Raw genomic sequence first — 71,580 nt, forward strand, 5'->3', positions numbered from 1 at the left:
TCCTTCAAAGAAAAATGCTTAAAGTGAAGTGTAGCTTTGTCTAATGTGAATAACTTTAAGCAAGTGCCTTAAAACTTTTAACAGCTTCCCAAAATCAAATGCAAAAAGGTGCTTTTACTTCGAATTAACTCTGATATTTTCCAGAGGGCCCCTGGAACATGTCAGAGGAATTCTTTCTCACTGGAGAAAATATTTGGCTAATTTGGCTTATTTACCTGCTTAATTACCTGGAAGGCACTATCACAGAGAATGATGCTAAACTTTGTTACTGAAAGTTTTGTTACAGAAATATCCAAATTTCCTTATGACAACTGTCTTATAGTAAGCTCTCATCAGATCTTTAACCATTGTCATTTGTAAGTCTTTTGTCATCTATACTCACTGTGTTATTACTCCTAAACTAGTAAAAACTAGATTTCAGCAGAACAGGTATTAGTTACATAGGATTAAGTAAACTAAGGAAGATAATTTGGTGGCTTTTTGTTTCAAATGTTGATAAAGTGTTTCAAGCTTTTTCTCTTAAGCTGACAACAGTTTAGTAAATGACTGTCTTTATAAGCAGAATTGAAACTTTATCTTTCTCTCTACCTGATCCCTCCAGAATTTAAAAACTCTCAGTGACTACTTTTATATTTCATGGCAGTATGTTTATTTGCATAAGTTCAATAGAATCTGCTTCCCTTGTAAGAGGACCAATTAAAAACACTGGTTATATTACCAAGGCTTTGACTGGAACGTCATACCTGAGAGACACGTGTGTAAACTCAGATATGAACCGACAGCTTTAAGGAACTAAGACTGACTTTATAAAGCCAACAAAGCCCCTTAGAAGAACTGGCCTGGTACCTTGCTTACAGAGTTCCCAGCAGCCTTACCAAGTGAGTAAGGAAGGTCACTTCCTGGCAGGTGCAGGAAACTCAGGAAGAGAGGAATTCACCCAAATCTACAGGTACTGCACGCACAAGCTGATGGCAAGTCTGGCTTGGCTTTCTGGCCTCAAGAAGCCCTTAAAAGTTCAATCTGAAATTCCTTACAAAAAGTTCCAGCAAAGCATATTTAAAAGAGCCTATGTAATCAATTGCTCTTCTTGCTGCACTTATGCAAATAATCAAGCCAACTGTTAATTATTTTCTTAACCTGGTTACTTCTAATAAAAATGAGGGTGATTTAAGAGAAAAGTACTGTTTCAATAATGCAGTCTTATCTATACTAAATCCTAATACTAGTCATTGAGATGTAAACTCGATCCAGAATTCTAGTTTCCCCATGACACCTGGCTATGATTCTCAATTAGACTCTTCGTATTTCTAGTTCTCATATTCAGCTATGCATTCTTAATCTCGTCAAGTTTGTCCTTCCAGAATGGAAAATCCAACTCCAGATGTTGCTACTTAACCTAGTAACAATTTGTTCTATCTTGCCTAGTAGCCATAAAACTGCAAATAGTAATAGAAATGAAACCCAGAATAGAAGCGCCAACCTTCTGAGGCCCTCTCAACTAACCAGTGATTGGAGACCTAGCTGCACCCTTTACTGCGCCCCCTCTCAGCATGAAGCAGCCAGAGCGGTCATCGCCCCTTTTCGCTAGCAGCAGCTAGAGTCTCTATCTGTAGAGGGGAGAATGAGACAGGGATCATAGGCTTAGAAAAAGGTGAGAGCCTCTGGAGAAAGCAAGGCAGGATATTTGCAGTCAGAGCAAAGTAACTACATGCTAGGAACACCCCCCCCCCCAACTAAAACTGTTGAACATTCTTCAGTGAGATCAGTTAATGTTCCCCAGATAAAGAAGAGAAGCACATGTTTTCTTATGCTAATCATTTGTAATCATGTATAAGATTCACTTTAGCATACTAAAAGACCCAGGCTTGTGTGCTGTCTTTCCTCCTTCAGATCTGACGAGGTTATTTTGCAAACTGAGCAACTAACTTAGCATGCAGACCCAGCTGTAGATGGCATAGTAAAAGGCAGGATTCTTTAGCAAATAAACACCTCAGCCCACCTTGGGAGCTGAGCAGGCAGCCTGTTGATATGCTCCCAGACCTAAACGCCAGTATCCCAGAGAAAAATCAAGGCAGGAAATTCCTTATGTTAAGTTAATTTTTATAATTCAGAGAACACTTGACAAGTCCTTCCCCAAGGCTTTAGGGATAGTTCCCACCTTTTTGGATAGGCTCTAGCACAAGACCTCAAATCCCTTACTCTCTCTCGAGCTCCACGCTCCTTCAATACGTAAATGATCTCCTGTGCAGTCCCTCCCTACAAACCTCACAACAGGATACTATTCTCCTTTTAAACTTTCAGAACACATCTACCTGGTCTCACCCTCCAAAGTTCAGCTGTCTGACGCTCAGGTCCCAAAGCTGAGAGTTCAGCTCTTCCTGCGCTACAAGGCCATTGCCATAGACAGGAAAAAACTTCTCCAAACCATGCCCATTCCAAACACCAAGCAACACCATCCCTAACTCCCAAATGGCAAGGGCCATACACAGTAATCCTTTCCACGCCAACTGCTGTTAAACTCCAGGGTCTTCCCCATTGGATACACAACTCCCACCTTAAGCCGTTTGTCTCAGTTTATTACCCTCCCACCAAATCTCCCACAGGTTCCTACTCCACCCTGACAGGACCTTTTACTTCCTGCATTTCGCACTGCTCATCTCCACTTCCACTCATCACTGAAGAAGTTTGTGCCAGCATGGAGTCCTAAGACCTCCCTTACAACCGCCATGCATCATGCTTCAGGATTATTAACCTTGGTCTCAAGATTTACTCTCTCACCAGACCTATCTTCCCAATGCCAGCCCTTTCTTCTCTTTCAGACTGTCCAAAAGATTGCACCATCAAGAATTCCCTTTGCCCTACAGGTTGCTTTGCTGCCTACACATATTTCCCCCAAAATGCTATTAATTCAGCCACCCTATGTAAACATAGCAATCAGCCCAAATGCAAAAAATTTCTAACCAAACCTTTAACCAGCTTATATTACAGGATTACCAACCCCTCTCCAAAGACGATGATCCTTATTGAACCTGGAAAATGCCCTCGCCACTGCAGACCAAGGGCTCATCTGAGGACTGCCCCCCATCAGTACAAAAATGAACTTAGTCGCCCCTAATCAGCAGGAAGCAGTTACTGAAGACTAACCTTCACCCCTTCCCAAATCCTCTACCACTTATAAAACAGAAAAGGGAGGAATGTAAGAATATAGTAATTTATCCTCCATTTGCCCCATGGTCCCAAGCACATAAGCCGGTGAGAATTATGCCTGGGCTTGCCTGGGGCTTGCTGGGTTTACCCGGCCTTACCTCTAAACATCCCGACCCTCCCCCAAGGCAACAGGCTGAGGGTACCGCCACAATAAAAGGCACCACGCTGCTCTCTCTGTCTGTCTGTGTCTCTTTGTCTCTGTCTGTCTCTGCTCTCTCTCTCTGCTCTCTGTCCCACTGCTCTCTCCCTCTCCCTCTCTCTCTCCCCACCCCCCTCTGGGGCAGCCACTTTCTCCTTCAGATAATAAAGTCTCTTGCGTGGGCTCGTGTCTCCTGAGTCGTTCTGGGTAAGGAGGGTCACGGCTAGATACCCTTTCAAGTGCTCCTGCCTTGACGAGGGCCCGCAGTGCTATCCTGTTGACTTCCCACACGATCAGCGACTGAAACGGGTTTCCTGATGGCTTCAGCCCCTTTAGGCCGCAGACCACCGGCCTCCTCACTCTGCGCCCGGAATCATTCTCTGCGCCTTTCAGCGCCCTCACTGTTTCTCCTTCCATGCCCCGTCGCCCTGGGACACCTCAGTGTTCCTGCAGATGACCCTCCACCCGGCTCCCCATTCCTTCGTCTTCGTTTCTGCCCTTCAGCCAGCTGCATCGGACACAAAGGCCTCAGACCACGACCCACACCGGTCCAGCTCGCACACCCGCTCTCCCCTTCACTCTGGCTGCGCTGAGACCCCAACCCTACCCCTGAACCCCTCTGCTTTCTCCTGCTCCTGTCCTTACCGCCTGCTGGGCTGTGATTTTGAATGTGGACTCTGGAACTGAGCCGCCTGGGTTTGAATCAGCTCTTCCACAGACGAGCTTTGACCTCGAGCAACTTGCTTAAGCTCTCTGAGCCTCACTCATATTAAAATGTGAATAACAGTAAGACTCACCTAAAAGGACTGTGGTGAGGATTAACTGAGTTAATATATTTAAGCACTTAGAACAGTGCCCAGCACACTGTAAATGCTGTATACGTTTGTATACATTTTATTGTTGCTCAAAGGGGAGCCTAGTGGTGGCTGACCTTGCCAGCTGCCTCAGCTCCCCCACCCTTGCACTAATCCCACCATCTTTCTTCTCCAGTCCTAGAGCCATGGCTCTGCACCCTGCTGAGAGAAGACCACAGAAATCCCATTTTCCTGCAGATTGGAACCACTGGACATTCGGGCTCTTCAGCTGCACTGGGCTCCAGCCTCCTTTGAAAATCCTTGACTTGTCCTTAGTCTTGTTCCTGTCTTCTGTCTGCAGTGACCCTTCCACATCTTCACCACTTTCCCTACTTACATAGTATGAAATTCAAAAGGTACAAATGGGTACAGAGAAGGGGCCTCCTGGTAAATTGATAAGATGGGGGCCACCGTATTTTGTAGCTGCTCGCGCTGACTGCTGAGCCCTCATCTTGTCTCCCACACTCTGACCCTCTTAGCCGGGCACCCTCCCTCCTCCCTCTGCCCTCCCAGCAGCCCTTCCGAGCTGATCTGCCTTCTCTCCCCCAGCCTGGCTGCTCGGTGCTTTCACCACTCCGCCTCCCGCAGGTCCCTCAGCTTTGAATCTCATGTCCACAGACTGTACCACATGGTCCCTCACTTCCTCTCATTTCTTGAAGGTTTTGGCTCCTGCCTCACTGGCACTCCTTTTGAATCAGCATTCTATCCTAATTTTTAGATTTCAATGTCCACATAAATAGTCCTCCCAGTACCCCGGCCTCTCACTTCCACGATCTCACTCCTCCAATGACCCTCTCCTCTATCCTATCTGAACCACTCCCTCCCATGGTCATTCCATTACCATGTCCTTGTCTCTACCAGTAACTGCAGCCCTTCTATATCAGTGTCCCAGGGCTGCTGTAACAAAGCATCACAGATTAGGAGACTAAAACACTGCAAGTCTGTCTCACAGTTCTGGAGCCTAGACGGCCAAGAACGAGGCGTCATCAGGGTTACTTCCCCCTGAGGGCTGTGGAGAGTCTGTTCCTCTCAGGCCTGGCCCTTCACTTCCGGTGGTTGCCCAGCAGTCATTGGTGTTCCTTGACTTGTAGATGCATCGCTCTCATCTCTTCCTTCACCTTCAACTCACATGGATTCTCCCTGAGTGCATGTTTGGTCCTGTATCCAATTTTCTTTTTATAAGGACACCAATCATATTGGGTTACAGCCCATCCAAATGACCTCATTTTAACTTGGTTACCTTTGTTAAGTGTCCATATAAGGTCACATTTTGAGGTACTGTGCGTTAGGGCTTCAGCATCTTTTTTGGAAGGGGACACAGTTGAATCCGTCATACCTCCCATAATCTCAATTTCATGCATCCCACCCTCTGATACCATCTCATTTCTTCCCAGAGTCTTTCCAGTTCAGGTATCTGTCTCTGAACTCCTTTGATCCACCAGGACCTACAATCTGCTGATCCTACCTCTCCATGCCGGTCTCCTTTATTGTTCTCTCTTCCCTCTTTAACCATGTAAAGCCCGCAACCAATTAACAGGATTACTCCCTTGTGTGTACCTTGATTTCCTTGCCCCTCTCCCTTTTGTTGCTGTCATTTGGTAAATTGGCAGCCCTGGCTAATCTGACTCACTGCCTATTCTGTATCTAACACGGTAGGAGAAAGCCCCCAACACGTTGTTGTTACTCTCACTTTAAATCCCAAATCACCTCAAGTGGACCATTGGTGCTGCTTGGTAATCCTACTATATTCCCTAAGCTATTCACTCTTAGCTCCTAGATGACTACTCCTACTTCTTAAACCTCCAACACCTGTTTATTCCATCCCTCCTCTTGGCTGATGACGTTGATAATTTCCTTGAGAAAATACAAGCAATCAGAAGAGCACTCGTGTGAGTAGACATCACCACATACCCTCAACTACCTGCTCCGGTACCTTCTTGTACCTATGGATGCTGCTTACAGCCACTTGTGCATGAGAGCCCAATTCCCTCTTCTCTCTCCTGCATCAAGTTGTCTCTATTTTATCATGCCCATAAGTATAAGAAAATGCTTCAATTTCTTCTATCTTTAAGAAACCCACTCTTAGAGTCTGGAGCAGCAACTCCTCAATAGCAATGAGTGTACTCAGCCCCCAGATCTTGGCTTCTAAATGTCACTCTCCATTAAAAGAAATCAGGACTCTTTGGGAAAGTGGCTGATTCCAGGGCTGGGTTGGGGAAAGTCTAAGCTGACTTGTGAGCATGTTATACCAGAAAGTAAGTATGTCCTCCAAGAGTGATAGGGATTTGTCAAAAAAGCAGATGCCAGCTTGAAGGGGCTCCAATGGCCAAATCATGGACAATTTGAGCACCAAAGTAAATGATGATAGTAATGAATTATAAATCATTGAATAGGAAACCATAAGTTCACACTGATATAAATGAACAGTTTGATGAAAATGAAATATTTACATAGTTTCAAAATACCTCCCCACTGTTATTAATTATAAAGAGAAAAATTATATGAGATGCCTAGCAAACACTAATTTAAGCAATGAAAGTGAGTATCTTTAGTAATGAGACAAATAAAAATCACAGCCTGTAAAGTTCAAAAGTTCTAAGGTCATGGACATCAAGGACAAATCGAAGAATTGTTCCAGATTAAAGGAGACTAAAGAAATATGACAGCTAAATGCAATGTGTGATTTTGAATTGCCTATAAAGGACATTATTTGGACAATTGGTGAAACCTGAGTGTAGTCCAAGGATTAGATTGCAGTTATATGTTAATTCCTGACTTTGATGATGGTATTGGGGATATATGAGAGAATGCCCTTGTTTGCAGGAAATATACAGCGAAGTATTAGGATGGTGGAGCATCAAGTTGGTAACTTACTTTGGAACAGTTCAGGAGAAAAAAGTTCTTTGTATTATATTTGAAACATTCATTTAAGTTTGAAATAGTTTCAAAAATTAAACTTAAAAATATTAAAAATCTCATTTCTTGACTCCACTTCCATCTCTCTCCTCCTCCTTAGAAAAGTTTTCTATATTTCAATTCTTTCTTTCCCATTTTTCTCTTAACCACCCCAAAGAGCTTTCATTTCCATCAGTGCTCTTGCTAAGGTCACCAATGACCTCTGTGTTGCTAAATCCAGAAGACAATTTTCAATTGTTATCTTGCCAGACCACCAGTAGATTTTGACACTGACTAATCTTTCTTGAAATATTTTCTTCACTTACACTCCAGAACCCCACCTTCTTTTGGCATCACCTTTTCAATCTCCTATGCTGTTTCTTCCTCATATCCTCTGACCTCTTAAGAAATGGGAATATCCCAGCGTTTAGGACTCAGACCTTTCCTCTTCTTACTCCCTTGGTTATCTCCTCCAGCCCCGGGTTTTAAATAACATCCATATGCTAATGACTTATTAATTTATATCTCTGGCCCAGGCTTCTTTTCTAAACTCTAGATTTCTATAACCAACTGCTTACTTCACATTTTCCACTGGATGTTGCCCAAAAGACATCTCAAATTTAACATGTCCAACACTTAACTCCTTATCTCTTCTCCCCCAAGTCTGCTCTATCCACAGACATCCCCGTATCAGTTACTGGAAACTTCTTCCTACCAATTGCCCCAAAAACCTCGGTGTTATCCTTGACTCTTCTCTTTTCGTCACATCAGTTACATCAGCAAATTTTGTTGATAGTACCTCCACCCTCGAACAGGCCGCCATCATCTCTCAATGGAGTTAACCAAGAGTCCTTACTGGTTTGCTTCCATTCTTGCCCTCTACTATTTATTCTTATCACTCTCTAATGGCTCCCTGTTGCACTCAGAGTGAAAGCCAGAGCCCCTACAGTGAGCTACAAAACTCTACATGATCACTTACTCCTACCAAATTTGCTAAGAATAAAGTTTGATAGCACTCAATGATGTGAAGATAGACCCACTTATACATTGTTGTAGTGCAATTTGTTAATATCTATAAAAAATTTAAATATACTCATACCCAGCAATTCCACTTATAGAAATCTACCCAAATATGCAGACACATGTTCACTACAGCATTGTTCGTTCATAATGACAAAACAAACAGCACATCCATACAATGGAAGAGCATGTACGATAATGGAGATTCATGGGCTTTGGAAAGAACCCCAAGATGCATTATTAAGTGTAAAAAGATAAGTAAGTATAGAATAATATTGTTTAATAAAAGGTCAACATGAACAGTGTGCATGTATATGTGTGTGCATTTAAACAATTATTTGGAAGGATTACAATCAATTTGGATAGTTAATGTCTGGGAGTGGGCCTAAGAGAGTATGAAAGAGACTCTTCTTCTTCCTTGTATAACGTTCTATTCAATTTCAGTTATCTTTAAAAACAAAACATGAACTTGCACTTTAATAATGTGTATGTCTTTAAGCTACAAAAAAGGTTATAAAAAAATTCTTCACCCTAAGGAGAAATGCTTACCCATATTCAAATTCACACTAAAAATTTTCTTATCTTGAACTAACTCCCATAGGATTACAGGATGGGGGTATATATGTAGTTTGCTGCACAGCATGATTAGGTTTTCTTAAAACTTTTTGATAAAACAAAACACACTATATGTAGAAAATCTAGAGAAGGGTAAAGAAAATAAAATCCACTGGCCACCCATAGAAAACCTATTATCATATTGGGACATTTCCTGCAAAAGGCCGGGTGGCCAGTGAGGTAGAACCTGAAACCTTTTCATAGTCTTTTGATGATGCCTTGATGCTATTTGGGAGGAATAAGGGGGCTTTGGAAGTTTTGGCTTCCTCTGGGGGAAATTCAGAATTAAGGGTCATAAACAACAGTAGGCAAACATTCACCCATTGTTCATGGAGAAAAGTGAGGTCACGTTAATCTTATATGCAGATTTTGTAAACTGAAATATGAAGTGTCTGTCACAGTGAGGATCAAGTGGTCTTTTAGCCAAACCCTTCCTTGAAGTCTAAGGAGAAATTGGTTCCCAAGGAGTGTCTTTAACCCACCTGTATGTCCTCCCACACAGACTTACCTCTGATGGCATACACAGTCTGTGTGGAGGCACACAGTTTTGGGTGTTTACCAGGGACGGTTTACCTGGGCTCCCTAACATGCTGGGGGATTAGGAATGAGAGCGGCCCACCTTGGGACAGTCAGCAGAGTTGACTCAAGGCTCCAGATGTGGCTGATGCTCTGACAGTGAGACATTTCCCCAGGCAGCCCACACTGCCCCAGGGACCAGGATGACACCGGCAATTTGCAAACACTGCAGCACAGAGCCTGGCAGCAGACTGGCCAGACCCTGGTGACAGAAACACGGATGGACCCTTCAGTCTCAGCATGTAAGAGGAGGAGTCCAGAGTCAAACCCACCATGCCAAGTGCCTTCCTGGTAAGGAAACAGGATAAATATCCTGCAGGTAAACAATTCTGTTTTAACAAGGAAATGAGGTAATACACTAGGTTCAAAGAGAAAAGGGCTTGAAAAACCAAGAAATAAAAAGGAGAAGGATGTAAACTTTTTTTGAGCCTGCCTGTCTAAGAGGCAGAGATTTGCAGCTTGGTAGTATCATATTTGAGCCCCTAAAAGCAGAAGGGTCAGTGGGATAGGAAGTAGAAAATGGAAGTAAGAAAATGGGATTCTGACCCTTAAAGAAAACCAAGACACCTGATTTGACTCCTCTCTAAATCTTGTTTCTTCAGTGATGACATCAACTAATGGAAGCAGGAGGGAGGGAGGCCAACTTGGGGGACGGGTAGGAAGAGCACAGAGCAAAGGAGAGTTGGTTTGGCCACACCTCCTAATTCTCCTAGATTAGGAAAACCAAGGCCCATAGAAGGGATGCAAATTTCCCCCCAAACCAGACTCAATGGCTAAGACTCTTAGCTTCCGGTCTAATGCTCCTAAACTCTGCCCATTAGGAGTGATCCACAGGCCAAAAAGGGAGGAGGGGATTAAAGTCCTGACAAAAGAAAGCAAAGGTACATACCCGAAAATGAGCCACTGCTAGTAGGCTCCATCACTTCTTGGCCTTGGAAAACCACTGTTTCCAAGCCTTGATATCTTCATCTGTGAAAATAGTTGAGGCTTCCTCCAGCAGGGCTGCGGCGGGGGTAGGGGATCAGGAAGCTGGCAGCACGGTAGATGTTTATTTTAATGGGGAAGCCCTTTCACTGCTCCCTGGAGCCCTGGGGACTGGAGACACTGCTGGAAGGAGCTGGCATAAAGGGGGTGCTGACAGCCTCCCTGCTCCAAAGCTTCCTGGGGCTGGTTAGGGCACAGGACAAAGTTCAGCGGTATAACCAAACTGTGAATGGGCCCAGCACTGTCCCTGTCCAGGCAACCCAACCTCAGCTTAGCATAGGCCTGTTGTGCCAACACAGACTGTGTGTCTACTCCGGCCCTGACCCCAACGATGAACAGTCCCCACCCCTACCTGTGGCACCTCATAGTCTGGAGGTCTCCTGGGCAGTGTGCTTGCTCAGCACCCCAGGCTGTATTTCATGGGGTGGCAGCAAGCACAGGCTGTTAAGTGGGGATTCTGGGCAAGTCACTTTATACCACAACCCAGGCACGAAGGAGGTTTTCCTAAGTCTAACTTATGTGAGATGGGCTGGCTGCTACCTGGTTCACCTTCAGCTCATTGCCCAGCTCTATGTCCAAGGGCTGGAGGGCCACAGCCACCCCATGTGTAGAGTCTGAAATAATTCCCAGGTTAGACCCTTCCATACAGCCTCCTTCATGCCTGCCTCCCCTGCCAACCCCCACCTGCCCCCAAAAAACACTACTAAAGTGAGAATTTCAGAGCTAGGGGAACTTCTGGCTGAAATTTGAGGTACAAGTAGGGGCAAGAGGATCTGGGGAAAGCCCAAAGTCTGAGGAGAGGATCTGGGGAAAGCCCAAAGTCTGAGGAGAGGTAAGAAGGTGGCCACAGTTTAAGGCCCACCAAGTTGTGCTTTGCTTCATGGCAATAGGAGGCTGCAGACACTTAACACTGTCTACACTCCAGCCCCTGAAATTTGGTGTTTGCATGTCCCAGCCCACCTGGTACCAACAGGTTTGAGGGCATGCCCACAGCCACCCTCCCCACAGGGCATCCCAGCCTTCCACCCCTCCCAAGGGGAATCTCCCAACCCCATGTACCATTCCAGGCCTAAACAGGCCCACTCCCCAACACCTTAGTTACCTTCTAGGGTGACCCTCTGTCGGGGGTGCTCCCTCATAAGGGCACCTGGGGCAGAGTCTAGGCCCCTAGGGCCATCTCTTCAGTGCCCCTGCAGTCTCCACCCACCTGTCCATCCCTGAGTCCTCCCACAGAACAAGCTGAGTCGGGGCACAGATGGGCCTCCATGTTTTATTAGGGATACGGCAGAAGCAGAGGCTGGAAGTGGACAGCCGCGTTTTTAACAGATAAATTAACCGCAGTGTGGGGATGGCAGGGTGGGGGCTGAGCCAGGCGTTTTAATATATAAAAAAAAACCAACAACAGAAAGACAAATCGGCCCCAAAACACAGGGCAAAGGAGGGCAGCACCATCAGACAGCAGGGAGGATGGGGGCAGACAGAGAAGGCAGTTTGATCCCTTGCCCCCTCCACCAGCAGGGGCTGGCCCCCAGGGGCTCCAGGGCAGGAAGCAGCCACGCTGGGCGGAGATGGCACAGCTGGAGGGCAGGAAGCCCAGCACCACAATGGCTCAGCCTGAAGTGGGGGCTGGGACACAGCAGCCTTGAACCCCAGTCCCCAGAGGAAGAGCCTTACTCTGGGTGGGAGAAGGGACTAAGGGTAGGATCTCTCCCTGAGCTGAGAGTGGTTATCTCCACAGCAGAGGTGGGCAGTGGGATGTGCCAGGGACCCCATTCACCTTCTTATCCACCTGCTTCCTTGGTCCCTTCAGGGAGGGGCCCCAGTGTCCCCAAGGGGGTGGGCATGAGGAGAGCTGGTCCAGTCTGTGGTCTCCAACTCCAGAGAGGGGCTGGGGTGTGGTGCAGCCCCTTAGCCCTGACTCCCACAGGAGGAGAGTGAGTCATAGAGCGAGTCGCTGAGAGACTCTGAGGTCTCTAGCCCTGGGGGGCACCCACTGGCCACCCTCCCTTCCTCACCCATGTCTGATGTGCTTGGGGTCCGGCTACCCCCAAATGCCGGGCCCTGGGGTGTAGGGGCTGGGCGGCTGGGCTCCAGGCTCCGCTTCCGGTCCTCGGGCAGCACCTGGAAAAGGAGGGCAGTTGGGGAGGAGGCTACTCTCACCTCTTGGCCCAGCCTGGGAGGCACTGGGCTCTGCCCACCGAGTGGGGGTGCTGCAGATGGGCCCTGAGGTGAGGTGTGCTTCAGAGGGAGCTGGCTGGAGGCATGCCTGGCAGAGCCCTACCCAGGTTCTGGGAGAGAAGCCCTTTCCCCAGGAAGGCTCTGAGGAGGCAGGTGCATAGGCTGCCCAAGGCAGCATCCAGGGGGCTGTGCCTTTGATCCCCTTCGAGACAGGGCTGTCCCTTGCTGGAAAAACATCTTCCCACATCATCCCCTCCTGCCCTCCAGTCCTGTTCCCTTTCCCCTTCAGCCATGCTCACCACAGGGGTCCTGGGCAGCCCCTCCAATTGTCGGGGTGGGCATAGGAAAGGGTCAGTGGAGCCGCCAGCTGCCCTCGCATTGGGGAAGGTCCAGTTCTTGGCCAGCTGGACAGGAGGGGGAGGGCCTGGGTCTTCGCAGGGATCTGTCCGGGAATAAGGGAAAGGTGGCTGGTGGTGGGTGGAGCTCCGGGGACGGCCCCCATCTGCCTCCTGGACACTCACCGTCAGGACAGGTCTGATGGCCTCCGTGGCCTGGAGCAGAAGTGAGCAGTGCAGGGAAGGCTGGCATGCTGGGGTGCCGCCCGCTCACCAGCAGCTCCTCTATGCCTGGCACCTCACGCTCCAGTGTGTGGGCACGACGGGGGACTTTGGTAAGGGGTGGGGGCCGAGCTGGGGGCACCCCGGCTGGGGGCTCCAGTCGTGGTGACTTGGTCTTGGGAAGGTTCTTGCTGGGGGTCCCACTGCTGCCGTGGTCTGGGGGTGGGAAGGTCCCAATGCCACTGTCCAGGGTCCGAGTCAAGGAGCCACAGGCTGGGGAGCAGAGGATGAGTTGGGAGGGTAACTGGCTACAGGTGGCTCAGCCTTTCTAACGTCTTCAGGCTTCCTGCCCCAGCCCAGGCTCCACCCCTGGCCAGGGCCCCTCTTGGCCTAACAGGCTGTTGTCCCTGCCCATCCTCCCCTAGGCTTGGGGAAGGAGGGTGGGCAGGCCAGGTAGCCCTTGAGGACACAGGGGGATTTCTGGGCAGCCCCAGTGCCCACCTGGTGCTTGGCACCAAGATGGCCCTCAGGACCTGGCACTGGAAGCAGTGGGAAGGAATAAAGAGGGCAGAAGGTGAGGGGCAGGTCCCATCCTTGGCTTCTGACCCTGCTGACCTGTGAAGTGGGAGGTGGGCCCTGGTTCGGCCAGGTTGTCCTCTGAGGGCATCTCTTCCCGCCTTCCTGGCTCACTGCTCAGCTGGGTGGGGTACAGGAGACCTCAGAGCCTGCCCCTCCCCAACTCCAAACTCCTCCCCAAGCTCTCCCCTGGACCATGGGTCTGAGTAGCTGAGGCCTGCTAGCCCTGAAGAGGCCTGCTCCCCTTCCCAGTACCCCTCAAAGGCCATGACTGCTTCCAGCAGCTTCCAGCTCCAGGGAAGGGGACCCCATCAGTGCTAAGACCTGGCAGGAGCACAGAGCCAGGGCCTCTACCCAGCCCCTACCCTAAAACCTACCTTCCCAGAAGGTTTTCCACAGCCCTGAAGAGGGCCTACCAGACCATTTCGGGGCCCACAGGCTGGCCAGGGGCTCTTGGGGTCAGAAGACACTGGCTGGAAATCACCATACTCGGGTTTGGGCTCCCGCCAGCTCTTGGGCGGCAGTTCCTTGCCATCCACCCTAGGGAAAGCAGGGCAGACAGAGGTAAGGAAGGCCTGAGTCTCCCCAGACATTCTGGTCTCACTCCCTGCAATGGTGCTGGGCTACTGAGGTACCCACTGCCCCCTGCCCCTGGGAGGGGGACATATCCTTGGCACTGCTCCCACCAACCCTTCCTGACACTGGCAACATGCAGAGAGCTTAGGGTAAACCCCAGAGGTACAGCAAAGGCAGAGGAGACGGGAAAGTTCCCAAAGCTACCCAGGGTAAAGGCTAGAGTCCTCCCCACAGTGCTCGCAGGTAGATGGCAGACCCGGCCTCAGTCAGGTCCACACATGACTCGCCCTGCCTCTCAGCTGAACTTGAGTGCACTTGCTGTCCAAGCCATACCTTACTGGGGCCCAATCCTAGGGATATTCTGCTTTATCTGACCCAGATGGAGCAACCCCAAAGATGGGGTGGCCCCTTCTCTAAACCACAGCTCCCATGGTCGAGTCTGTGGCAAGAGTCAAAGTGCAAGAAGGGAACTTTCCTTGTTCAGAGGACATAAAATTCCCAAGGCAGACCTTCATCAGTCCATGGTTAGGCACTAGCATTTCCTTGACTACTGAACACAGGCTCGCACACAGGCTGCCTCTCTGACGCTGGAGACAATCCAGGAAAAAGTGGACTGTTAACTCTTCTCAAATGAGAAATTGGGTCTCAGCAAGTTTGATAATCAGCCAGCCAGAGGGGAGGGGTGCTGGGTACAAACCCCCAGGCTTCTGGTTTGGAATCCCTGACCTTTGCATCAGGCCACTAAGACCAGATGCTTTGGTATTTTATTTGACTTCCTACCCCTTTTGCCATCTGAGAAGCCCAAGTTCCCAGAAAAGGCAGTCATAGCCCCAAAGCCAGGTGGACCCATGGAGAGAAGAGCATCCCCAGCCACCAAGAACTGCTGCCTGGTCCCGCCCCTCACCTGTTGAGCAGCTGCTGCATGAAGGTGTCTGCGCCCTGGTACATGCCGGCCAGCTGGCCCTGCACCTGCCCCAGCCCTGCACTGGGCCCTGGCCCTGGGGCCCCGGGCCGTGGCCGCGCCCTGCTACTCAGGTAGGCCTTCTCCTCCTCCAGGGCCCGGCGCAGATCTTCTGCCTTAGCCATCAGCTTGGAGATGTTGAGGCTCTCAGCCTCCAGCTTCCGGGCTTCCACCTTGCCCTCCTTCCGGAGGGGAGAGCCCCCACTGACCCCTTCCTTGCTCTTGGCGGCCTCTGTGCGGCGGTTCAGCGCCGGCAGCTTGCTCTTCCTCAGCCCGAACCAGCTGGCTATGCTGCTGGTGTTGCGGTGCCTGGCCTCGGTGTTGGGCGCCCGCTCCTGGCCCTGGAGCCGCAGCACGTTTTCCTCAATGCCCTTCATCACCTTCTCCTCAATGGCCGAGTGTGGGGCCCGCCCCTCAGGACCACGGCCGGGGTCCTCAGGGCCAGGTGCTCGGGGTGTGGGCTGGGCCGCGGTGCTGCCACAGTCTGCCCAAGGTGGACCTTTCCCCTTGTCAGGCTTGGGGGGCTCCTTGGTGGCTGGTGGGGCCACAGGTCGGGGCACCACCTTGGTGGGTGACTTGGAAGGTAGCTTTGTAGGGCTTCCGTGGGGGCTCTTATTAGGCTTGCTGAGGCTGGGGGCTGAGGTTGGCACTTTGGCAGGGGTTCGGGGTACCTGGGGGCACAGGGCCCCTGCCAGCCGGCTCTTGGCCAGCTCCACTTTGGTGAGGCAGCTTCTTGGTGAGACAGGCTCCAGGTCCACCCGGGCCCCCATGGAGTGGGAGGAATAGACTCGGGTTCCAGGGTCCCCTAGGAGCCCTGATTCCTGCTGTTTCAGGCTGCTTGTGCCTAAGGCCACTGCCCCCCGAAGAGAACCCTTGGCTTCAGCCTGCTCGGGGGGTCTGGGGGGAGGAGGCGCCATGTCTCCAGTGCTCTCCCCTGACCTCCCTGCTCCCCGGGCCTTCTCCGGGCCAGGTCTGGCTGGCACCCCATTCTTCTCTGGCCCCTCAGGGCCAGTCTTCAGTTTGCCCAGGGCTGCCAGCCTGTCTCGCAGAGGGGTGAAGCCAGGATCTCCAGGTCGCCGCCCTGCCCCCTGGCCAGGCTTCTTGGATGAGCCTGGGGTCCTGCGGCCAGGATGGGGGGACTCGGAGCCTGCCTTGTCCAAACTCTTCTCCTGGGAGCTCCCATAGGGGCAAGATTCTGAGAGGCAAGGACTGAGGGGAACTCCAGGGCTTCTGAGGCCCTCAGAGGCCTGTGGCACCTCCAGAGTTAACTGTGGGTAGGTGGGCACCTGCAGTGCGGATGGAGGTGGCTCTGGGGAAGGCCCCCTAAAGGTGCTCCGGGAAAGGTCCAGGATGTTCTCACAGCAGGGAGATACCACCGGTCCTGGGGACAGTGTGGTGGACAATGCTGGCTGGGGAGGTCTGAGCTGGGCAGAGTCCGGGGTTGTGGAGCAGGGTGAAGGGCTGGTGGGTAAGCCCTGTGCCCCCTCTGGGGACAACTCTCCTCCACCCAGACCCCTGCGGGCCAGCAATGGGGAGGGGCTGCCGTCTGAGCCACTGTTCCGACAGGGGATTCGGGAATTCCGGGGGAGCTGGGGGCTGAGCTGGGGGCCTCCTGGGCTAGGGACCTTCTCTGAGGCTGGAGGCAGCTTCAGAAACTTGAGACCTCTGGCAGGACAGGGCAGGAGGGGTCCCTGGCTTTCCCCAGGAGAAGGCGGGCCAATTTGGAGCTTGCTTTTCACCTGAGATGAGGAGTAGGCGTGGCCAGGCCGCAAGCCCAGGGGGGCATCCCCTGCACCCATGAACATGCTGAGGAAGGAGAGGGGCCCCTGGCCCTCTGAGGTAGCACCAAAGCCTGGCCTGGGGGCCTCTGGGGTAGTCCCATCCCAAGTTGACTTGGGGAGGCCTTTGGACTTGGACAGCTGTGGGGGCCCCTGGTCTGGGGAGGATGGCTGCCCAGGACCTGGGTGGTCCCCATTGAGTGGGCCTGCAGCCCTGGCCAAAAAGGCCTGTAGATAAGACTCAGTGTCTTCAAGGAGCTGGCCCAGGTTCAACTGTTTGTGGGCCAGAGTCCCGAGCAGGGTGTCGGGGCTGGGTGCCTCGTTAGGGTCACCTACCTCATCAGAAGAGGAGGAGGAGCTGCTGCCTGGGGCACAGGGTAGCCCCACTCCACTGCCCTGGGCCTGTGGGGAGCCCTTACTAGGACCCCAGGGCCGCCCAGCACCCTCTTCCTCTCCCAGGCCCCCTAAGAGGCGCTCCCAGTGTAGCAGGCCTCCCAGGCTGCCAGGGCCTAATAGCAGGTAGGGGGCCCAGGTTGAGGGTTCGGGCTGTGGTGGGCCACACAGCTCGCCATTGATAGGTTCTGGGGAGCCAGGACCCTCGCCTGGGGGCCGCCAGGCGGTGGCAGGCGAGCACAAAAGCAAGGGGTCAGTTTCTTCCAGGGCTCTCAGAACCTCCAGGATCTGGGCTTTCTTTTGAAGGAAAGGGGATAGAGCATCCAGTGCGGGGGGCGGGGCAGCCGGGGGTCCTGGGCCTCCTGGTCGCAGCTGCTGCTCCCAACATACCTTGGGGAAGAAATGGCATAAGAAGACCAAGTACAGGCCTAGGACCTGAGCTGGGCATAACTGAGCATGTCAGGAACAAAGCTGGCCTGGTTTTGTTGTATCCCCAAAAGGATTTGACAACTTCTGGGATGTGATAGCTCAGCTTCCTCAAGAATCACTGAGCCCTGATTACCTCAACTCTTCTTCCTGGGACACCTGGGGTTGGATGGGCGCCCCACTCCCTTCTTAGTTATCCCAGCCACACCACACCCCCACCACTACCCACTGCTGTTTGAGTCAGCAGGGCTGGCCACCTACAGCCCTGACACCTATGTTTGCTCCAAAGGAAGGAGGCCTGTCCATTTTTCAGGCTCCAGAAAGAACAGAGAGACTCAAGAAAGGGATGGGATGTGGTCAAGGACCACGGGATGTGGGTCCTAAGTCAGGCACTGCAGGCAAGCACAGGCCTTCTCAGGTCAGCCAGCCATCCTGCCAGCCTGGTCCTCATGGAGAACATGACTGGGAATGACTACATGGCAAGCTGTTCTGCTTGGCTCCTTCTTGGGCCCAGTTCAGACTGGTATAGTGGTTAACTGTGTGGGCTCTGGAGCTAGAAAGTGTAGGTTCAAGTTCCAGGTCTACCACTTAAACTAGTTATATGTATTTCAACAAGCGATTTAACCTTTAAGCTTCATTGTGTCATCTGTAAAATGGGATTGCAATTAGGTTTAGCTTATAAAATAAATGCGGAGGAATGAATGAATAATAGTTCTGGACTTGGAAAAATAAATATGTATGCTATCATCAATTTATGCCAAAAACTACAAAAAAACAAAATAAAACTACACAGAATGAGATCCAGGTGTTCAGTACAGTGCCTGGCCACAGTAAGAGTGTGGCAAACATTAATTTTTGAGTCTTTACTGCAGTACTAATGCCTTTGCTCACAAGGCCAGAGGTTGGGAGTGGGGATGTGTTTCTTGGTATGAGGCTGACAGCTGAGGGCTCACCCTCAGATTGGACAAGAATCCGTGCACTGGGAAGCAGACCTTCCCTTGGGTCTCATTAGGAAACAGCAACGGAGTAGTGACCGAGGAGGCCATAACCAGCAAAGCCACAGACCACCCTGCCCAGTCCTCCTACCTCTCTCTGCCCCGCACAGCGCCCCAGAGGCAACAAGATGGCTGGTCCTTCAGCGGAGCTCAAGGATGGGGAGGCTGGTGGCTCTGATGGTGGCTGGAGAGGAGTGAGTGGGATCTGCAGGGAGAGGGCAAGGTTAGCACAGGGCTGTCCGTCCCAGGTCCCGACTCCCCCATGAAAGGGCAGGAAAACATTCTCCCAAGTCACTCCATCAGGGACATCTCCTGGCCCAAGACGTGGCTTTCACCACTGTCTCCACCACTTTCAGACAAGCCTCGGGTGTCGCTGGCACAGAGGCTGAAGAAGTGCAAACCCGGGTGGCAGGGAAGTAGGACAGTCAGGAGGCTTTGGAGGAAGGAGAGCCCCTTGGCCAGAGGGCAGTGATTAGAGCCTAATCTAAGTGCCTATTCGGGGCTCCAGGACTGCTCTGTCTTCTATGAGGTCTCCTTGCCAATCACAGAGAGGTGAGCCTCAGGCCCCTTCCTGATCTCACCACCTGTGACCCCAGTGTCACAGGGATGACTTAGACTAATGGAAGAGGCATTTGTTACTGGGTCCCAGGACAGAGAAGGCAGGAGTTACACCTTCTCTCTTCCCTAACTGCTCCCAGGTGAAACTTCTCCTCTGAGGGTTACAAAGGTAATCTTTAATCACGGGTCAGTTCTCTTAGTCCCTGTGAATGTCATTTCCTTCCCCTAGGCATCTCGGCTAGATATGGGTCCGCCTCAACTCCTCCCTGTCTCTCATTTGCCACAGCGTTTAAAGCCTGTCTCTGGGGGTCTCTCTGCCTCGCCTCTGGCCTGGACATCTGTAGCCCTCCTTTAGCACAGATCTTCTGGCCTGTGTGCTGCTCAGCACTTCAGTCTCCCTGACCTGGTTTGGTGGCTTTTCAAGCTCCTGTGCTCAAGGCAGCCTAAAACATCTTTTTCTTTTTCTTCTAAAGCACCTTTGTGCTCAAAGCCTCCTGTGCCTGCCCAGTGCCTAAGGACACAGGTCTGAACTCTTCTGCCGGCATTCTGGGCTGGCCTGCTGGTTCCGCCCTAATGCCATCTCCAGCTCTGTTGCCCTCACAGCTCCTTTACACATCCTTTGTCCAGCCCAGATCAACAGTGAGCTGCTCCCTAGGCTTCCCTGCTCTGCTTCCCTTCTTCTCAACCCCTACTCCACTCTTTTTGTTTCTATCCATCAAGACCCAGCTTAAGGCAACAGTCCTTGGCCTGTCTCTGACGGCCTCTCTCCCCTCTGGGTCCTTGGACAGCACTGTTACACTCTGCTTTGCACTATGGCTCTCAGTAACCTGCAGTCTCAGTTCCCAGCAGTCCCAGCCTGCAGGGGTTACGTTTGCTCTGCACAGGCCACAGACACATCCAATTCCATATGTGTTGGCAAAGGCACTCACCCTAAGAGCTTAATTAGCATTTGCTCAATGGAACTCTCATCCTAGCAAAGCACAACTTGGGAATAACATTAATAATGATAAATAGCTGCCAATTACTGACTATCTACTATGGGGCAAGCACTATATATTACCTCATTTAATCCTCACAACAACCTGTAATTTAGATATTTTAATACTCATTTATAAGGCAAAACTGTGGTTCGTAAGGCTGAGTAATTTGTACATGGTCACACAAGAATTTGTTAATTTAGGGACCCAACCCAAATATATCTGAGGCCAAGGTTCATGCTCTTTCCATTACATCATGTCACCTCTGGAGAAGATAAATCTATTGCCCCCACACCCCAAAAGGTCCCAGAATTCATTAAGGATTCATTCAAAAAAATCAACAATTTAAGGATGATCTACACCACTGTCCTCTGTTATCACCAGTCACTGAGAAGGGTGGACGGGGTGAGCTCAGCCAGTGTGGGAAGGCCCCTGGGGGCCCTAGGGTGAGAACCTGCAGCAGGGACAGGCCCAGGGCAAGGAGGGCTGTAGAGTCACTGCTGCTGATGCAGACCCAGCTCTGCACCGGCTTGGAGGATGGGGGCTCCAGGGAGCTGAGGGACATCCTGCTCAGGTCTGGGGGCCGAGGGCTGCCTAGATTGCATTGGAAAGACACACAAATTCAGACACACATACACATACGCACACAAGGTGTTTCTCTTCTTGTCAAGGTCATGGTGGACTGGGGTGTGCTGGCTGACCTCAGAACTCACTGGTCATTCCAGATACCTTGGAGCTGCTCCTGATTCTCCCCCAGCCCCATCTCATTCCATCTTGGGGGCTTCCTGACACAGTGACCCCAAGTAACATCTTAACTGAACCTGGATTTACTCCCAGTAGCCTCCTGCTTCTCCCAGGTATAGGTGACAGGGCTAGAAGCCAGAACTAGTGTCTGAGGACATGTCAGTGGGTGAGCATCTACGTGTCAGTGGGTGAGCATCTGCGGCACAGTTATCTGGGTGAAGTGCCTTTTCTGACCACTCTGTGATGCCAAGCACTGGGTGCCTTACCCCAGCCCCACCCCTGCCGCCAGCAAGAAGAGGCAATGTGGTGGCCAAAGGTGCCCTTGGGTGCTTGAAATAATTGCATTTTCAACCTCCGCCCACCTCCCCACACACAGCAGGAGCAAGCAAGAACCTTCTCCATCAACAGGAAGGGATGCCATCCAGCTGCGTGGGGAGCACCTGGGAGGTGAGGACAGCCAAGCTTGAGGGGTCTCAGAGAGCCTCCCCCATCTAAGGCTCAGATCTATCAGGCTAGGTGGGCCTTCCCTGGATGGCCATTGACCCTAGAGCAGAGGGGCATGGCTGGTGACCTGCTTCTGCAGGTGTCTGGGAGAAAAGGGGGTGAGGATGATGAGGGGCCAGGTCAGGCAAGCGGGCAACTGAGGTAAGAGGGAAGGAGAATGGCTTGTGCCCACCTGCGGGAAGGAGCCTGTTGTGAGCTGAAGCTTCTGGTGAAACAGGGCGCTCAGCACTTGGTTCTGCCGTTCTAGGTCAAACACCCTCTTCTTCAGTTTGATGCACTCCTCGCGCAGGTCCTGGTGCCGCCCAGGAGGAGCGGGAAGATGGGAGAGGATGACAGGGAGAGGGAGTGGATGAGCACAGTCCCCTTCATCTCAGCAGTGCCACTCCTGCCGGGCATGCCCTTCGCCTGCGACCTCCTTCTATGCCTGCAACCTCCTTCTACGAGGGAGCTGAGCCTGCCTCTGTTTGTGGCTATTGCGTCTTCTGGGGATGATAAATTCTCTAAGTTTACCACCCCTGGTGGGAGGTAAATCCCATTCCCTCTGGCACCTTTCCCATCCCTGGAGCCAACCCCCTGCTTCTCAGAAACCACACATCAAAGAACGGCCCCTATCAGGCAGAAGAACACCTCGGGGGTCAGAATGGCCCAAATGTCAAGAAATTACCCACAGTACTTGAGTGAATATTTAGATGCCACCTTATGCCCACAACACCAACATTGCTGTCAGGGCCATCACAACCTGGAGAAACCAGGTAAGGCCAGGGTAAGGAGGAATTCAAGTTAAAATCAAAGTTACCATAGCTCAGAGACGTGGCCCAACCCAGCCCACTCCTGCCTCCAGGTAGGACAGTACAGAGGAAGAGGAGAGCAGGGGCTTCTTTGGAGGGCCAACAGGCCATTTCCACTAAGCCTCCTCCCTCTAGCCTATAGCCGAGCAGGCTCAGGGGACCCCCGGAAAAGACCTCCCTTTATGTACCCAGGGCCTCTTCCCAGGGCTTCTGGGCTTTGGGGTGAGAATGTCTCCCGTGGCCACTTACCTTTTGATTTAACAGCGCCTGTACCACATGGTTGGCAACCTGGGGACAGAAATGCCCAAGGCAGAGCTGTTAGCTGACTCAGCCTCTGCCTGGAGCAGACAAACCCTACTCCTCCACCCATCCTCAAAATCAGTCCCACTGCAGACCCCACGGACCTCATCCAGACAGCGCTCATAGGTCTCCCGCTGGTTTTCATTGGCCTGGGCAAGTGCAGAGTTCTCTGCCTGCAGGAGGGAGGGAGAGGGCAGAAAGGAGGCTGTGGGCTCATTCCTCTCCCAGGGAAAATTCCTTCTGGGGAAGGAGAAGCAAGGAGCCTACTAGCTATACCCCTGCCCCAGCTCTTGGCTCTAGTCAGCTTCTGCCACGGGGAGGCCTGCAGAGATGGACTGAGGGCATCAAGCTCCACTGAGATGCTGTTTCTCTGAAATCCCAAACTTGGCCACAGAGGTTGGAGGCGCTGGGGAGACCCAGCGGCCAGGAGGACCTAAGGTGGGAGGTGCCCAAAGTCAACTTCCTGGGGGAGAGGGCGGAGAAGGCTGGAGGGAGGAGAGTCGGGTTTCGAGAATGCAGTGAAGGTCCTCATTTAAGGATCCATGTCCTGTTCCTCGACTCCTGAGTCCCAGATCATCCAACTCTTCTTCCTGTGGCCTCTGTGACCACCCCTTTCCCAACCTGCAGGGGCATGAAAGTTGGGGAGGGGATAAAGAAGGGAGACATTTGGGGGGAGGACAGCCCCACTCCTGTGCATGCCCTTTGTCCCAAATGGCACCTGGGCTAGAGAGCAAAGCACAGGCGAAGGGCTTCTCAGAGTTCTGCTAAAGAAATGCTCAGCTCTGCTCCAGCCTGGCAAGCTGGCTGAGAGAAAGGTCCACCCACACCCAAAACACCCACACCAGATACCTAGGCTAGCACACCACCCCTACCCTGCCCCATGCCCCACCTCCAGCTCCCGCAGTCGGTGCAGGAGTTCCTGGCAGGTGCCCGGCTCCATGCTGCCATCACCATCCTCTCCTGGCCTCAGGTTTTCAGGACTCCCGGCTGGCTGGTCCATGGCCTCTGACATCAGGCCCTGGGAACAAGTGGAGAAGCCCTGACAGGCTACTCCAGGGCACAGGGAAGAGGTAAGTGGGGAGGAGGACAGATACAACTGGTCAGAATTCTTGGAGTTTAGATCAGTGTGAGCACTGTGCCAAGGACACTGTAACAACTCAGGGCCAGGCTGAGACTCTCCTGGTCACAGAACAGACCTGCAGATATACTCTTCCCATCTTAAGAACAGAGACCGTTATTTTATAAACCCCTATAATTGCACTCACCTCATCAAAGGTCACAGACACTGGCCAGGAGCTGAGAAACCTGAATTCTCTGCTGAGATTGGCTTCAAACTGGCACACATTCTCTTAAATACAGTACAAGGCTCCCTGCTTTCCATGAGGTCCCAGCAGACCAGCCTCTTTGTGCATACTGGTCCCTCTGCGGGAGCCTCTTGACACCCCTCCTCCCCACCGCCAACCTTGTCACTTGGCCACCTCCTTCTTATTCATTCTCCAGGGCTCCCACTCTAAGTCTAGGTCAGGGACCACTGCTGCACAGTTCTGTAACTGTCAACTAACTCCATGAGGGCAGGGACATATTCACTTCACTGTCCAGACTCACACTTCTTGGTGTGACACCTGGCATGTAAGAAACAGACTGATGCCTAGACAGACTAGCATCACCTGAGTACAACACAGCCAAGGTTCTAACCTGCATCAGGTTACCTTATACCCCACCAAAGTGTTGCCACAGTGATTGGCTCTACCTGACTATCATCTTCCATTTGAGTTTCAATTTCTCTGCTAGAGGAAAGCACTCATTTCTTTATTCTGCACAAATATAGACATTTCCAGTGGATAGAGAACCATTCCTAAAGTAAAAGGGTGGAGGCACCCAGCTCACCACCAACGACTTGCCTCCCTGACCCACTGAAGCCCCCACAAAAGGGCCTTAGAGCTTTTAGACCAAAGAAGAGAGAAGCCTTCAGCCACACCCAACCAGGCATCTGAATGCTCTCTCCTCTGTCCTCCAAGGGGGTGTCCCCCCTTGCCCTCCTCCCCCAGCCCCCCACCAGCATGCACTGGCTCCAAAGTCCCTCACCTGTCTCTGCCTCCTCACCCAGGCTGGCACACTCACTCTGGCAGCCAGAATCGTCACCTTGCCTGTGGAGTAAAGGGAGACAATGTCAGCCATGCATTCCATGAGCATTTATTTGGCTCCTGCTGTGTGCCAGGCACTGGTCACTGAGCTGTAGGGATGAACAAGTTTGGGAAAGTCCTGCCTTTATGAAGCTTCCATTCTATTGCAGGAGGCAGATAATACACAGATAAATCAATGAACACATGTTGGGTCCTGACAAGGCACAGAGAGATGCCAGCGGAGCAGAGGCCTGAATGAAGTCTGGATGAAATCCTGGAATGGGAAAAGCATTCCCTGCAGAGGAAAGGAAAGAGCCAGTGCACAAGGTCCCCAGCTTTCAGTGAGAAATCACTTAGATAACCAATGGGAATGAGCAGTAACACAAGGTGTTGTCTCCTTGAATATACACAACCACAAAGGGAGTTAAATACTACTATCTACACCTATATTTGAGATGAGGAAACTGAGGCACTGGAAAGTACACTCACATACACTGAGTGCAGCCCATGTGCCCAACTGCAGGCTAGCACTTTGTCATGTGCCACTGCATCTGATTCTCCTCCAATCTTGTAAAGGGGACACCAGCGTGGGAGAGGAAACGACAGATGGCTGGTTCACAATGCAGCCTGGGCAGGCTTGGGTTCCCCTTCCTACGGTGGCCTCTCTGTACACACACATTGTACTGTAAGCTCCTTACATTCTGTAGCTCCGTTCAGCCCCGCCCCGGGGCTCCTGGAGCTTTGCCTGGGACAGATCCTGACTCTATGAAATGTTTCCTCACCTGTAAAAGGGGGATAAGAATACTTAGCCCAAAGGGCTGTTGGAGGAAGAAATGAGATCACGTATGTGGGGTGTTTTACATGAATTCACTAAGTGGAGAAGTTTTATATTATCACACCCCGTCCAGGCACAATGCAGTCGTGCCCAGGAACCTCTGCTCCTAGGTCAGTTCACCTGTACGGAGACCTGTAGCCCAGGCCCTCCCCCAGGGTTGCGGTCAGCAGGAGGGGCACATGCAGATCTGAGAGTGCTGGCCCACCTGCCCTGCCCTCAGGGGTCTTCTCACCCCCAGCCCCACCCCACCAGCTCTCCAGCCTTCACTCTTCTTGGCCTGATGCCCTAGGAAGAGAAAGGGTGACAGCAGAGGGGAACGTTTCTTTTCTGAAGGACAAGAGTGTGTATATGTATGTACAACAGTGGGAAAGGGGCTTCTGTAAACTAGAGACAGGCGAAAACTATGTAATGCTTTTTTTTTAACACTCCACAATAATCTGAAGTCCTTTGTTATTTCAAAATTATAAAAATGTATACAGTATAACTTCATTTGCTCATGTTATCACATTTGATATATTTGGAAAGACAGGCCTGGGGGAAAAAAATGAAAAATAATTCAGGAAATATCCTCTTTCCCACATATAAAAACAGGGGGTGAAAACCAAAAAAAGGCCTCGGGTTCTGCACCACTCACGCGCGGCCCCCCCCAACCCCCGGCCCCCAGCCCAGCACGCCCAGCTCTGGACCGCATCCTCCTGCCACTCAGAAGCTCTCGCTATGCTAAGAGAGGCCTGCCCCCGTGGATCACTAGCTTTCCGCATCCCGCCACCCCTCATTTCCACGGACTCTCCAGGGAATGGCAGGATTCGGGAGGGCCAGAGAGGGCCAGGGAGGGCAAGAGCAGGAAGGAGTGGGGTGAACAGGGCAACATCCAGGGGTCAGAAAAGGAGAAAGAGTTTGGGAAAGCCCATCTTTGTATTCTTCATTCAACCACAAAAACCAAACTGAGAGGGCAGGTGGTTTAGGACAGTATTTTCTCCTAAAAAAATATCCCCCCAAAATCCAGTTTAGGCATGAGACCCAGATTGTGAGGACTGGCTGTGGATTATGTACTTGTGGCTTTACATGTGTTGAGGAGGGTAGGGACCCAACACACCTCAGAGCCAACTACTGCCACCCTCCCATCTGAGCCCCTGTGGATCCCTCGGCAGGGAGGTCTGAGTCCCATTGTGATCTGGGGCAGACTGTCCAATCCCAAACCATCCAAGGTCACGCGGGTTGATCTCTGTATCCCCAGCTGGGCCTAAGAACGGCTCCCGAAATGCCAGCTGAAGGCAGGCTGTGACTCAGCCCCACTTAGGGGAGAAGTTTTCTGCCCTCAGTCGGGTTGGTCTGGCCAACTCAGGATGAGGAGCCCTCTCTGCGCCTGCAGTGACACAAGCAGAGGCAGGAAGCCATGCAAGTCTCAGGTAAGAGGTCTGCATTTACACTGGGAACTGGGGAGGAGCACACGCTGTCAGTAGGACCACAGTTTGAGTTCAAGATTTCTACGCTGAAAAAGAAAACATCCTTTATCTCTACCTTCCTCTAGAGAATATTAAGATCCAGAGAGACACTTCCACCTCCAGCTCCCAATCTGAGCTTAATTAGGAATTTGGCCCTTCAGAATCTGGGTTTTCAGCCTCAATCTCATGAAAAAAGGTCCATTCCCCAGTGGCTGTCCCTGCTGGGTGTCAGCAGGACCCTCTCTCCAGGGGCCCAGCTCCCCCTTCCTCCCTTGGGCTCCCCAACTCCTAGTGCAACCAGGGCCTCAGGAAAACCCCCACCTGGGTTGCTCAGGATGGCCCAGGTTTCACACACATTTCTCCAGTGGTCCCACAACACATTCCGGATGTTGGATGTTGGGTCTGGAACGTGCTGCTGGCCAGGCTGGGCAGGGATGGAGCTGCAGGGTAGTGGGGGGAGCTCTAAGGAACTGGAGGCTTCTCCCGCCAGAACTGCCATCCTGGGCAGCCCCCCCACCACAAAAGCCTGATTCAGAGGGAGGTGACCTCAGTGCTGAGGGGAGGGAGGGAGGGGAAGGGAGAAAGATTAGAGATTCTCTGCCTCCTTCAGAGGGGTAGGGGCCAGTGTTCAAGCAGCCAGGGACATGGAACTGGGAACACCTGCCTAGGGGTCTCTGGGTCTCTGGCCAATAGCTGAGTGAACGTGGGTGACCACTATGTCTTCAGCCTAGTCAGTTGTGTAGGACCCCAGAGAGATCTGTCCCAGCCTTTCAGTCAGCCAGATCAGAGGAGTGTGGTCTGCAGCTCCCACTCCCTCCTCAACCAGGCCACAGGCAAGACCCCCCTTGCCCCAACTCAGAGTCCAGGCCTCAGAGGAAGGAACCAGAGAGGTGGCAGCAATCCTGTCCTCCAATCCCTCACCCCGGCCCTTGGCCAAGGGCTTTGGGGCCAGATGAACCCCTCACTCACCAGCTGTTCCTCCCAGAGTCCCTAGGGAGAGAAGCAGGGACCAGTAGGTGGGGGAGGGGTGGACAGCTGTGGGAAGGCAGAGACGGAGAAGCTCACTTTAATAACAGAATCATCTGTAACACCAACCATTTCTCCCTCTGCTCCCCCCACCCCCAGCTGCTTTCTGGAATCCCCGTCACACCCAAAAGTCTACTTGTAAACAGCAACTTCTGCACCCACAGCAAAACACTCCTTTCCAGACAAGATCAGCCCTGGGCTGCCCTGGGGCATGGGAAGGGTGAGAGGGACTTTCAAACATTCCTGGCTTGAAAGTGGCCACCTTAATCCCTGGCAGAGAGCATCCTTTAGCTCTAAAAATTCCAACTGGTCTCCCCCCTTAGGGAAAGAGGGCAGACAAGAATTTCCTCCCCTCCTCCTGACAACTGGCCCCAAGACACAATGGTCCTTCTGAGAATCCTGTGTCCAAGGGGAAGGGGCCCACTGCAACCCCTTTCCGACTTCCTCTTCACTGGCACTCTACTCTATGGGGTGAGTTCTTTCGAATCCACAGCAGGATCAGTCCCTGCCCTCCCAGGCAGGGCAGGAGAAAGGCAGGTGTGTTATGAGGCCAAAAGGCTTACAGATCTCAGTAACCCTTATCTTTCCTCCCTGGATCCTGGTCTCTGCCCACAGCATAACCCAACAATGAAAAAAGCAGCTGCTGGGGACCGGGAGAGGGAAGGGGCTCAGACACAAGACACAATGGATTTATTTATAGGGTCACACACCAGGGGCTTTGCAGCCAAGAAGCCTAGGCCCAGCCCAGCCCAGGGTACCAGAAAAAGCCCTGAACCAGAAGGCAGATTTAGATTCTAGTCACAACACTGCAATTTACTTGCTGTGTGACTTAAGGCAAAGCACTCAGTCTCTCAGGGACAAGTTCTTTCATGCCAAGTGGAGACTTTTCTAGAACAGTAGTTCTCACAGTGTGGTCTAGGGACCCTGAGGCCTTTTCAAGGAGTTCACAAGGTCAAAACTATTTTTGTAATATTATTAAGGTATTATTTATTTGCATTTTAACTCTCTTTCTCTCGAGTATACAGTGGCATTTTTCAGAGACTACATGATACATTTATCAAAACAGACCTGAATACAGAAGCAGATAGGAGAACCAGCTGCCTTCTATTAAGTCAGACATGATAAATTTGCAAAAATGAGGAACAAAGCCATTCTTTTCACTATTTTTTCTGTTTTGGAAAATAAATATTTTTCATAAAATATGTTAACATGTAATAAGTTTATTACTGTTATTTTAAGTGAATTAAATGTTTAAAACTCTCAGTTCTAATTTTTGACAGTAAATGTCATTAAGTATAACCTATATAGCCTCGTTTCCTGAGGACTGAAGCCAGCAGAGGGAGAACCCCTCAAATCTTCTGCCACCATCCTCCAGGCCCCTCAGGATCCTCCGTTCCTCCCCACTCTCCTCCTGCTACAGTGGAGGGGCTAGACCCTCTCCCCAGGCCAGGCCTTCCTGACCCAGACCACTCCCCCTCATCTATGTCTCCAGTATACAGCTCCTGACAAGATCTTTCCCAGCCCACCTTTAAGACTTCTCAGGTGTCTTGCATCTTGGAAAAAATTTCCACTGACATTTCTTCAAATACAGCCCACTTAAGCCTCCACTGCCAAGCCTCTCAAATAAAGCCTCCCTCACTCTCACTCCTTCCATAGCCTGGTCCAGCTTCAGCAGTGAGAGCCACAATACTAAATCCAAACAATATTTTTCAGTCCCCACTGTATTCTCTGGTGGCCACTTCCTCCTGGACGTTTTAAAGCTCTGAGTCATAGCTCGTATTCCATACAACTCATCCATCTAAAGTGTACAGTTCAGTGGTTTGTAGTATAGTCAGAGATGCATGCAATCATGATTCCAGTCAATTTTCGAACATTTTCATTACCCTTTAGTTAGTAGCCCCCACCCCCAGCCCCAGGCAACTGACCTATTTTCTGTCTCTAGATTTCCCCATTTGGACACTTCACATGATGGAATTATAGGTGGTCTTTTGTGATTGGCTTCATTCACTTGGCGTGTTTTCAAGGTTCATCCACATTAAAGCATGTATCAGTACTATATTCCTTTTTTGTGGCTGAATAATATCCCATTGTATGGATATGCCACTATTTGTTCATTCGTATGTTGATGGACATGTAGGCTATTTCCACTTTTTGGCTATTGTGAATAAAGCTAACTTTTTTTTGTTGTTGTTATCATTAATCTACAATTACATGCAGAACATTATGTTTACTAGGCTCCCCCCTTCACCAAGTCCCCCCCATAATCCCCATTACAGTCACTGTCCATCAGTGTAGTAAGATGAAGAATCACTACTTGTCTTCTGTGTTGTACAGCCCTCCCCATGCCCCTCCCCACATTATACTGCTAATTGTAATGCCCCCTTTCTTTTTCCCTGCCCTTATCCCTCCCTTCCCACCCATCCTCCCCAGTCCCTTTCCCTTTGGTAACTGTTAGTCCATTCTTGGGTTCTGTGATTCTGCTGCCATTTTTTTCCTTCAGTTTTTCTTTGTTCTTATACTCCACATATGAGTGAAGAAATCATCTGGTACTTGTCTTTCTCCGCCTGGCTTATTTCACTGAGCATAATACCCTCTAGCTCCATCCATGTTGCAAATGGTAGGATTTGTTTTCTTCTTATGGCTGAATAAAATTCCATTGTGTATATGTACCAGATCTTCTTTATCCATTCATCTACTGATGGACACTTAGGTTGCTTCCATTCTTGGGTATTGTAAATAGTGCTGCGATAAACATAGGGGTGCATCTGTCTTTTCCAAACTGGGCTGCTGCATTCTTAGGGTAAATTCCTAGAAGTGGAATTCCTGGGTCAAATGCTATTTCTATTTTGAGCTTTTTGAGGAACCTCCATACTGCTTTCCACAATGCTTGAACTAATTTACATTCCCACCAGCAGTGTAGGAGGGTTCCCCTTTCTCTGCAACCTCACCAACATTTGTTGTTGTTTGTCTTTTGGATGGTGGTGATCCTTACTGGTATGAGGTGATATCTCATTGTGGTTTTAATTTGCATTTCTCTGATGACAAGCAATGTGGAGCATCTTTTCATGTGTCTGTTGGGGCTAACTTTTTTGTACAGCTTTTGTTGGATATCTTTTCATTCCTCTTGGGTATAAACCTAGGAGTAGAAGTGCTGGGTCATATGGTGATGTTAAATTTTTGAGGGGTTGCCAAACTGTTCTTGTAAGTGAATGCACCATTTTACATCCCCAACAGTGTATGAGGACTCCAATTTCTCCACATCTTCACCACTTGCTATTTTCTGATTCTAGTTACCCTAGTTAAGTGCAAAGTGGTATCTCAGTATGGTTTTGACTTATATTTCCCTGATTAATGATGTTGAGCATCTTTTCATGTGTTCATTGGTCATCTGTAGAGCTTCCCTGAAGAAATATCTGTTCAGATTCTTTGCCGATTTATTATGTGTCTTTTTTTTTATTGAATTGTAAAAATTCTTTATATATTCTCAATACAAGTCCCATATCAGGTACATGACCTGTACTTTTTTTTTTTCCCTCCATTCTGCAGGTTGTTTTTTCACTTCCTTGATGTCACTCACTTCCTCCTGGACAACTTTTCCCTTGTCTGCTATGCACATCCTCTACCCCCAGCCATCTTCCATCTCTACTTCTGTGTTATTTGTGTGTGTGTACTTAAAAAAAACAGACATAGCAACATGTTCTCCTTCCTCACTGCTCTCCATCTTTCCTTAGCAGAACAATTTTTTAAAAAACAAAAACCGCCCACTTCATTTGGATCTTACCAGTTTTTCCACCAATGTCCTTTCCACTGATATTCTCTTCCAAGATCCAACTTTCCAGAATACCACATTGTACTTAATCCCATGTCTCCTTAGTCTCTACAACTCAGGACAGTTCCTCAGTCTGTCTTTCATGACCACAATACTTTGGAAGGGAAATGGTCAGTGTATTAAAGTCTGGTCCCTACTTTGGGTTTGTTTGAGGCTATGGATTTTTGGAATGAATCCATAGAGGTGATGTACCTCTTCGTGCATTATCAGGTAGTATATATGATGTTGAGAGGTCTTATTACTGGCGATGTTAACCTTGGTAAGTTGGTTAGGTGGTATCTACCACTGGGTTTCTCCACTGTAACATTACTGTTTTTCCTTTTGTAATAATTAATATGTATTTTTTTGGGGGGTGGGCAGTACTTTGTGACCACGCAAATACCCTGTTTCTGCTTAAATTTTCACCCACAACTTTAGGATTCATTAATGGATCTTGCCTCCAGTAATTACTATGGTGTTCTAATGATACAATTTCTCTCATTCTGTGTACATTTATTAACTGGAAGTTTTCTGTAAGGAAAAGCTGTCCCTTCAGTCTTTATTTACTTAACTACATATTTACATTAGTATGAACTCATGGATATTTATTTTATTCTTTGGATTATAATCCAGTATTATCAACACTTATTTTGTTGCTTAATTTATTATGTGTCTTTTTTTTTATTGAATTGTAAAAATTCTTTATATATTCTCAATACAAGTCCCATATCAGGTACATGACCTGTACATTTTTTTTTTTCCCTCCATTCTGCAGGTTGTTTTTTCACTTCCTTGAAAAAACACAATTGCTTAAATTGCAGCTTTTTGATCACTGAGATTCCTTAAGGTTGGCTTCTATATCCCTTCAACATGCCTCCATTTAAAAAAAGTTTGTCTTAACATTTGCTTATTTGCTGGTACTATGAGATGTTCTATGCTTACTTTGTATTTTCCCTGCCATGATCATTTTTCTAAGGAGCTTTACCAGAGCAATCTTTTTTCTAAAACTCTAAACCTGATTGTGTCCCTCCTGCTTCAAATCTTCCATGACCTCCTACCGGTGTGGGGACAGACCAAAGGCCTTAACACAACCCTGGACACCCTGCCCTGGTCTGGCCCCAGAGCAATTCTTCTGAAAAGCTGTCCTAACCAATAGAGCCTACACTGACCTCTCTTTTTAAAGTGCTTCCTGAGGGATCAGTATTTCACACTGTCCTGCATGCTGTTCTCTAGTGGCCCCTGGTGAAGAAGAGGGGACCTCCCGTGGTTAGAAGGGGAGCCCCCTGAGGGGGCAGCCCACCTGTATTTTTGTACTCCCCCTGTGCTTTCTGCCAGCATACTGCTCCTGCCAACAAAGCCCTGAGCCTGGCTGTCTTCTCTCATTCCTGACAAAGAGACAGGTGGGAATGTACAGTAGGCCCATCAGCTTCCCTTACAAACGGCTCTGAGGGCCCATATGACAAACCACACTGAGAGGTAAGCAAGGGATATCTGCTGCAGATTCGTCCCTGGCATTAATATGACCTTTTCCAGGCTTTCAACCCACACCCTGTCCTCAGTGACTTCCTCTGGCAAAAGAGACTAATCCATTCATTCTGTAGGTATCTGTGGACAGATCACTCAGTATAAAGCACACAGCTGGGTACTGGTGGGCAGTTCAGCGATGGGTCAGCTCTTGTCAGACTTCTTGAAGCTTTCAGTTTACTAGGTGATGTAGGACATGCAGGTAAATAGTTGTACTGTGAAGGAAGCTCCACAAGGAGGTATTTTGAGTAACTTTAAAAATCAGGAGAGAAATATTAAGCTGGAGCTGGAATAGTTTCTCAGAATTTGAGGCACTAAGTGAACTGAGCCTTTATAGATAGGTAGGGTTTAGGTGTAAGAAAAAGGGAAGGGGTCATTCCAGGCAGAAGGAAGGTATAAACAGAAAGGGGCAGAAATCTCAGGTAGTGTATAGGAACAGAATGACTCAGTGCAGCTGGACTGAACAGCATCTGAAGGTATCTTCTGATCCCCTGGCCCATGCCAGTTACTAACTCCTCCCCTGTCTCCTCACCAAATAGGAGAGTCAGCATCTTTTCAATATCCTGGGTGCAATCAGAGACATACACTGGGGGCCATAGGAGGAACTGAGGCAGAGAGGCTCCTTGAGAGGATGGTGGAGGCAACAGCAGAGCTGACTTCTGGAACGTCAGCTATCTGTTCTCAGGTCTGGGAAGAAAAGGGCCCAGGAGGCTGGCTGCATAGGCTTTCAGGCCACACCTACAGGCCAGGAAGAGCTGTACATACACCCTCCCAGGCCCCATGCTCAATCCCAACTTCATATCCGGGCCTCTTTCTTCAAAGGGAACAGGCTCTGGCCAGCCAAGCACCTTTCACATTCAGGCAGCTTCAGTGTTGACTCAGTGGGTGCCATCTGGCCAGAGCCCAGAGGTGACCTCCTTAGCTGCCAACTCTGCTCTGGGAAGAGTAAGGAGCTCTTGTTTGCCCACAAGCCCCCACTGGGCTCTGCTCTTTTCTGTGTCCACGAATGGGAGTCAGGCTTCCCAGATTCTGGTCCTGGCTTAGCCATATTACATGACCCTAAGTGAAGCCTAGAACCCCTCTGGGACTCAGTTTTCCTATCTGTAAAATAGGACTCCTCTCTGACTCCTCTTTCCCTGCAGGGTATAGAAGATGAAATCATGTCTGGGAAGGGATTGCAGCTGAGAAGACAGGTCCCCTTATATTGGGGTGGGGGGTGGGGGTGAAGAGCTAGGCAGGGCCTTTAGGGAGAGGCTGTTGGCTTTGATGCTGTCGAACTCCTACAGGCCTCTCAGAGAGGAGGGTGTAGGGCATGGAGAGGAAGGGACAGCAAAGCGTAGAGCTTTAGCCTTCTTCTAGCCCAAGGGACAGGAAGTGAGGTGCTGTCTACAAAGGAAGTGAGAAGCAAACACCCCCGCAACTTCCCCTCAGTCTACAGTGGAAAGGAAGTCTCCAGCTTCAGGAACCTTTAGCCCAGAGCTGGGGAAACAGAAGGCAGAGGGGTGAGGGTGGGGGAGACATTATCATATCATCTCACAGAGAAGGGGTTTTCTTGTCTTGGCCCCAATAAAACTCAAGGGGCCCAGGCCATCCTGCAGACTAGAGGAGTGGGTAGAAGAGAAGCCACTGAAGTCAAGTCAAGAAACCCAGCTTTCCAGGCCAGGTGGTCCTATATCTGCAGTCCTAGCCCCAGACTCCTGCCTCCAGCTTCGTGCTGTGCCACACCATGTGCCTCTCCCCCAACATACGCACATGCCCCCACACACCAAGGTGGGCCAGGCCCTCTGATTACCTGCTCTTACAGTCCTTCCTTTGCAGCCTTCACCACAGCTGTAATTCTATAACCACCTAATTATCTAACATGGACTTTTTGGATCATCACTGTACCCCCAAGTCTAGGACACAGTAAGAGCTGGCTAGAGCTTGAGAATTCCTCAGAGGCTGGTTAGCATCTGAATAAAGTTCAGTATATTCAGTCCATTCATTCACCTTCACAGGTGAATGAACAATGCCCATGGCCTGGTCAACTAGGGGACCCCGGGGTGAGTAGTAAAAGTCAGAAGCTGGAGAACTGACAGAGGTGGCAGAAGAAATCTACGCCCACCTAGATATTACTAACCAGGTGACAGATATGCTTTGTGCTATGTGCTAGGTAAGGGCCAAAATATCTATCTATCTATCTATCTATCTATCTATCTATCTATCTATCTATCTATCTATCTATCTATTTGATTTTGAGTAAAGAAACTTGTGGGATATGTAAGAAACTAATATTGATTATCCATGGAGGTGGGAGTAAGATTTCTCAAAAGTATGCCTTTTTTGTATCATTCTAATTTTTGGACTACATAAAAAAAAATCCAGTGGAAAAAATAAAATAAAAAACCTTAAAAAAATGTTAGAAGGAACAACCACTTGACCAGGTGATTTCTAAAGCCCCTCCCAGCTGGGGCCATCTACTCTCCTCCCCTGTTAGGAAGTAGGAACCAGGCCCCTGGGACAAGGCAGAGGTGAGGAGGTAGGGCTAATGAATGCAGGGACTCTGACCAAGGGATGCCAATGTCTTATCTCCCTTTTTTCCCAGAAATCTCTCCCTGGGCTAGTGGTGAGGCCCTCCCACCCCAAGTTGTGGTGTGAAATGGTAGCACCAAATGATTCAGAAGAGGGTCGAGGCCACTTCCACCTGGGTAAGAGCTGGGTTCATTCTAGATCCCTGGGATGGCGGGAGAAGGTCTGTCCAAGGGCAGAGGCAGAGGTGGGAGGCTGGGCAGGGGGACAGTGTGGAAAAGGTCAGGGTAAAGTTGGGTAAAGGACTTGTGGAAGCTGCTGGGGCTGCTGTGGGCAGGTTCTGGGGGTGTCTCAACATATCCTCACACAAAGGGCCAATTACAGCCCCTACATCAAGCCAGCGGGGATGAAATGAATCAGCCCCTGGGAACTGCAGCTGCTGAGAGCCCTTGGGCCACACCCCAGAAGTTCCCGGGGCTCCTCACAGTCCCATCTAGGAAAAGCCTCATTATTCTCCTACCCAGAGGGCCTTTGGGAGGGAAAATTTCAAGCCCCATGTGAGAATGAGCACTACAGACCGATGCTGCGAGCAGCACCCACCATGCCAGCCTCACAGGCAGCAGCCTGAACAGCAGAATGGGGTTGTCTCTCCTTTTAAAATTTCCACACACTTTTTTTTAAAGCTTAGTGAGTACTGGAGATCTTCCAGAGCTCACAGACCAGCATAAAGTTCAGGAAGCTGTGCTGACTGGTCTCTTCTCAGCAGCTGCTGGATTTTTAGAAATCAGTAATAAGAGCAGTGATAATTCACCTTAATAACAGCCTGGCCTCCTCAGGCATCTTTCATCTATGCAACTCCCAGAGCCAGGAGAATGGTAATTATCAAGCAGATGCCACACCCCACTGAGAATGTGCTATTAATAAATCAGCACAGGCTGGGAAACTGAGGCCCAGGGAGAAGGATTCCCCCTCATATGGCTAAGGATGCAGGTGCAAAGAGCCACTGGGCCATGAAGAACTGAAGGCACTGGCTCCATACCTGCTGTGTTTTGGGAGATGCTGAGATAAGGGCACTCCTTTCAGAGTCACTAGATCTGGGTTTGGGGTGAAGGTGAGGAAGACCTGGTAGGTCTCCTGAGCCCCCTCCAGGGGCTGCAGCAGAGCTTGGTGGTAGCTGTGGCTGGGAGTCAGGGCCTCTGCTCTTGAGCCCTCACACTCACCTTCCCAATGGCTGCTTTGAGCATGTCCGCCATCTCTGTAAAATGTGGGGGCACTACAGAGGCAGGGCTCAGCTCTCCAAACAGCCCCAGGCCCCAGGTGCAGTTCATGAGGTGGGAGCGGCGGCACCCTGCAGCTGGGTGGGCGGATCTATCAAAAACATGGGAGACTGCTTCTTGGGATGCAAGCCCATCTCCACAACCCCCTTCCATCTTTGGCACTGATCTCAAAATAATGAGATCTTTCCTCCAGCAAGGTCCGCCTGGTCTGTCACTGCTGCAGAAACCTGCAGAGGCGGCCCAGCTGGCCCGTGCCCTCCTGCCTCAGGAGGGCAGGAGAGGATGGGCAAAGAGCCACAGAAGACAAAGATCCTTTCACACTGTGGCCATGGAGGGAAGCAGCAGAGACTCAAACAAGAATGGAAGGGTAAGAGAGAGGTCTGCTGTGCAGATCCATCCACAGCCTATTATGTGCCTGGTACTGTGAGAGACACTGGGAACAACATAACCTCAGCCCTGACGAAACCATAAGGGCCAAGCCAGGCAGCCACCAGGAGCCCTTTCCTCCAACCCTCAGGGCAGGGCCTGCAGAAAAATATTAAGGGTGTTGTTCTTCGGGATTTGAAGTTGTGTTTCTTCAGCATGTTAGAGAGCTGCCCAGAGCCCCTGGGGCCCTGAGATAACACTCTGACCCTCCAAAAGCCCAGCTCTCTGCAATCTCAGGTTCAAGAACCTCCCTTCTTTAAATTTGGCAAAGGTCCCCTTTTGCCCAAGAAATTAAGGCAGAATGGTGCCATGTAAAACACCAGACCAGTGCAAGAACCCTGCCTCTGACACGCATCATCATATGAATCACTTCTCCCTCTGGACTTCAGTTTCTCCATTTTTAACACGAGGGCGTTGGACTAGACTGTCTCTAGGACTCCTTCCAGCCTATGACTCTATGTTGTTTGGATGTGGTGGCAGATCCCAGGTTGATTTACATAAATTTGCATGTTCAATCAGAAATCCCAAACTCCAAGAATAGAAAATCGAATCAGTCCATTAGTGTAGCCAGACTGGGGTTGGAGAAGCCTGTTGGTTCAGATGAGGCCTGTCAAAGCAGATGGTGGCAGTGGTGGGGGACTGGGGGAGGAGCCAGAGATGTGGGGGTCTGAAGCAGCATTTGTTCTGAGATGCAGTTCTGGTGACCCAGGGATGCTCAGGGGCCAGGGACCCTTCTTCAGCTATCAAGCAAGGGCCCTTTCTCCTGCTTCCTCGTCTGGCTGGCCAGCCTCAGAGCCACACCCCAGGAGGAAACAGCAGCCTCTGCCTAGCAACAGCCGCATCCTTCACTCTGACAGGGACTCAACCATTAACCACTTTCTGGGAAACTGACCTCCCTGGGAGCTTCCATTCTCCATTCCAGGGGCTCCGAGCAGTGAAGAGGGTTTCCTTGGGGTCTAACCTAAATACCTCCTGCTCCAGCTTCACTCCCATGGGCAGCAGGGCCCAGGGAAGGAGGCTACTCGGGACCCGGGCAGCTCAGAGTGAAAAGCAATGCAGAAAAATGTGCTGCACATCCAACCCATTGCACAGCCTCTCTAACCACCACTCTCCTGCACCATACCCCCTGGAACCTGGGAGGCCAAGGGTGAATACAAAGATGCCATGAAGGCCTTTAGCTCTTGGGCTGCAGAGCATGTCCCAACCTGGAGAGCCTGACTCCTGAGAAACCCTACTCCCAGCAGGGAAGGAGGCTGAGAAAGGTGGGGTTGGGGCAGCAGCTCCCTGCTGCCACCTGGCTGGTAAGGCAGGGCCTGGGAGGTTGGCTGGGTGAGGACAGCAGGGAAGATTCCTCAAAGCCTGGGAGCTGGGGAGTGAAGGCAGAGGTGAGGTGAGTAGGGCCAGGGGACAGAATGGGTGACAGCGGGGGGGCTCTCCTCATCCTCTTCCCATGAGAGGGAAGATGAGTGTGCTCCCTGGCCCAGAACCTAAAACAAGCCCCGACAACTGAGATGCAAATGTCTCCTGGGAATCAGCTTACCCCGCTAGCTCTTAGCTACTTCCTCCTTTCAACTTTTTCCCAAAGGCTCAACTCAAAGACTGGCCTGCTGGGATGTCTCATCAGATGCCCTCATGAGTGGGCCATACCCCAAGCCACAAGGGGTGAGCTGGACAGTGATTCTTAGGCAGGATAAGGGGTTATGCTCCCCTCCACCCAAGGTTCTAATCCTAAATAACTCTGATTTAGAACAGCATCACCCAACACCTACCTCCAAACTGCACCACCTTGCCAGAAGACCTTTCTCCCCTCTAGATATACTCATCAGTGGAACCACATGTCAGAAAGTGGAAGAGAATTTAGAGCTTTCTAGTCCAACTGCTAAGTTTACAGATGGGGGGACAGAGCCCCAGAGAAGCAAACTGTCCAGACCAAGGTCATAAAGCCAGTAAGGAAGAACAGAGACCAGAGCTCTGATTCCCAGCCCACAATGATAGCAGCTTGATCCTAATATACACTGCTTTCCGCCTGCCTATGGTGGAAGCGCTTGTTCCCTGCAGCCCCAGCCACCCGCCTCTCCAGGTTCTCACTCTCCTCCAAAAGCCTAAGCTGGAGAAAGATGCTGGAGGGCCCAAGCCACTGCCTGCATGAGGGCAGACACCACTGCAAGCACAGACCACAGACTCTGAAAATAAAGTTGAACTATACGAGAATATCTCCCCTGTCAGGAACACATGTTTCTCTCAAGTAGAAAACCCACTAACCCCAGGTTGCTCTCAGAAAGACAGTGAACCAACATGAGAAGTAAATTTTGTCACCCTTCTTGAAAGACAAGGAGTCTCAGAGTCAGCTGACACAGTATCTTGCAAGTGAGAGTCTGCAACAAGGCAACTGGGCTAGATTCATTTTCCCCAAAAGTACTAAACACAGAACGGTTAGGCACTAACCTCCTCTCTACTGTCCCCCACGCCCACCCCATCCCAAACCTCTGTCTCCAACCACTACCTCTGGAAGGCAATTGTGCTTAGGCAGGAGGACCCCTGGGAAAGGCAGAGCAGTGGTAGAATGGGAATAGGATTGCCTTTACAGCCAGAGAACAAGTCAGCCTAAGACCCCCAGTTCCTCAGGAAGATGAGCATTTAAGAAGTAGCAGCTGGACAGGCTGGGTAGACAGCGCTGAGACGCCCGGAAAACCAGGCCTGTGGGAGGTGAGGGCCCTCCGGGCCCTTGGGGGCAGTGCCAGGGCTAGAGAGACCACAGGGCCTTAGACCCAAGTTAAGGCGAGGGGGGATGGGGTTCGGACAGCCGCTTTCTTAGTCGATCTAAGCCAGGCGAGTGTCGGGCACAGATAAATTCTCTGCATTCTTCTGGCACCGCAACCAGGACCCAGAGAGAGACTTTTCTAAAGGCGCTGGCCTGGCCCCACTCCCTGCCCAGCCCTTCTCCCTATCTCAGCCTCTCTGGAGGGTTCAGCCCGCCGGGCTCCCCTGCCTCCTTCCTCTCAAAGCCACCGAAGTTGTTCTCGGAGAGCCTGATCTCTCCACCTGTCTCCATCTACTCCACGCCCTACCGACACAGGCCACGGGGACTGCAAGGAGGGCGAAGAGGAGCTCAAGGCTCGTTTCCGAGCCTGCGCTTTGGGAAGAGCTCTCCCCAGCCTCCGCAACAACCCGGCACCGCCAAACTGTACCCGGACGGTGGGATGAGGGGTGGGGTGGGGTGCGCAGCTGGGGAAAGGTCAGTGTTTTAAAAGAGGGACGGAGACCAGTCCCCGGAACATCCCCCTCTGCCGAAAGTTTCCCTTCCGGGGCCACGGAGTGTGCGCGAGGATGGCGCGGGGGGCGGGAGGGGGTGGGGTGCGGGTGGACAGAGTCGCAGCCGGACCCCCCGGAGAGAGTGCGGCCGGAGAGAGGGGCAGGGGGCGAGGTCCCGGTAGGAAACAGCGCCGCGCCGCCCCCTCCGGCCCAAGGCTGCCACGAGAGCCTTACCCTCCACACCCCCACCCCCAGCTCAGAGATTACAACCCCCACTCGCCTCCCTGTAAACCCCAAGTAGAAGCCGAACTCACCGAAATCAGGTGTTGAATTGAGCCAGGGCAGACCGGAGCTGCTGGGTCCATGGCCGCGGCTCGGGTAGAGGGGGGCAGAGAAAGGGGGGGTGCTGGGGCCGCCTCTTGATGTCAAGGCTTTAAAGGGGCCAGTGAGCCCCGCCCCCCACCCAGATCACGCCTTCCCCTCCCGCGCAAGCCAATCCACGTTCACCCTGGATGCCCACCCCCAGCCCCTCCAGATGTTCCCAGGACAAGAGCTAGGGACGCCCGACCCCAACGCGCCGCTTCCGCCGGGGTGGGAAGGGCCTCCCTTCCCTCTATAGGGAAACACTCTTACTAGGCCTGGCCGAGTTCTGCCTGCTAAACCACCCCACGGCTGGGGTAAAAGCCTGGCTGGGCGGATCGGTGGATGGAAGAGAGCATCTGTAGCAGAGAAAACTAAGTAGGTGCGCGCGGAGCTACGGGCATGCGCGCCTGCTTCTGTGGAGCTGGGCGTGCACGTGTATATGTGGTTGTGGGCGTTTGTGTTTGTAATTTGCCTTCCTGTTTACGTTTTGGGCATAAGTCTATGGGTACAGGCTTGAGTGCTTCCTTGGCCTTAAACGATTCCGCCTCCGGGATCGGGTCCTCCCAGTAACATGGAAAACGGTGCTGGGTACAGGCTCCGCTCCTCAGCTGTGCGGGCCGAGTCCTCACTGCTTTAGCAGGAGCGAAGGCTGAACAGAAAAAGGATACAACCTTGTTCTCAGCCACTTGCTGTCTTAGTAGGAATGAGTTCCTGCCCTCTTGAACTACCAAGTGCTTAAAAGAGGAAAAGCAAACAGCCCACCTAGGAGGCCCCTGCAGAGCCTCAGAGCTCCCTTTAATACAATTTGCATTGGCCCTTGCCCTTGACTAGATACCATATAATCTTTGCAATCTGCATTGTACTGACTGGCCAGTTAATGCAGGTTCCAAACAGGGTTTTCCAGAGAAATTCGAAGGGATCCCTAGCCATAGTCTCTCCAATTTTATTAAATTGCTTATGTTGTGGGTATACACGAGATGTATCAAAGTATCATATTAGTCCAAAAAAGGAATATAAAAGCTGAGGGAACACAGTGTTTAAATTGGCTAGGATAAGTCAAGAGTTCCTCTCTGAAGGAAGCTTCTTAATTTAAAATGGAATTGGAAGGGCAGAGAACACTTGAGTAGAAACCAGGCAGGTCAGGACACAAGACTCAGGTAGGAATGAGCAAATTATCTGCATCAGACAGTAAGCAGTTCACCTTGGTAGGGTGGGAAATGGGTAAAGCTGAGGACGACTGAGTGAGATCAGAATGAGAATGTGTCGTTTTGCTTCTTGAGCACAGGGGTAGCTTGATGAAAATAGTGCCTGAGGACCGTTATTACTGGAGCTAAAAGATGTCATGATGGTTACTCCCACCAGCTTTCTCATCTTTGCTTTAAAACAAAACTTTTAATTGATTTATCCTTAATATACAATAAAATGCACAGATCTAAGGTGTTCTGTGTGGTGAATTTCAACATATACCTATGTAACCCCCCAAACAAGCTAATGAGCCATCACCCCAGAAAATTCCCTCATGCTCCTTTATAGTTGACAACCCTGCACCTACCCCACCACACAGCCCCCGCAACTTGCTGAATTCTATCACCATAATTGTCTCTGTTCCTTGGACTTCATGTAAGTGGAATCATACAGTATGTTCTCTCTTGTGTCCATATTCATTAGTTTAGCAATGGTTTTGAGATCCAGCCACGTGTAGTCTTTTCCTGGATAAATATATCACAATTTGTTTATTCATTTCTCCATTTGATGGATGTTTAGGTGTTTACAGTATAGAGCTATTATGAATAAGGCGGCTATAAACATTCTTCTGCAAATCGCTTTGTGAACTTGTTTTTCATTTCTGGGAAAGCTCACCTTATTTCTTGATGATAGGTACTGGCATCTTTGGAACCCTGAAGCATTATTATTCAATCACCCAACATTTATTGAATAGGAATCAGTGGGTTAGTCCTGGGCTTACAACAAAAACAGATGCGAAACATTCCTCAAAGGACTTAAAAAGTCCAGTAAAACTCCATGTATCTGTTGCATTACAAAACTATGGGATGAAAAACACCTCAAGAGTCAGCCAGGCGTCTCTATTTGTGGAAGCAGAACTAAATTTTTGGAAGCAAAAAGACCACCTAGATGATTTTTTACTTTTCATTCAGATGCTTCCCTTGTTCAATAAACACAGCCAGAACATCTGGTTGTCAGACAAGTACCTGCCTTTACTTAAAGGCTCTTGCAAACTTGAAAGTTGAGGCATTCAGATTTTGGCAGGTTCTCTATGCCTTCATCTTCACTGACATGAGGTGGAAGAAATAAAGCTACCATTGCTCCATGATCTCTGTCTTTGATGAAGGCTTAGGATACTTCAATTCTCAGTGGCCTAATTCGCTTAAATTATTAAAAATTATACAGAAGTCCCAAAGTTGATTTTATTCCCTTGTTATATATACCCACTGATCATATAGTGTTCTTTTTTGAAACATCTGTGTTAAAAAACAAACTAAGCTTTTAGGTTTCTTGTTGCTGCAAGGTGTTGGTAACAAACCAGTTTTGTGTATGATCTAATTGTGCATATAGTGCTGATGACTGATAGGTAGATGGCATCTCTGAGAACTACCCTCTCACTGCTCACATCAGGACTTTGGGGGGGTCCTCTGCTTCAGTACTATGTGGTCATTCAGTGTTGCAGCATCTTCATTCCTCAGTTTAGCGCTGTAGTCATTTGGCTATTGTGTTACACTGGTTGATAAACTGACCCCAGTTTAGAATTCCTGACACCAGGAGGTGGTCAGGATGGTAACTACCTTCTCAAAAGATCCTAACCTTCTCAAAAGATTCTCTAGGTTGGACTGACTCAGAGTGCATTCTTGATGTCTTTCTTACTCAATGAGAGGAAGAAAGAGGCTGGGGATAGGCTGTTTGGTCATTTGCTGAACAGACCTTTGCTATTGCTGCTTAATTCTACATGAAACAATCATGTTCCTTGTGTTCTGACAGAATTGCCAATATGTGCTTTGAAACCTCCTACCTGGCACAGATATGATGGATCCACTCAGGTCCTTGACCACCCTTTTTCTCATTTTCCTTACTCAAAAATTCTTATTGTGTCTCTACTGTATGCCAGGCACTGTGCATATAGAATTAGATAACCAGTATGGAATTGAAAAGGTAAGCAATGGGGAGAGCATACTTTATCCCAAGAGCAATGCAGAGCCTTTGGATGGCTTTCAGCAAGGGGATCACGTAACCACGACTGCATTTTAGAAAGATCACTGTGGAAAATAGGGTGTAAGAGTGAAATCAGGAAGACCGGAGAGAACAGTTTTGTAGTTGCTCTACAAATGAGAAACAAGGTGCTATCGACTAGGAACTGATAGTGGTGGAGAGGAAATGACTTCAAGAAATTAGTAGTAGGGTTGAGCAGTTGCTGGGATTGGAAGAGGCAGGAAGCAGAGAGCTAAGTCAAGACCTCTAGACTAAGTAACTTGCAGATAGTAGGCCCACTCACTGCAACAGAAAACACCAGAGGAAAGAGCAGATTTGGGAGATGAGATATGCTTACTCCCAAACATGCTGATATTGAAATGCCTGGGGGATGTCCAAGTGGAAATAACTATCCAAGAGGTCAGAGCTTCCCTACTGTTGTCCCTCTGACAGAGAACAGTCTCGGTAAGGTATGTTACCATGAAATCACCATTTTCTGTGTTCCACGAAATGGAAAAGCTTGGGAAGTACTGATTGCATACTGCTGTTGGATAAATAATTCTGAAACTCAGGCAAGAGATCTGGACTTGAGATAAGAGATTTGTGAGTCACCAGGACATCAGAACATAGGTGGTAAATGAAGCCATGGAGTGGAAGAGATTATGGCAAGGAGAGAAGAGACTGGAACAGAACTTGGAGGAACATCATTAGAGAGGGGCTCCAGAGAAGGAGGGGGACAACTGGCTGAGAGGCTTCCAAGACAAGACCAAGTAGTTACTGATATCACTGCTGTCACACTGGATCAGCACTGAGACATACTGGCTGACTTCAGCCCTATGTCCCTAGTGACTTTGGCAAAACCAAACTCAAAAGGGTTCAAGAAGATGTACCAAGTAAGGGATGGAGGCAAGAAGTGTTTAAAACTCTTTAAAAAAATTTGGCTATGCTTTGAGGGAAAAGCTAGATAGGTGGGTGGGGCAATGGGGGGTGAGAGTCAGTTTAGGAAGCTATTTTTAGAAAGACTGCTTAATTTCATTTTAAAAATAATTTAAAACTAGTTATTTTTAAAAAGCACTATGTGCATATGGTTAGAAAAAAATCAAATAACACAGAGCAATATTTTGCTGCATTTTCCATCTCCAACTGTGAGGCATTTTAATTTCTGGCTGATTCTTTAATATGATTAAAATATATTTATATTGTTATCCTTTAATTTTTCACTTTTAGATGCTTTATTACCTTCTATGTGTATATTCTTCTTAAAAGGTACAAATGTGGGAGCTTACTATTTATACTTACTACACTTGAAACATCTTGGAGACCTTTCTACATTAGCATATATTGACCTACCTTGTTCTTTTTAACAATTGCATAGTAATCCATTTATGGCTGTACCATAGTTTCCTAGTGATGGGTTGTTTCCAGCTTTCACTTTTATCAACCAACTATAATGTACACATCCTTATATAGTTATGTTTGTATTATAAGGACACTTGCCCTTTGTCATATATATTGCAAATAATTTCCCTAATTGGTAGTTTGTCATGTGACTTTATTAGATTTTTTTTTTCTTTGCCTTAGTCAAATTTATTGGTCTTTTCTTTTATGGCTTTTGGGTTTTTTATGTTCAGTAAATACTCCAATTTTTAAAATGACCATTTTCTCTAGTATGTTTATAGTTTTCTTTTTACTTAAAATATTCCATCCAGAATCTACTTAAATGACAAAGACCACTGTTAATTCTCACTACTGCTCAGAAGACATCTTCATTCTAAACCAGCCAATCCTATTTGTTCTTGATATATGAATACCCAGTCCTCTGTACTCCTGATGAGAGGTTCCTTTCTCCAGGCTCATCACTGCAAAAGCTATATTCCCTTAGGGAACAGCTCAAATCCCATATCTTCTGAAAGTCTTCCATGCCCATTGAGGGTCACAAAGATTTTTCTTTTTCTGGTGCTCACATGATAGCCTGCTGCCTTGTACAAGCCTCTCCTTTTCTCAACTGCAACATATTTGCTGAATGAATCAAATCCAACTTTTGCAAGTCTTGGTTGTTTAATCTACTTTTCCCTACCCTCCACAGCAGCTAAAAGCATGCTAGGTGTAAGGAAGGAATTAATGAAATACTTATTGATTTGCCATAAAAGCGTATGCTTCACTAATGGGCATCTGAATGTGGCTGCTCCAAACTGAGATGAGCTGTAAGCGTAAAATACTCATCAGACTTTGAAAACGGTATAGAAAAAGGTAACATATCTCATTACTAATTTTTATATTGACTGTATGTTAAAATGATAATTTTTTGATATATTGGATTACATAATTTTTAAAAAGTATATCCAAATCATTTTCTATTCTTCTTCAAGAAGCCTCATCATGCTTGGTGTTGGCTCCTAAATTAGGCTGGTTTGAGGGTAAGTAAGATGGATCTTTTCTTGGAATCAAAGATCATCTGTCTTCAGGGATGCTCATAGGCCATTATGCAATCATTACCATCTTCATATCAGGGATTCATATTTATGAGTACTATTTACACATCTTTGAAAATAACTGCTACAGAGTTGAAATACAATGGTTTTTCCCAACAGGTCAGCCAATAGAAATGTTAGGAGGGAACAGGTCAGGCTCAGATGCTGAAGCATCACCTATAGTTTTAATGACTGAAGATTACTCAATTAACCATGTAGATGGAACCCCTGCCATTTCTTTGGTCACTGGGGCCATTTTCTGCCATCAAGGAGTTATCTGGACAGATACCACTTGGCTTGTACCTTGTCTCTTTGTAGTCAGAGCCCCTATATTAGTTTCCTGTTCCTGCTGTAACAACTCATCACAAACTTAATGGTTTAAAACAACACAAATTTATTCTCTCACAGGTCTGGAGGTCAGAAGTCTAAAATCAAGGTGTTGGCACAGCTCTATTCCTTCCAGAGGCTTCAGGGATGATCCATTTCCTTGCCTTTTCTAATGGCATTTCTTGGCTCACAGCCCTTTCTTCCATCACTCCAACCTCTTGCTTCTGCTGCATCTCCTACTGTGGTCAAATCTCCCTTTGCCTTCCCTTTTATAAGGATACTTATGATTAATTTAGGGTCCATCTTAGTAGCCCAGATTAATCTCCTGATCTCAAAATCATTAATCAAGATCTTTAATCTACATAATTTACATATTTGTACACATCTACAAAGTCCCTTTTGCTATCTAAGGTAGCATTCACAGGTTCCAGGGATTAGGATGTGGCCATGTTGGGGGACCATTATTCAGCCTGCCCATATACATTTCTTTGTATTGCTCTGGTGGAGGGCAAGAGCACCAGCAGGGTCACAAGGTCTCTAAGTGCTCTTAAATTAAGCTCTACAGAGCAGTAGGTAAATTCACATCTGTAACCATGTGATCACTCTGAGACCATCATACACTGGCCTCATTTCCATTAGCAGTTAGCACTCCCTCCCAGCATTGCTTCCTTTAAAATGCTCTGTAGTGCTGGAGTTGAACTCATTACTTCCTCACCCTAAAAAACAAATTACTGGAGATAGTAAGATGTGTGTTTTCTACAGAGATGAGATGTTTTTCTCATAAGTCTTTGATCTAACAAGCACAGTCAAGGTCTGTGGCATGCTTACAGAGTATAATAGCTCCTTGTTTCTGTTTAACACTCTGCATTCGGCAAAATACCTTAATATCTTTAAGCTCATTTTTAAACAGATGAGTAAACTGAGGCTTAGAGCGGTTAAATGACTTGAACAGGGTGGTCACACAATGAATTACTGGCAGACACTGATTCCAAATCTGATGTTCTTTCCACCTCATGTTCCCTGGTCAAACTCAATCCCAGGGGACTGAGAAGGACCTGCCTGATCTTGGGATCTTAATATATCCTGGAGTTGGCCTTAGAATCCCCAACTTCTAAGAAGATATGGATTGAAACCCACTTTTGTGAGTTTTGACTTACCTACCCAGGGGTCAAAGCTAGAGGCAGAATGGGAATTTCAGGAATTCAGAGGAAGGTTAGGGTTGCTGGCAAGGGAGAGAGTACAGTGAGAGGGTAGTTAGGACTGAGGGGGACTTAGAGTGTCTGTGTCTGCCGTATGGCTGCCAACTGTGTACTGAAACACCTGTGAGAGCCAAGCCTGTTTAAATGGTAGGCTGCAGCAGGGGTACTCTCAGGTACCCCACCTAGAATTAGGCCTGACTTCAGAGAGGAATTCTAAGAACCTCAGGGATAGCCAAGAGTGCCTGGCTGGATCTCTTATTCCCAGACCTGAACACATAATTTGAGGAAGCACAGTAAATCCAAAGCCCTTGCTTTTACACTAGATCTCTGGAGTCTCTTCCCAGTCTTGATTTCTGTGGCATCTCAAGGCATGGCAGCCAAGACCCACACTCGGCCACTACACTGCCGAGGTTCAAGCTCTGCCATTTACCAGGTGTGTGACCTTGGGAAAGTCACTTAACCTGTGTGTGCTTCAGTTCCCACACCAGTAAAATGAGGATAATAATAGTTATCTGCCCACAGGATTGTTTCAAGTATTAAAAAAGTTGTCTGGCACATGGTACTATATCATCATCTCTTTTGTTTTCTTTTTCCCTATTTCTAACCAGATCTCTTTTGGTTCCTCCTTTCCCCCTCACTTAATAACTATTAGCAGTCCTCAGACCTAGGATCTGGTCCCTATCATATCCACATGTTTTTGGAATTTACTACTCATTAAATCTCAATCAATCTGTATGAATGACTTCCAAATTCTTATTTCTAGTCTTCATCTGCTATCCTCTCCCAAACCATCAATAATGAAGGTCTTGAAATGGATATTTTATCTCAATGATGTTTGGGAACATACACCTCCAACTTGCATGCCAAAGGCTAAGCTTATTCCCCTCTCAATTTACTAATTTCTCTCCATTTTCAGTTTCCTGGACAGTCTTTTGCCCAATCACAGATCTCTTTTCTTCTCAATACTTGAATCCAGGTGCCATTTCTCTTTTGTCCATTCGTGTATTCATTCAAGTAATTCTCAGCTGCCTGCCTTGTGTCAGACATTGTGCTAGGTAGGCCTAGGTTTACAAGGGTAAGTTGGGCTTGAGGACATCAGTCTTGTGGTGGTGGGAAAGAGGCATATAAACGATCATCATGAGGTCAGTACTACACTAGAGGCTTCCATGCAAAGTCTCCACTAGACTGTAGTAACAAATGCAAAGTGCTACAGGCGTTAGGGAAGATTTCTGAGAAAATGTAACATCTGAGTCATTTTTTAGGACAAACAGTTCATCCAAGCTGCAAGGTAGGAGAGTTGGAGGAGAGAGATGAGAAGCAGAGGGAACCTCTGCTAAATCTCAGAGGTATGAAAGGATATAACCAATCTGGGGGGGAGTTGAAGGGGTGGTGGTGAGAAGTTCAGTGTGGCTCATGTGAGGAGGAAAGGCATGAAGACCAGCACTGTCCAACACAACTTCCTGTAAGAATAAAAATCTTCTTTATCCGTGCTGTCCAATAAGGTAGCCACTACTTACATGCAGCTACTGAACACTAGAAATGTGGCTAGCATAACTGAGGAGCTAAATGTTAAATTTTATTTCATTTTGCTTAATTTAAATAGCAAGCAACTACCATACTGAACACCACTGGTTTAGGAACTGGCTAAAGGACAGGACTCTAGGCACAAGGAAACCAATAAGGTTTCTAAGCATGATACTAGCATAGGTAGATACCTGAGAAAGGGAACACTGGCAGTAGGACAGAGAATGGGTTGTACAGTAGTGACTTTACACAGAAACCCCTGGTAGGTACCAGCCCCATGATGGAATAAATGGAGCTTACATATCATTGACAGGACTTACTGGACTTTGTGACCATTTCCATGAGGGGAGTGTAAGCAAGGAGAGTCAACTGAAGTTTGTAGCTTGGGCAAAGGGTGAGTGCCAACAACTGAGATAGGATTAGGTTTGGAATGAGGGAAATGGGTTTGCTCTAGGGATATGCTAAATTTGAGGTGTTTAAGAACTATCTAGGGGGATTTCACTACCAAACAGAAAAAATATTAATCTGGAACTGTGGAGGTTGGGCTACTGATATATTTGGGAGTTATTGGAAGATAGGTAGTTGTTAAAGGCATGGGAGTAGAGGAACTCACCCCAGAACAAGTATGTAGAAGAGGACTGGATAGACACTAAAGAACCCTAAGCAATCAAAGTGTGGTCTATTTCTGCTTGCATCAGAATCACCTGGGGTGCTGTTAAAAATAGATTGTGAATGTATTTAATGCCATGGAATTGTACACTTAGAAGTAGTTAAAACAGTAAATTCTATGTTACATGTATTTTACCACAACAAAAAAGTGCAAAAAACCAAGTCAAAACCAAAAGACTCCTAGAGCCCCATTCCCAATCTGAATCACTGTTTCTGGAGATGAATCCAGGACTCAAGTAATTCTTATGCAAATTAAAACTGGAACCAATTGTTTAAGAGGTAGAGAGAAACTAAGAGACAGGAAGAGAATAAAGGGAGAGAGATATGGGGGAGAAACCAAGAGTGAGCAGTTCAAGAAGGAAAAAAGGGTCAGTGGTGCTATGGCCTGGGAGGAAGACTGCAAAGAGGCTTCAGAATTTGGTGTTCAGGTGGTCACTGATGATGGGCACTGAGGGACCAGAGGCTGTGGGGTCTATTCTTTCAAGGGCTTTGCTCACGTTTGGCGGGGAAGAGATGGCAGGAAAGATTGCATAAGCCTGAGGAGGAGATAGGACACAGGGCAAATTGGCAGTTTTGAAGATACGAGAAAACTGAGCATGCTGGCAGGTGGACAAGGAGGAGTCAATGAGGCCAAAGAGACACCAAGGGGATCTTCAATAAAGCACAATTTGGGAGAGGCAGTAGAGGTTGGGATCAGGAACTTAAACAGAGGTTATTTGGCTAAAAGCTCCCTGGGAAGTTTACAAGAGAAAAGGCGGGAAGACGAAGAAGCTTAATACAAGAGGGCAAGAAAAGACTTTCAGGCACAGCAACCAAGAATGGTACCACTTGGTGGTTAGGTCATCTGCTTAGATTAACAGAGCAGGGATGTAGCATCAAAAGCCTGCAAAAGGGTAAAAGTCTGGAAGAGTCACTAGAATAGAAGTGATCTAGAGCAGCAATATCAAATGACTGAAAAGTAGCAGTGGAGTCTAGTTGAGATTAGGATGGCACCAACCACACAATTATCCTGCACAAAGTAGAAAAAATAAAGGTTTTGGTTCCATCTCCTGTTGTTTAGGGAATGCACTGGCTTCTGCTCTCACGCATAAAGTTCAAATTCCTTAGCAGGAACTTTTACTAAAACTTCTCTATCAATAGGTCCAACGTCTCATTGCTGGCTGATTCTCTTATTCCCTACTCCTCCTTCTATAACTTCAATTCATAAAATAATAGAACCTTAGGGATTCTGAAACTCATCAATCCAATCTTCCTTCTTAGCTGGGTATGTTTTGTTTTTCCATCTTCTCTCCACCAAAGAAATCTTTCTCCATCTTCCACTTTCCTTTGGGCTCAACTCACAGTTGTTTTAACAATCAAAACCTGACAGACATCACTGACACCTATCCTACCGCATTTATGCTATAGTCATACAACTGCAGACGAAACTGTGCTTGCTTCCCATGCATATTCATACCCCCACACTGGTATGCTCTGGCAGAGGATGCTGACAAAAAAGTCCTGAATTAACTTACGTGCTGGCATGTCTTCTGTTCTGAGCATGAGTTTCTTTTTCTTGAGCTGAACCTCCCTGGACAGAGTGGTTAAAGATGAAGTTCTATTTCAGATTCAGAGGGTGCCGTCAACCAAACTCAAGTCACTTAATAATTAACATACAGTTATATAGTGTATACAATCCCACTTCATTTGATTTGTGCCAGTTGAATTTAATCTAAAATTTAAAAAAATCTTTTAAATGTTAGTCAATGCATCTTGATTAATATAACTGCTAAGATATAACTGCTGTGCTGAGCCTGGGGATGTTGGGAAACTTGACCTTCTCTGCAAAGATAAGACGTTTTTCCTACTAACTCTCTTTTAGCCAAGCTGGTGACTTCTCATTCCAGGTTGTGTTGTGAGGTTTTAGCCAAAGACAGAAACGAGTAAGTCCAGAAGAAGCTGATCAGATTCAAGGAGCCTAGGGAACCGACACATTCTAAGGCTAGCCTGGCCTAAGTCTTTAAATAACCACCTAAAACAAATCTTCCCATATCCCAGAATCAGGACCAATTTCTCTAGGCCATCTCAATCCAGACAGTACAGCTTACTGCTCCATAGATGTATTCTCTTCAGGGATCATCCCAAACAATGAGGAACAGGTACTGATTCTTTCAACTGCATGTCTTAGACATTTTGCTAAAAGCTTTTGCCAGGTTTTGAGGCTGATTAACTATTAGGAGTTAAAGAGAGAGAACTTAATTCCTAGTATGAACCCCTTTCAATATCTCTTTCCTGGTTTTTCAGCCCTTTCAGCTTACTCTCTCCAGAATCTTAACCTGTTCCTTTCTTTCCTTTATTCTGTCAGTAATTCAGAGACTGGATATGTCTCTGTGGTTTGTTTTGTCCTGAAGAGCAGAAGGCTTCGGTCCCAGCTGGTGTTGCCAAAGCAACATACTAATTCCATGCCATGGTCCTGGGTCAGGATCTGCACAATCTGATTGGCCATATCACCTCGGATGGCAAGGGAGTGGAAGTGGTCAAAATCATGGAAGCCCAGCTTCCGGAGACGCCTTGCAGCTGCCCGGTAACACTTCCAGGGCTGAGGCTCCACAAGGAGGTAGCAGCAGAGGGAGGAAAGGTGGGCCAGGAACTCCCATAGGCCATGGTCCCCATGGTTCAGATGAATCCACATGGTTATTGACATGCAGAAGCCAATGTCAAAAACTGAGCATCCAAACTGGCTTAAGAAAGAACTCAAGAGAACTTTCCGGGTCCTTTGGTTCATGAAGTCCAGGGTGATAAAAGTCAAGGCATCAGGAAAAGGGCATTCTCTTTCAGCTCTCTCTATCAGGACTGGATCTATGTCACAGCAGAGGAGATGGAGTTTTCTTGAGGCATCTGAGCAGGTCTCCCCATCTCGTAAGGAAAGGAAGTGTTTGTAAAGAGCCACACTCAGATCCTAGAGGAATCCAAAAGAGCTTTGTCATTGCAGCTCTCAAACAATGAATGGAAGAGAAACCTGTTTCTCTTATCTTCACATTGGACTGTCACTTACTCCTGGCTTTATAGGATAGGAGGCTCCTAAACTCTAGAGGCTGCCTGAAGTTTTCCACAAAGCAGGCTCTCAGCGCCCTCCCGGGGTCTCAGGCTGTAATGAATCATCTCTACACTTTCCCGACATTTATGGTAGATTGGTTATATGGCTGATAAAGCTACTGCCCAGTGGATACAGCACAGGAGCCTAGAGCAGTATTTTCCAGCTGAAATAATATGCAGGTAAAGTCACTATCTTTTTCCTTTTTCGGGTATCTCAGACCCAGGGAGGAGGAAAGGGTTCCTGGGGGCATAACCAGTATCCCTTACTAAGAAGGGGAGGAACAGAGCAAGTACTATCTTGTAAAAACCTGCTTCTCAAACCTGTGGTTGGGAAAATCTGGATTCCAGAAAGTCCTCATTCAGCTTTCACTCTCCAGCTTCAATTTTACTACCTGTCTTAGGCTTTGCCACCCCCTTCTGAGACTTACTCTGCTTTCTGCATCTGTTTCTCTCAAAAGTCACTGCTGACCTCCTTCTAGAAGTCAGAAAGACCTCCAGCCAAATCGTGATTCATGATTTTCATTATCGTAGCACCTTTTTGACTCTTAAACAAGTCACCATCTCCGTTCTCTAACTTTGACTTCTATAGCCATTCTAACTCAAATTTGTGTTACTCTAATCCATTTTGTCAAGGCATTTTTCTATTCACTACCTCATTTGCTCTGTGCCATGAGGAAAATATTCATACTCTTTGTGCAGGTTAAGAAAGTGTGGCTGGCAACAACCCAGATGTCCAGTGAAAGTAGCATGGATAAATCAATGTGGTATATTCGTTAAGAAGGAATACTAAACAGTAGATTCAAATGAAGGGATTCAGCTCAGTGCAGCAACATGGATGACTCTCACAAATACATCATGCTGTGTAAAAAAAGCAGGACACAAAAGAAAATACATGGCATGCTTCCACTTATATGAAGTTCAAAAATGAGTAAAATTAAATTACATTGTTTAGAGAAACAAAAATAGTAAGCTTTAAAGAAAAGCTAGGGAACAATACTTTTAAAAAGTTATCTCTGGGTGGGGGCGGTTTATAAACAGGAAAAGGCATCAGGTGACTTCTGGGGTATTGATAATAGTCTACTCTAGATCTGGACAGTTGTCACAAAGGTATCTGCTTTAAAATAATTCATAAAGTATTAATTTATGTTTTAAGCACTTTCCTATATGTGGCATAGTTCACAAGAAAATCTGCATTTTAAAAATTATGGTTCAGAGATCAGTGATTTGTCCAATATCATAAAGTTAATACATGGCAAGATATAGGCTACATTAGGTTCTTTCCTCTCTACCAGGCTTCTCATACTTTAATGTGCATACACATTACCTAAGGATCTTATTAAAATAAAGATGCTGATTTAGTAGATTTGGGGTGGGGGCTCAGATCCTATATTTCTAATAAGCTTCCAAGACATGCTGTAGTTCAAGGGCCACACTTTGAGTAGCAAGTTCATATACCATGCTGCTCAATTTTCTCCCCATTTATTTACTTCTTTGCTGGGTCCTTCCTATCTGATCTGGGGTTGCCCCATGTTTGACCAGTCATTTCATCATGTCGGTCCCTCCACCTCCATATCTCTCCATCCTCAATTCCCCAATTCTACAGTACCCTGGAGGCATAAAAAAGAAAATATAGGCTTAAGGGCTCAGTTCCCCAAGATCCTGATTCAGAAGGTCTAGAGTGGAGCCTAGGAATTTTTAAAATTTAAACAAAACACCCCATAAATTATGGCACATCTATATAATAAAATATAATAAAGCTGCTAAAAAAGAATGTAGTGACAAGTGATCTCCAAACTATTAAATGAAAAGCAAGTTGCAAAACAGCATGCTACTATTTATAAAACTAAAAGAAGTGTGGGATGTTTATACATACATAAATGTTGTGTATACACACACCCAAGAAATTATAAACAATGGCTGCCATTGTGTAAAAATGAGGGTTTAGGGCCAGGGTAAAGACCTAAGTTTTTACGTTATGCCTTTTTTGTATTTTTTCTGTTTTATCAAGGGCAAGCATTTTTTCTCACGTGCAAAGAAAAAAGCACCCTAAATGTATAGCCAGGTTTGGGAACCACTGCCCTAGTTAATTGCAAGTACAGCCTTGTTTCTAATGTGTATATATACTACTCTCATCTTTAAAATCTGGGATTTCCTAGTGTCCTTCATGATATTCTAAGTCTTAAGCCCAGTCTCTCTTTTCTATTGGTTCCCCTCTGATTTCCTGTATCATCACAGTGGAGAAATGTTTGCAAGGGATATCCAGACACTCATCTGCTCATTCCAGTTTTGAGCCTGTATCCAAATGTTCCCCTCCCCTTTATCAGCTTCCTCCCAATAGCCTTCAACCCTTCACCCAAGTCTCTGCCCCTCAGGCAAGCAACATAATTAAATTCTTCTCAGCCCCTTCTGCTCCTGGTCTGGAATGGACTAAGGGTACTAACTTTTGAAGATTTGCAATCATGGGGTCAGAATGCCTGCTCCTCTAGGATATCCTGGTGGCTACAAATGGGTTTCAGAGAGACATTTCGCTATTTTGCATACGATTTGGCAGTAATCATTATATGCCTAAGAATACTTTGCGGTAAGAAGACTTGGCAGTGCCTTCCTCCAGCACGATGCTCTATTTGCTTCTCGATCTTCTCCACTGTATCCAATCAACTTAATGTTTTTTAAAATAAATATCCACTTGGCTCCAGGGTCCGTCCTGCACTCTGCGGCACAATATTCTTAATTCCAGGCGTGATTCTGTCACCCCTGACTCATCTTTCTCAGTAAACCAATTCCAACCCTACAATCCCAAATGCGTGTCTCCGGAAGCCCCTCTCCCCAGCCAGGTCGCCAGCCACACTGTGGGTCAACGCTACGCCTTTAAGCTCACTTTGGGAAAGTTACGATGGGTGTGATGTCACGCCCAAGCCAGAGCCCCCAGGGAACACAGAGGAAGCCAACCGCTCATCCCGACCTCCGATCTCTCCCTCGTCACTCACCCCAGAGTTACACCCCACGTCGAGCCCCAGGATCGGCCTCGTCTCGGGGCTCTGGGGGAAGAGCCGGCGAAGCAGGTCCGAGGGCAGGAGGCGGAGCCGCTGCTCTGGAGGGTGGAAGCGAGAGTAATGTGGGAAATTTCCAAACGGGGCGGCCCCGGGTTCCAGAATTCGCTGTTCCTTTTCAGCCGTGGCCTCCTCAACGCCCCGGGTGGCCTGCTTCGTGGACGCCGCCATTAGCCTCGGTCTGGCGTTCGGGCCCCACGGAACCGGAAGTGAGGAACCTGCGGCCGGGAGAGCGGGGCCGCGACGCTAACGCGCTTGCTCGGATTGACCTGGCGCAGCCGGTGCTCGCTGAGCGAGCGCAAACGCCACGCGTTCGAATTACCCTACGGAACCCTCGCTGCAACCTAGACGGTGGTTTAGTACTATTACCCATTTTACAGGTGAGCAGATGAGCGGAGAAAGGTTAACTGACTTGCCCAGGTCGTCGTACTTTCAACGGGGGCTACCCAGAACAAGGAGTTTGTTGGGAGGTTGGAAATCAATTTTGGTCCAACTTCCTCCCTTTACAAACGCACTGAGATCCAGAGAGTAAGAAATACTTGTCCAGGGTCACAAAGAGAATCTGTGATACAGGGACTTGCACCCTTTTCATCACGTGGTTCCAGGAAAGGGTAGCCAGGAGCTTTGGGTCACTTGAAATGCCAGAAGACCCAGATGGCCTTGCCAGCCAGGTGGGACAGGAGATAGGGACTGCTGTGGTCTGTGAGCCCCTTGAGAGGCAAGGACTATGCCTTAAGAGCCAGCATTTAAGAATGCTTACTGAATGCCAGATACTTTTCTAAACCCTTTACACATATTAATTATTTAAATCCTCACATCAATCCTGTGAAAAAGACCATAATCATTATCCCTTTTATGTTGAGGTCACTGGGGCTCAATGAAGTTCGTAACCTGCCCGAGGCCATGCAATTAGCAATGATGGTACCGGTATTTGAACTCAGGGCAGTTTGGCTCTGGAGGGTGTACTTGCAACCATTGCTATTCTCAGCCTTGAATTCCCTATGCCTACCATCATGTCTGGCCCAAAGATGTTTAGTAAATATTTATTGAATGGAAACTCAGTATCAACAAAATTGTATTGGGAAACTGGATATTCATATGTGAAAGGATGAAAGTGGGCCCTATCTCACACAAAAACCAACTCAAAATATATTAAGGACTTAAATGGTTAAGACCTGAAACTGTAAAACTCCTAGAAAAAAAACATAGGGAAAGGCTTGTAACATTGATCTTATTAATGATTTCATAGCTACGACACCAAAAACACAGACAACAAAAACAAAAATGGACAAGTGGGACTACATCAAACTAAAAACCTTTGCATAGCAGTGGAAACCATCAATAGAGTAAAAAGGCAACCCAGAGAATGGGAGAATTATTTGCAAGCCATATATCTGATGAAGGATTAATTTCCAAACTATATAAGGAGTTCCTACAACTCAATAGCAAAAGAACTAATAACATTTAAAAATGGACAAAGGAATATTGAATAGCCATTTCTCCAAAGGATGACATACAAATGGCCAATGGGTACATGAAAAGATGCTCACCATCACTAATTATCAAAGAAATGTAAATAAAAAAGATGTCACCTCACACTTGTTAGGATGGCTCTTATAAAAAAGAAAAGACAAGTGCGGACAAGGATGTGGAGAAATTGCAACCCTTGTACACTGTTGGTGGCAATGTTAAATAGTACAGCCTCTATGAAAAACAGCATGGCGGTTCTTCAAAAAATTAAAATAGAACTCCGATAAGATTCAGCAGTCCCATTTCTAGATACTTAAAGAATTGAAATCAGGATCTCAAAGATAACAGCATTCCCATGTTCATTGTGACACTATTCACAATAAACAAGATGTGGAAATAACTTAAAGTCCATCCCCAGATGAACAGGCAAAAGAAATGTATACACGTACAATGGAATACTATTCACCTTAAAAAAGGAGGAAATTTTGCCATATGTGACAACATAGAATAACCTTGATAGAATACCCTAAATGAAAATACCCAGTCACTGAAGGACAAATGCGGCAGGATTCCACTTACATAAGGTACCTGAAATGGTCAAACTCACAGAAGCAAAGAGCAGAATAGTAGTTGCCAGAAGAAGTGGGGAGAGGGAAAGGTGGAGTTGCTAATACAAAGTTCCAGTTATGCAAGATGAATAAGGGCTAGAGATCTGCTGTACAACATTGTGCTGGCAGATAACACTACTGTATTGTACACTTAAAAATGTTAAGAGGGTAAATCTATTAAGTGTTCTTAACACAATGAAGTAAAAAACAAAAAAAGCCAAACTTAAAAGAGCATGCAAGTGGTGACTAAAGCCATGTCTGTTTGGGAGAACTAAACTGGAAGGAAGAAAGGACTGAAACTGGAACAGATGTGGTGGAACAGAGTGAGGCAAAATGTGGGCTGAGCCAGAGAGAGAAAAAAGATAGAGCTGGTAAGAGAGAAACTGAGGGGTCAGCCAAGGTAGCAGGTTCAAGGTACAAACCAGGATGGCCCAGAATATCCAACAGGTTCAGCCAGGAATCAGCAGAGTTGTGCTGACCTTTCCTCTCCCCACCTGGGCAGCCCTCTTAAAGGGACCTCCTGCTACATGAGGCCAGCGATTTACTGAATTTCTTCCAAGGGACTGAAGTATATGACTCCGGCAGACAAGTGCCATCAGAGTTTAAAATGGGCTGTCTCTTTTCCTTCCCATTTTTACTTTATACTTTCATCTCCACCTAGTCTGTTTGGAGAGATAAGTTAATGACCAAAAGTCACAGTGGAATTGAGTAAAACATAGTATTTTGAGCAACTTCCAGAAAGGGGGTGGGGGCCTGAAACAACAGAATAGGTACCATTTCTCGCCCTAGTGTTTGACAAATTTTGGTGAGCCAAGCTTACCTCTTTCTGTAACTAGCACAAACCCCTGATGACCCCTTAATTTTCAAGGAGCTGGAATCACCTTGCTTTTGTAAACATCTTTTTTATGTTTAAACACAGTATATATTTTTTACCAATAGTTTAATTTGATGAGGGACATGGGCATGCTTTTGAGTTCTCAAAACACTCTTCACCAGAAAATAATTAAGCGCCAGGCCTAGGTGGTGAATGACAGGCTCCTCCTGATCCTGGGATCCTTGAGAAGCAAAGATAGGAGTGGGCCTGATAATGTTACTGGGGACTTAAAATGCCCCAGAGGTGACCCTATAAAATGCCCATAAAGAGGCATTTTAGTTTGACCCACTCTCGTGACTTTTTTAACCCCTGTCCATTTATCAGAGCCTGATCAGTATTGACCCTATAATACTCAACTCCAAGGCCTGGAGCCTGAGTAACCAGCCCCAACACTTCAAGGAGGCATAACAGCACCAAAGAGCATGCTCTGCACTGCATCATTGCATTGGCCAGGCTGTGGGACTGGGGTGCTTGAAAGAGAAAAAATTCTAAATATAAAAATAGACCATAAAAGTGAATATTTATTTACAATGAGACCATCATCACAAATTACAAATTTTTAAAAGCTCTAGAATCATAGCTCACAGATGGCAGAAAGTTGATCAAGGTTTGTCCCCAACTTGACAACACACCTAAATATTTATATGACACTGATAATAGCAAACCATGAACCTGAAAGTTTTCTAAGTGATCAAATAATGAAAGACAAATTTGATCTGCCATACTAAGAAAAGGCTGAATTATCTCTCTAGTCTTCTCTACAAAATGGTATTATTAAATTGTTGCCTTATTAAGAAGCAATCAGAGTGTGCAGCCAAAAATGTAGGAAAAAATATTCAAGTTTGATTGACATTTAATTCATCAAACTATTATGGGAACTTTGTGATACTTGTGGTATTCATCAGCTTTCAAAATTTTCCTTGTTTAGAGACTAATCTTAGATGTGTTCTTCAAATCGGCTACATTTACTAGCCAATGTGTCTGTGAAACCTCATTATAATTGGTGTAGTATGAGTTTTTTATTATCTAAGTTGACATCAGTCATTTGTGTCACCAAAAATGTAAAATAGGAATTCTGATAAATTATATTTTGAACAGTTCCCATCAAAAAAGAAAAGGATGAATGGTATGTCTATAATGATATTCACTGTGTTATTGAGAATGTTGCCAACAGGACAAATTTGGTTTTGACTGGACATCAGTAAGATAGAATCCTCTGCTTACATTTTTACACAACTGACAATTGGAAGACTTTTCTTCAGACTAGCTTCTGGCTTCATGCATCTTTAAAACGTGATTCTCCTCCACTCCCACACACTTCTGGTGCCAGATGCTACAGGGCATGTTAAGATTTTGATTTGAACTCTGGTCTTGAGACCTACAGGTCACAGCATCAGGTGAGTCAGCATGGAGGGTGGATAAGAGACTTTTGGAGCTGTTTCTTCATCTAGGCAGCAGGTAATAGCTCAGTTATTCATGGGAGTAACTATAAACCATGAGACTAGATCCCAAGTGGAGTGTATCCCCATCTAAACTTCCCCTTAGCTGGATTCCAAAAGTGCCTATTGCCATTCCAGTGCCATCTATCACAAGGGGAAAGGTACAAGAGGGGGAGTCAGAGTGGAAGCAGAAAGCAGTCTTAACTAACTACAGTTAAAATATCTTACTTTTCCAAATTTTGCTAAGAAGTATTAAAACTTACAGAAAGTAGTTAATAGCCACTTAGGGAGGGGGGTGGTATGTACAGTGAGGGCAGTAAGAATTGACTGTTAATGGATCCAGGGTGTGTTTTGGGGGAACAAAAATGTTATAAAATTAGATAGTGGTGATGGTATATTCACATCCTCTGAATATACTAAAAATATTAAATTGTATACTTTAAATAGTTGAACTGTATGGTATGTAAATTATATCTTAATACATTTGTTTTAAAAGAAAAAATGAATATACACTTACCACATGACCCAAGCAGTCACACTCATGGGCATTTATCCTAGAGAAATGAAAACTTAATCCACATAAAACCTTTACACGAGTGCTCATAGTGCCTTTATTTGTAATAGCTTCAAATTGAAAACAACCAAAATGTCCTCCAATAGGTGAATGGTTAAACAACCTGTGGATCATCCATACCGTGGACTATTACTCAACAATACAAAGGAGCAATACTGATACATGCAACAAATTGGATGGAAGTCAAAGGCATTATGCTGAGTGGAAAAAAACCTCTCAAAAAGATAAAAACTATATGATTCCATTTATATAGTATTTTCAAAATGCAAAAGTTACAGAAATGGAGAACAGATTGTTGGTTGCTAGGGTTAGGGAGAGCAGGGGGTGGATGTGACCATACAAGGAGTTCAGCTATGTTTGTGATGATGTTCTGTATCTTGATAGTAGCGATAGTTCCATGAATCCCCATGTCATAGACCTCTAGACACACACCATACCAGTGTTAATTTCCCAGTTTGGGTAGTCTGCTATAATTTTATAAGATGTAACCATTGAGGGAAACTGGGTAAAGGGTATGCAGGACCATGCTGTACTATTTTGTGACTTCCTATTCACATAAAATTCTTTCATAGAGTTTTTTAAAAGAAGAGGCATTATTAGAGAATCAGTATGAGAAGTTATACACTCATTCCCTTCACCACCCAGTGTAGCCATCGCCAGCAGCAGAGTGGAGAAGGTAAAAATAGAAGATCTCTGGTGTGGTGGGGGTTACCAGCACACCAGAGGCAAGGATAATCTAATGAAAATGTACACACTGAATATTGAAAACCTCAGATTTCTTGCCTAACCGCTTTCCAGATAACTGGCAGCCAGGATTATAGCCTTAAAGCTGTCACTTTGGAGAGCCTTCTTGAGGAAACTGAAGATACCAACATCAGTGGTTCTCTAGGGAAATGGCTTAGCCAAAACATGGGCTAGTGAAACCCACAGAGACAAGCTCCACCACAGCTCAGAGCTTCGAATCAGCTCTTTAGTGCCCTACTCATTCTTTTTGAAATGGAAAATTTCAAGCTTATGTGAAAATAGAATGGTATAATGATCTCCATGTACTTGTTATCCAACTTCAAAAATTATCAACATACAGCCAATCTTATTTCTTCCAGACTTCTACCCACTGTGCCTCCACCCCAGTTATTTTGAAGCAATCCTAGACATCATGTATTATCTGTAAATACTTTCATATATCTCTACCCATAGGGGCTCTTCTTTTTAATATAACTGCAGTACTATAATCACCTAAGACACTTTAGCAATGATTTCTTAATATCAAATGTAAGTGGTAAAATTTTCCTGATTGTCTCATAAATATATATTTTCTCACAGATGGTTTTGTTCAAATATATTTTTCTCATAGTTGATTTGTTCAAACCACATAATATTTGGTTCATATGTTTTTCAATATGTAGGTACCTCCCTCTTTTTCTTTTTAAGCCTTATATTGAAGATATTAGATATATTGCTCTGCAGAGTTTCCCATATTCTGGATTGTGGAAGCCATTTAAGTTTCTCAACCTTTGTATTCCATATAAACTGTTGGTTAGCTCTAGAGTCTTGATCAGATTCAGATTTGGGTTTTGGCAGGAAAACTACCTAGATGGGGATGTCCTTCCTATTTGATCACAGCAGGGCCCACTTCTAAGCAGATAATCCTAGGTCATCAGACATTCAAAGAAATTCTCTAACATGAAAGATAACAGTCCAAACAGCCTAGAAACAAGCAAGTCAGAGGAACAAAGACTACACAGGGAGGAGAAAGCATAAAAAAATCCTAAAATATTAATCATCTCTAAGAAATAAGAGAGATATTGCCTCTATGAAACAAGCTATAAAAAGAACATCCAATCCAGGTTACAGTTAAGGGGATATTTGCCATACAATTATTTCAGTTTTTCTATATGTTTGGAAAATGTCAATAAAATATGGGGAAAAAACAACATTTAAAGAACAAAAAGAAGCCTTGAGAATTAAAAATATAATAGCAGAAATAAAATACTCCATAGAACAGTTGGAAGGTATGTTGAGGCAGTCTTCCATAAAGCAGGGACAGAGATGGAAAACTGATGACAAAAAATAAAGTCCAGCCTAGGAAGTCTGATATCCAAATAATAGGAGTTCCAGAAAGAGAAAGCAGAGGGAGCTATCAAACTCTCAAGACCTAATCAAAGAGAGCAAAGAACTATCAAAGAAACAATTCAAGAAAGTTTCCCAGAACTGAAGAGCCTAGCAGGTTGTCAAGTACAATGGATAAAAATAGTTTTGTAACAAGACGCAATATGGTAAAATTTCAGAACATGAGGACAAAGAAGAAATCCTACATGTTTAAAAGATTAAAAAGAGAGGGGCGGAAGATGGCGGCGTGAGTAGAGCAGCAGAAATCTCCTCCCAAAACAACATATATCTATGAAAATATAACAAAGACAACCCTTCCTAGAATAAAGACCAGAGGACACAGGACAATATCCAGACCACATCCGCACCTGAGAGAACCCAGCGCCTCGCGAAGGGGGTAAGATACAAGCCCCGGCCCCGCGGGAGCCGAGCGCCCCTCCCCCCAGCTCCCGGCGGGAGAAGAGCAGGCAGAGCGGGAGGGAGACGGAGCCCAGGACTGCCGAACACCCAGCCCCAGCCATCCGGGCCAGAGTGCAGGGCGCTCGATACTAGGAAAACAGGGCAGCAAGAACAGTGAGCAGGCACTGGAGGCTGGGCGACAGAGGACATAAGAAAAGCGCACGACCATTTTTTTTTGCTTTTTTGCTGTTTTGTTTTGGCGAGGGCTTTTTGGAAGTCTTAAAGGGATAGGGACCCCAATACTAGGGAAACAGGGCAGAAAGACTGGTGAGCAGAGGCCTGAGGCTGGCACCGGAGAATAAAGGAAAACGAACGACCACCTTTTTTTTTTTTTAATTAAAAACTTTTTTTTTTTTTTTTAATTAAAAAATTTTTTTTTCTTTTTTTTTTTTTTTGGTGGTCGTTGTTTTGTTTTGGCGGGTGCTTTTTGGAAGTCTTAAAGGGGCAGGGCGGGTCACTTAATCTAGAGGTAGGGAATCCGGGGATCTCTGGGCACCCTAACCCCTGGGCTGCAGGGAGCAGGGAGGCCCCTTACGGAGATAAATAGCCTCCCAGCCGCTCCTGCTCCAACGCGACTCCACCATTTTGGAGTAGCTGCCCGAGCCAGGCCACGCCCACAGCAACAGCGGAGATTAACTCCACAGCAGCCGGGCAGGAAGCAGAAGCCCTGTCTGCGCGCAGCTGCACAGCACAAGCCACTAGAGGCCGCTGTTCTCCCAGGAGAGGAGGGCCACAAACCAACAAGAAAGGAAGTCCTTCCAGCAGTCACTCGTCCCAGTTCTGCAGACTATTCCTAGCACCATGAAAAGGCAAAGCTACAGGCAGACAAAGATCACAGAGACAACACCAGAGAAGGAGACAGACCTAACCAGTCTTCCTGACAAAGAATTCAAAATAAGAATCATAAACATGCTGACAGAGATGCAGAGAAATACGCAAGAGAAATGGGATGAAGTCCGGAAGGAGATCACAGATGCCAGAAAGGAGATCGCAGAAATGAAACAAACTCTGGAAGGGTTTATAAGCAGAATGGATAGAATGCAAGAGGCCATTGATGGAATTGAAATCAGAGAACAGGAACGCATAGAAGCTGACATAGAGAGAGACAAAAGGATCTCCAGGAACGAAACAATATTAAGAGAACTGTGTGACCAATCCAAAAGGAACAATATCCGTATTATAGGGGTCCCAGAAGAAGAAGAGAGAGGAAAAGAGATGGAAAGTATCTTAGAAGAAATAATTGCTGAAAACTTCCCCACACTGGGGGAGGAAGTAATCGAACAGACCACGGAAATACACAGAACCCCCAACAGAAAGGATCCAAGAAGGGCAACACCAAGACACATAATAATTAAAATGGCAAAGATCAAGGACAAGGAAAGAGTGTTAAAGGCAGCTAGAGAGAAAAAGGTCACCTATAAAGGGAAACCCATCAGGCTAACGTCAGATTTCTCAACAGAAACCCTACAGGCCAGAAGAGAATGGCATGATATATTTAATACAATGAAACAGAAGGGCCTTGAACCAAGGATACTGTATCCAGCACGACTATCATTCAAATATGACGGTGGGATTAAACAATTCCCAGACAAACAAAAGCTGAGGGAATTTGCTTTCCACAAACCACCTCTACAGAACATCTTACAGGGACTGCTCTAGATGGGAGCACTCCTAGAAAGAGCACAGCACAAAACACCCAACATATGAAGAATCGAGGAGGAGGAACAAGAAGGGAGAGAAGAAAAGAATCTCCAGAAAGTGTATATAACAGCTCAATAAGCGAGCTAAGTTAGGCAGTAAGATACTAAAGAGGCTAACCTTGAACCTTTGGTAACCACGAATTTAAAGCCTGCAATGGCAATAAGTACATATCTTTCAATAGTCACCCTAAATGTTAATGGGTTGAATGCACCAATCAAAAGACACAGAGTAACAGAATGGATAAAAAAGCAAGACCCATCTATATGCTGCTTACAAGAAACTCACCTCAAACCCAAAGACATGTACAGACTAAAAGTCAAGGGATGGAAAAACATATTTCAAGCAAACAACAGTGAGAAGAAAGCAGGGGTTGCAGTACTAATATCAGACAAAATAGACTTCAAAACAAAGAAAGTAACAAGAGATAAAGAAGGACACTACATAATGATAAAGGGCTCAGTCAAACAAGAGGATATAACCATTCTAAATATATATGCACCCAACACAGGAGCACCAGCATATGTGAAACAAATACTAACAGAACTAAAGGGGGATATAGACTGCAATGCATTCATTCTAGGAGACTTCAACACACCACTCACCCCAAAGGATAGATCCACTGGGCAGAAAATAAGTAAGGACACGGAAGCACTGAACAACACAGTAGAGCAGATGGACCTAATAGACATCTATAGAACTCTACATCCAAAAGCAGCGGGATATACATTCTTCTCAAGTGCACATGGAACATTCTCCAGAATAGACCACATACTAGGCCACAAAAAGAGCCTCAGAAAATTCCAAAAGATTGAAATCCTACCAACCAACTTTTCAGACCACAAAGGCATAAAACTAGAAATAAACTGTACAAAGAAAGCAAAGAGGCTCACAAACACATGGAGGCTTAATAACACGGTCCTAAATAATCAATGATTCAATGACCAAATCAAAATGGAGATCCAGCAATATATGGAAACAAATGACAACAACAACACTAAGCCCCAACTTCTGTGGGACACAGCAAAAGCAGTCTTAAGAGGAAAGTATATAGCAATCCAAGCATATTTAAAAAAGGAAGAGCAATCCCAAATGAATGGTCTAATGTCACAATTATCGAAATTGGAAAAAGAAGAACAGATGAGGCCTAAGGTCAGCAGAAGGAGGGACATAATAAAGATCAGAGAAGAAATAAATAAAATTGAGAAGAATAAAACAATAGCAAAAATCAATGAAACCAAGAGCTGGTTCTTCGAGAAAATAAACAAAATAGATAAGCCTCTAGCCAGACTTATTAAGAAGAAAAGAGAGTCAACACAAATCAACAGTATCAGAAACGAGAAAGGAAAAATCACGACGGACCCCACGGAAATGCAAAGAATTATTGGAGAATACTATGAAAACCTATATGCTAACAAGCTGGAAAACCTAGGAGAAATGGACAACTTCCTAGAAAAATATAACCTTCCAAGATTGACCCAGGAAGAAACAGAAAATCTAAACAGACCAATTACCAGCAACGAAATTGAAGCGGTAATCAAAAAACTACCAAAGAACAAAACCCCCGGGCCAGATGGATTTACCTCGGAATTTTATCAGACATACAGGGAAGACATAATACCAATTCTCCTTAAAGTTTTCCAAAAAATAGAGGAGGAGGGGATACTCCCAAACTCATTCTATGAAGCTAACATCACCCTAATACCAAAACCAGGCAAAGATCCCACCAAAAAAGAAAACTACAGACCAATATCCCTGATGAACGTAGATGCAAAAATACTCAACAAAATATTAGCAAACCGAATTCAAAAATACATCAAAAGGATCATACACCATGACCAAGTGGGATTCATCCCAGGGATGCAAGGATGGTACAACATTCGAAAGTCCATCAACATCATCCACCACATCAACAAAAAGAAAGACAAAAACCACATGATCATCTCCATAGATGCTGAAAAAGCATTTGACAAAGTTCAACATCCATTCATGTTAAAAACTCTCAGCAAAATGGGAATAGAGGGCAAGTACCTCAACATAATAAAGGCCATCTATGATAAACCCACAGCCAACATTATATTGAACAGCGAGAAGCTGAAAGCATTTCCTCTGAGATCGGGAACTAGACAGGGATGCCCACTCTCCCCACTGTTATTTAACATAGTACTGGAGGTCCTAGCCACGGCAATCAGACAAAATAAAGAAATACAAGGAATCCAGATTGGTAAAGAAGAAGTTAAACTGTCACTATTTGCAGATGACATGATACTGTACATAAAAAACCCTAAAGACTCCACCCCAAAACTACTAGAACTGATATCGGAATACAGCAAAGTTGCAGGATACAAAATCAACACACAGAAATCTGTGGCTTTCCTATACACTAACAATGAACCAACAGAAAGAGAAATCAGGAAAACAACTCCATTCACAATTGCATCAAAAAAAATGAAATACCTAGGAATAAACCTAACCAAAGAAGTGAAAGACTTATACTCTGAAAACTACAAGTCACTCTTAAGAGAAATTAAAGGGGACACTAACAGATGGAAACTCATCCCATGCTCGTGGCTAGGAAGAATTAATATCGTCAAAATGGCCATCCTGCCCAAAGCAATATACAGATTTGATGCAATCCCTATGAAACTACCAGCAACATTCTTCAATGAACTGGAACAAATAATTCAAAAATTCATATGGAAACACCAAAGACCCCGAATAGCCAAAGCAATCCTGAGAAAGAAGAATAAAGTAGGGGGGATCTCACTCCCCAACTTCAAGCTCTACTATAAAGCCATAGTAATCAAGACAATTTGGTACTGGCACAAGAGCAGAGCCACAGACCAATGGAACAGACTAGAGAATCCAGACATTAACCCAGACATATATGGTCAATTAATATTTGATAAAGGAGCCATGGACATACAATGGCGAAATGACAGTCTCTTCAACAGGTGGTGCTGGCAAAACTGGACAGCTACATGTAGGAGAATGAAACTGGACCATTGTCTAACCCCATATACAAAAGTAAACTCAAAATGGATCAAAGACCTGAATGTAAGCCATGAAACCATTAAACTCTTGGAAGAAAACATAGGCACAAACCTCTTAGACATAAACATGACTGACCTCTTCTTGAACATATCTCCCCGGGCAAGGAAAACAACAGCAAAAATGAGTAAGTGGGACTATATTAAGCTGAAAAGCTTCTGTACAGCAAAAGACACCATCAATAGAACAAGAAGGATCCCTACGGTATGGGAGAATATATTTGAAAATGACACATCCGATAAAGGCTTGACGTCCAGAATATATAAGGAGCTCACACGCCTCAACAAACAAAAAACAAATAACCCAATTAAAAAATGGGCAGAGGAACTGAACAGACAGTTCTCCAAAAAAGAAATACAGATGGCCAACAGACACATGAAAAGATGCTCCACATCGCTAATTATCAGAGAAATGCAAATTAAAACTACAATGAGGTATCACCTCACACCAGTAAGGATGGCTGCCATCCAAAAGACAAACAACAACAAATGTTGGTGAGGCTGTGGAGAAAGGGGAACCCTCCTACACTGCTGGTGGGAATGTAAGTTAGTTCAACCATTGTGGAAAGCAGTATGGAGATACATCAAAATGCTCAAAACAGACATACCATTTGACCCAGGAATTCCACTCCTAGGAATTTACCCTAAGAACACAGCAATCAAGTTTGAGAAAGACAGATGCACCCCTATGTTTATTGCAGCACTATTTACAATAGCCAAGAATTGGAAGCAACCTAAATGTCCATCAATAGATGAATGGATAAAGAAGATGTGGTACATATACACAATGGAATACTACTCAGCCATAAGAAAAGGGCAAATCCAATCATTTGCAGCAACATGGATGGAGCTGGAGGGTATTATGCTCAGTGAAACAAGCCAAGCGGAGAAAGAGAAATACCAAATGATTTCACTTATCTGTGGAATATAAGAACAAAGGAAAAACTGAAGGAACAAAACAGCAGCAGAATCACAGAACTCAAGAATGGACTAACAGGTACCAAAGGGAAAGGGACTGGGGAGGATGGGTGGGTAGGGAGGGATAAGGGGGGGAGAAGTAGGGGGGTATTAAGATTAACATGCAGGGGGGGTAGGAGAAAAGGGAGAGCTGTACAACACAGAGAAGGCAAGTAGTGATTCTACAACATTTTGCTATGCTGATGGACAGTGACTGTAAAGGGGTTTATAGGGGAGACCTGGTATAGGGGAGAGCCTAGTAAACATAATATTCGTCATGTAAGTGTAGATTAGTGATACCAAAAACAAAGCAAAAAAAAAAAAAAGGGGCAGTTCCTGTGTGGTAACCTCCAACGAGTTCTACACAAGGGTATAAAGGGCATATAAAAGTGTAGGCAAAGGGTCTGTTTTGTTTATACAGAGGATCAAAGCCTAATTGGGCTACCCCGAAAATGAACTAAGATACGATATGAAAGAGAACTTCCAACATCAGCACTCTCTGGAAGACTCATGCCAGAAGATGATCATCAAAAAACCCCAACAAAGATCCACACACTGCTACAGCTGTAGATGCACTCATCCCACCAGTTCCTGGACTTGCCATGGGAATGAGGAAGGAGATATCTAAGCTGGCCTGTGCATACAGTAAAACAACAAATTTGACTGGATCTATACTGTTGGAACTCAACCAAGAATTTGGAGAAGTGCAAATTGTAGCGCTCCAAAGTCTTACAACTACAGACTATTTACTGTTAAAAGAACATATGGCATGTGAATAGTCCCCAGGAATGGGTTGTTTTAATTTGTCTGATTTCTCTCAGACTGTTCAAGTTCAGTTGGACAATATCCACCATATCATAGATAAGTTTTCACAAATGCCTAAGGTGCCTAACTGGTTTTCTTGGTTTCACTGGAGATGGCTGGTAATTACAGGTATGCTTTGGTTAGGTAACTATACTCCTATTATGTTAATGTGTGTGCGCAATTTAAGTAGTAGCTTCAAACCTATCATGCTGAAGTACTCTACAAGAAGATATGCCAAAGAAATAATCAATCTTCCCATGTTTTCTTCCGCCTGCTACTTCTACAGCTTTTCTTCTTCCTTCCTAATTACAACCCTTAAATAGAATTCGTGCCTCGTATCAAATTTATCAAGTATCATAATTCTTCCAAGTGGTAAAGATACCTCAAGACAAATGCTGGGCATAGAAGCCACAGGGCATAAATATGCAAAGATGTAAAAAGCTAACCTTTTCAAACAATAAGGCTTCTCTCTCACTTACCAACTTCACATTTCCCTGTATGGCCCCGGAAGATGACTGGTTAGCCAGAGACGGGTAAGATTCCTCAAGGGAGGAACAACCTAAGACAGGCACAGTCGCAGGGGGGCCATCAGGTGAGAAATTGGGGATCAACAGAGGTGAGGCTTAGAACCTCACCCCCCCTGTTCTGAGAGAAATCTTCTGCATACGTGGATGTTTTATTGCCCTTGTCTAGCTTGGATTAACACATAGTCTACAGGCACACACCTGATCATCTACATTTGCTCTCTTACAACACTAAACTATGTTTTCTACCTTTATCTTGTATCTACCTACCACTTCAGCATTTTATTAAAAATAATAATAATAAAGAGAG

The 71,580-nt window shown here is 46.7% G+C and overlaps 2 protein-coding genes across 3 annotated transcripts; both read right to left on the bottom strand.

Moving 5' to 3' along the window:
- Positions 1–11,546: 11,546 nt before the first annotated feature.
- NCKAP5L (NCK associated protein 5 like) lies at positions 11,547–56,833 on the bottom strand. Of its 2 annotated transcripts, XM_057486562.1 has the most exons (14): positions 56,642–56,775; positions 41,140–46,591; positions 24,687–24,748; positions 23,491–23,648; positions 22,706–22,774; positions 22,551–22,589; positions 21,686–21,805; positions 18,822–18,935; positions 15,082–17,699; positions 13,979–14,141; positions 13,641–13,722; positions 12,990–13,298; positions 12,768–12,910; positions 11,547–12,411 (listed from the first exon to the last, which is right to left on the bottom strand). In XM_057486562.1, exons 4-14 carry the CDS (start codon positions 23,611–23,613, stop codon positions 12,199–12,201), a joined length of 3,993 nt encoding a protein of 1,330 aa, XP_057342545.1. In that variant the 5' UTR covers positions 23,614–23,648; positions 24,687–24,748; positions 41,140–46,591; positions 56,642–56,775; the 3' UTR covers positions 11,547–12,198. The 2 variants fall into 2 exon arrangements, with proteins under 2 accessions (XP_057342545.1, XP_036746841.2); XM_036890946.2 differs by lacking the exon at positions 41,140–46,591 and having other exon boundaries at positions 56,642–56,833.
- Positions 46,598–56,928, bottom strand: BCDIN3D (BCDIN3 domain containing RNA methyltransferase). Its single transcript, XM_036890965.2, is given in 2 exon segments — positions 46,598–53,517; positions 56,642–56,928. Coding segments are annotated over 2 exon segments (879 nt in total). The 5' UTR covers positions 56,876–56,928; the 3' UTR covers positions 46,598–52,872.
- Positions 56,929–71,580: the final 14,652 nt, after the last annotated feature.

The sequence above is a fragment of the Manis pentadactyla genome, chromosome 10 (assembly GCF_030020395.1).
Source record: "Manis pentadactyla isolate mManPen7 chromosome 10, mManPen7.hap1, whole genome shotgun sequence".
In the NCBI taxonomy this organism is placed as follows: Eukaryota; Metazoa; Chordata; class Mammalia; order Pholidota; family Manidae; genus Manis; species Manis pentadactyla.

What these genes read in the sequence shown, in the direction of transcription:
- NCKAP5L (XM_036890946.2), bottom strand. Translation starts at nt 23,613, where the DNA reads ATGTCAGAGGCCATGGACCAGCCAGCCGGGAGTCCTGAAAACCTGAGG. An exon ending in CAACAGGCTCCTTCCCGCAG is followed by an intron (nt 18,936 to 21,685) that starts GTGGGCACAAGC and finishes CTCTCCCTGCAG; the next exon opens with ATCCCACTCACTCCTCTCCA. An exon ending in ATGCAGCAGCTGCTCAACAG is followed by an intron (nt 14,142 to 15,081) that starts GTGAGGGGCGGG and finishes TGCTTTCCCTAG; the next exon opens with GGTGGATGGCAAGGAACTGC.